A 70711-nucleotide genomic window follows, 5' to 3' on the forward strand; every position below is an offset into this window, starting at 1 on the left:
CGACGCAAGAGCAATAGCAATAGCAAGAGAATTCGTAGGGCAGTATCAAACGGGCTTTATGGGGGCCCGTGATACTACGGATCAAATTATTACTCTCTGGCAAATCTTCCAGAAATGTCAGGAGTACAACTTATCAGCGCATCATATTTGTGTAGATTTTGAAGCAGTTACTTTAGAGCGAGTGATGATCCACGTATCCGTTTCAGGGGCACTCTAGAGTCCCTTCGAGTCGCGCAGAGGATTGCGGACTGTTGTGTATGTTATTCAATATCGCTATTGAAGGTGTGAACCAGCGAGCGGCAATCGAAACAAGAGGAGCGATCTTCAGCAAGAGTAGCCAACTCCTAGCCTTCGCAGACGACAGCGACTGTGCCTAGTGACTATTGACGGCGATCAACTGGAAGTGGTTGATGAATTCGTGTATTTGGGGCCTCTGGTCACCGTCGATAATAATACAAGCAAGGAGATTCAACAACATATTAAACTTGGAAATCGATACTGCTTTTCTCTTCACAAGACGCTTCGATTAAGGAGGACTCGCCGCAGCACAAAGCTGACGATGTACAAGACGCTAATCAAACGGGTCCTCCTCTACGGACTTGAGACAGTAACTTTGCTGACGGAAGACATGCGTGGACTTGCCGTATATGAACGAAAGGTGTTGCGGACTATTCTTGGCGGAGTACAAACAGCTAACAGCAGCAGTGAGTGGCGGAGGCATATGAATCACGAGTTGCAGCCACTACGGTGGGCCGGCCACGTCACAAGGATGCCGGACGACTGCGTAGTGAAATCCGTTCTCATCAAGAACCCTACCAGCACCAGAAATAGAAAAGCTCAACGTGCCAGATGACTCGACCAGGTTGAAGCCAACTTACGTGTGTCGAGACGCACAACGAATTGGCGACGAGTAGCCCAGGACCGAGTATGGAGAGGAATTCTTGATACGGCAAGAGCAACCCCGGCTCTTGGCTGATACTGACTGACTAACTGAATGTGATAACTGATGAGGGTTGCTCTGTATTACTCTTAAAATACACTGGAAAGTAATCCTACACTGGATCCAGGAGGAGATGACGCTACTTTTCGGCGCGCCGCAGCGATAAGCTTGATTCCCCGCTGACCTCGATCATATGTAGACCAATCTACCACGAACCGTTTTACATTGGGGCAGATCAACGAATTCTACAACTCTCTTCTACCGGTGTTCGTTGACTTTGAAAAAGCGTTTGAAAAACTCAATCACGAAAATATCTGAGGCGCACTTAGGCATAGAGGAGTTCCAGATAACCAAGTCCATCTCTTCGAGACTCAGTACGAGGTGCCCTCGTGCAAGATGTTGCACAATGGCGTCTTGTTTGACCCTATGAATTCGATCTAACCGACGACATTCTCTTTCTAGCACAACGCCGAATAAATATGCAGAGCACCTTTCTGAGAGCTCCCAAGCAGCATGTAAGATTTGCGAAATTGATGGTAGTGAACACTGACAATCCCGTTAACTGCACAGTAGCGGGAGCAGATGGAAGTTTTCCAATATCTTGGTAGTCAGACAACGCCCGATGGTGGTCCCAAGACAGATATAGCTACACGGTTCATGCCTTTGCAGATCTGCGAAACATTTGGCGCTCAAACCAGATCACTTTAAACCTCAAAACCCGAATGTCCAAGTTAAATGTTAAATCTATATTGTTGTACACCTGCGAAACGTAGTGCGTCTCAGTAGAGCCAACGCAAAAACTGCAGACATTCATTATCGCTGCCTGAGATATATCATTTATACCTAGCGATCTGACAAACTGGATATCCAACAGGGAACTCCATGGTTCCCCCCCCCCCCCCCCCGGGGAACTCCAGAAATTCGGGAACGTAGATAGAATAAAGAGAATGGAATAGAATAAAACGAGCGTTCGAGTTTTTGTTTTCTTATTTAGTGAAATTCGATAGTATGTTTGTTTGAATGATATCTGATATCTGAATGACGGCCAATGATATCTGAGCATCAACATGGCTTTGTAAAGAAACGCTCCATGACGACTAATTTAATGGTGTTTGTGAACTCGTTAATCTCCAGCATCGAACAAAGACGGCAAGTTGATGCGATTTATATTGACTTCAGCAAGGCCTTCGACATGGTTCCACACGCACTCGCAGTTGACAAAATGAGATGCTTAGGATTACACAACTGGGTTACTCAGTGGATGCTGTCCTAATTAACCGATCGCTCAGCCTTTGTCAGCTTTAACGGTGTTAGTTCGGCCAGTTTTGTGATACCATCGGGTGTTCCTCAGGCAAGCCATCTTGGGCCCTTAATTTTTATTCTCTTCGTAAACGATTCGAAACGTAAGCGCTCTCCAGGAAGACATTTGTTCACTTTTACGCTGGTGTGCATTGAACGGCATGCAAATCAATGCTTCAAAATGTTGGGTCATATCATTTAGCCGTTTACGCGAGCCGCTGCATCACGAGTATGGCATAGGACACAGTGTCTTGCTTCGTGTCCATACTGTTAAGGACTTGGGTATTTACATTGACACGGAAGTCAGATTCACGGTGCATGTATCCACGATTATTGCTAAGGCATTTGCAACGCTCGGTTTTTTTTAAAAAGAAACACTAACGACTTCCAAGACATCTATGCGCTGAAATCGCTATACTGTACACTCGTTCGGAGCTTGCTTGAGTATGGGGTCGTTGTTTGGGCACCCTATTACGCGGTACATGCGAATAGAATTGAGTCCATCCAAAAGAACTTTATAAGATATGCGTTACGTGTCCTACCGTGGAACGATACAACGAATCTTCCTCCATATGTAGAACGTTGTAGGCTTATTGACATCGATACGTTAGTAACTAGAAGAAAACTACTTCAGCGAATGTTTATTTTCGGACTAATCAACGGGGATATTGACTGCAGCCCACTTCTTAGCCTGATTTGCATACACGTCCCTCATAGGCAACTGCGTAACCATACAATGCTATGGCATCGTTCCCATCGTACTAACTATGGCCACAATGAACCGTGGACTATGTGCTGCCGTGCTTTTGATGAAACGTCAAGCGTATTCGACTTCAATATCAGTAAATGTACCTATAAACATAGAATTAAGGCCTTAAGTTTTTGAATAATCTGTGCAACTATATGTTGAAGAAATAAATAAATAAATTAATAAATTGCCATGGTGCGAACGCGGCGATTCAAATGTTATGTTTTTCGCGGAATGGAATGCTACAATCTAGAGCAGTGGTGCCCAGGCATAAGTGTGGTGCGGGCCAAATCAGGTCGCCCCATGAGTCCGCGGGCCGCAATGACTTCTGATCATTCTTTCGCATACCAAAATGTGAAATAGGCGCCAGCAAAAGCCGATTTTTAGCAATCATCACAAGATTTAAAGCACAGAGCAATCAGATCTACAATATGCACGAGGTACTACGACTGAACTGAATGACCCTTGTGTCATCGAAAAAATTATTCATAAGTCTGCTATCCTTCAAATTATCCCGCGGGCCGCACGAATTATCACGAAGGGCCGCATGCGGCCCGCGGGCCGCGCTTTGGCCATCACTGATCTGGAGCGTTTTTCCATTTCACGCAAATGTTTTAATTTCTTGGCGCCGTCGCTCTATCAAGTTGCTCACCAGCACGGAGAGTCAATTTTAATTGTCCTAGAACTGACCGAGGTTTATTCACCCGGGTTCTGACGAATAAATTCGCGAGATCATGTTCGCAGGATATGAGGGTCCCTTCAATAGAAGTTAGCCTCCCAGATAGCATCGAGGTAGGACGTTGGTATAACAAGCTAGTTGTCGTATGTTCGAATCGCAACTGTGAGTTCAATAGCTCAGCTGTTAGAGTCAATAGAATCGCAGCACTAGCCCCGCAATGGTCCTGTAGCTGGCTGCGAAGTCTGTCGAATAAAAACGGAATGTAACACCTAGAGTTTGCTTAGGTTTGAGGAGAGTAGCGAACAAGATATGCAGAGAAGCACTCGACTGCAATTCGCAAGGGCGACGAAGAAGTGGCAGACCCAAAGGCTCATGGCGACGTTGCTTAGCCAATGACATCTCATAATAAGTCAAACAGCTAGATTGTTGGCAGGTTGTTAGCCTAATGTCTTTATTCCGTTGATGGAGCTGCCATCTTAGATGTTAGTAGACAGGGGCCGCTTGTCGTATTCAGCTTCTTGGTTCACAACGGACGCTCAAAGACAACTGCATCCTACCTTTTCCTGTCCGTGTACGACAACCAAGGTGGCGTGTCCTAGCCGGCACCATGATTTAGGCCGCATCTTAAATCCAACTAATCGTATAAGGAGCAATATTTTAATCTTCACTATTCTTTAAAAAAGACAATGATAAAATATAATGGCACGTGCTTTGAAAATTTATTCTTTTTCCTGCGACTAACTACCTGCGAACAAAATCGTTGGCTTATATTAATATTAAAAGCTAAACTATTTCTGAGAAACCATGGTCCCAGTTCTCCTGCTCTGGCTACGTGCTAGATTCGTTTTCAGGTGCTTTCTTTGAATTCATCGAAAATTAATGTGAGAACTTCAATCAATGTAACATGATAGGGTAGATGCTCCAGTAATAGTGGGATTATGTCGGGGGATAGTATTTGTATGCTCAATTTATCAGTTTCCAGTTAAACTTTATGATAATATGATGCACCATAACGTTGGCTTTAAACACATACCAAAATGATACAATTCTGTTGGTTAATATATCTAAAATATTGCTTCTTCTGACATTAGTTTGTGCTCCTACAGTAGTGGTAATGTTCCTCTAATATAGTGCAAAATGTTTCTCTAATAGTGGAATTTTGTTTACCGCCCAGGATTTAACTGACAAGATAACAACGTAGGCTTGTTAAAATGCTATGATTTGTTACGAATTTCTTAAGTAATTGCACCTTATTCGTCTGCTCAAAAGGAAAGCATCATTTTTGCACCAACATCCTAAATTTTAACTGTGTACCTTAGATAAAACTGTTAACAAATATATATCTAAAAATAGAAAATTATAATTCTCTCGAATTTATTCTAAAATCCCCCAAAATTATGAAATGTTTCGAGTTTTCACTATTACTGGTACACCCACAATCACTGGAACATCTACCCTATTGCTTCAAATTGTCACTTTCTAGTTTGCATCAATCATACCAAATTGTCTCACAAGCGAGCAAAAAAAATCAATGCCAAGTTTTGCGATGATACTGACTCAGTAAAAGTAAACGATTTGATTGCAGTACGAATTTGAATTTGCATTAGAATGCACTTTTTATAAACCAGTTGTGAAAAAAATGTTCAATACCGCGGTAAATCGTTTCAAGCAAATGTTGATAGCGTTGGACGATGAATCGGATTTCTTTCGTCCGTTTCAATTTGTACTGCTGATTGGCGGTAACTGTTTGGAACCTTAAATCTCACTCACTTAATAATTAACGTTATTTTTATAGGGATTCGCCTATCAAGCAATAACTTATGTTTTCAGTGTTTATTTGCATTTTATCGAGTCCTAATCATTTTAGTGCTTATGCTTACAATCGATCGCCTGTATGTCGCTTTTTTTGAATGGAATACTTCAACGGATCAAATCATAATATTCTGTTTCGCTGCCGAAACGTTTTTGATTATGTTCCGTATAGCAGCAACACTATATTATCTCGAATATCTGCAACAGATTAGAGGTCATCTGTCGCGTATGTTGAACAAGAGACCACCTCAAATTCCAGGCAGAACTCATTCTTATCGGTTGACCCGAGGACTCGCAATATTTTGGTTGGTTTGTTTGTGCACAGATGTGATTCTGAACCCAATATTCAACTTATCCAACACTCCAGCGTACCGTACACCGGACAATCTAGTTCGACATGGACCCAAATGGAAGTTGTTCTTTGATATTTTAAATTTTTGCTTCTTACCCGTAGCTTCATTGATGTACGTAACAAACCTGACCGTACACAACACATATCTTCTGGGATTCAACCGATGTTTCGAGGAACTGATTACCGATTATGATTCATTATTTTCTCGTGTTGATAGAAAGCTCGAGCTCATCATTAGCCAAAAGCAAACAAAGATGCAAGAAACCGAAAAGGTTAAAGTGTTTTGGAACGAATTAAAGTTTGAGTTGAACGCTACAGTTATACGTCACAATGCATTGTTGGAGCAATTTGGCTGCTTAAAGCGACTTCTTAACAAAACGTTTACGTTTATATTCTACACAAATTTGTTGACGTTGGCCTGCGGTATACTGCATTGTGTTTACAAAGGACTGTCAGTTGATACGCTTATCATGACTAGTTATTTCGCAGTGCATATGATAGAACTGTATTGGCATTTCAAGCTGGCTAATGATTTGAAAGAAGCGGTAAAAAATTTGGATTGAAAATATTTCTACTGAATAAGTTTGTGTATCTTCACAGAACGAAAGCATTTCCTTCAGTGTGTATAACCTGGACTGGCATCAGCGGATGAAGTACAACCCGACTGTCGATCATGACTATAGAACGGTTCGTACAACGCTGCTACTAGTAATGATGAAAAGCCAAACGACACTTGGATTCAATTGTGCAAGAATGTTTGAAATTTCTGTTGAAACTTTTGGAGCTATGATGGTGAAGACCTATAACTTGCTTGTCTTTCTATTAAACGTGACCTCTGAATAGCAATTTGGGAACTGAAAAATGGATAAATCTGAGAAGATCTATGTTATCATTTATTTATTATTTATTTATTTATTTATTTATTTATTTATTTATTTATTTATTTATTTATTTATTTATTTATTTATTTAGTTATTTATTTATTTATGGGTCATTCCACGGGAAATTTACAGTCAAAATTTTTTTTCTCTTTGGAATATTTTTTTTACGTTCTTTGTTCAAAAAAAATCGACACGTATTTTTGTATTTCGATGTTACTGTTGGAATTCGCAAGATATGATTTTCTAAAGTATTGTAATCCGAAAAAATCACTATTTTTAAAATATTGATTGTAAACGTAGTTTGTAATATCAAAAAATGACTTTCTACCAGATGTGTTCACTATTCCACAAGCTTTCAAAATTGGTATACCATACCTCCTCTCGATTGTTTTTCAATAGTTAAATAGTGCATTTTTATAAACAATTGCATTTTTTTCAAAGTTGGAACTTTTTTTTCTCGATTTTCTTTACTTTAAAATATTTGTTCATCTTTCTCGAAGAAGCATGCAAAATTTGGAAATGGAGAAATGAAAACTCTAGAAGTTATGAATTTTTATGTCTCAGCGCGTGTGTTAATGTGAAGCGAGCGGTGATACTCAATCGATGTTCTAACCCACGGGCAGCTTCATGACGAGGCCGCCTTTGATGCTATTAAGTGTAACGTGTCGTTGAAGCACGCGTGTTCGTCCACTCGTTTGCATTAACGTGCGCGCTTCGATATAAAAATTCATAACTTCTAGAGTTTTCATTTCTCCATTTCCAAATTTTGCATGCTTCTTCGAGAAAGATGAACAAATATTTTAAAGTAAAAAAAATCGAGAAAAAAAAGTTCCAACTTTGAAAAAATTGCAATTGTTTATAAAAATGCACTATTTAACTATTGAAAAACAATCGAGAGGAGGTATGGTATACCAATTTTGAAAGCTTGTGGAATAGTGAACACATCTGGTAGAAAGTCATTTTTTGATATTACAAACTACGTTTACAATCAGTATTTAAAAAATAGTGATTTTTTCGGATTACAATACTTTAAAAAATCATATCTTGCGAATTCCAACAGTAACATCGAAATACAAAAATACGTGTCGATTTTTTTTGAATAAAGAACGTAAAAAAAATATTCCAAAGAGAAAAAAAATTTTGACTGTAAATTTCCCGTGGAATGACCCTTATTTATTTATTTAGTTATTTATTTATTTATTTATTTATTTACTAGCTGACCCGACAAACTTCGTATTGCCACAAATTAACCTGTGTTGTACATAAATCATGAATCTCGGATGATCTTTGTCACTTCTCGAGTTTTGCAAGCCCCCCAGTGGGCGGCGCTTCCGACGGCGGGTCACCGGCAACACTCGCGACCGGCTCGTCCTGAATGATCTAGTGTTACTATAGATAGTTTTTGTGGTCTTGTTATTGATTAATGTTTTATGGAAGAGTCTCGAATTTCTCGAGTTGGATTAGTTTTTGAGTTTCGCAAAAATTTCTGTTTTATTTGTATGAGAGTCCATATCCCCCTACCATAGGGGTGAGAGGTCTCTAACTATCATAAAATAAATTCAAGACTCAGAAATCTCCTACATGCCAAATTTGGTTCCATTTGCTTGATTAGTTCTAAAGTTATGAGCAAATTTGTATTTCGTTTGAATGGGAGCCCCCCCCCTCCTAAAAAGGTAAGAAGTCCTAATTCATTATGGGAAAAATGGTTGCCTCCAAAAACACCCACATGCCAAATATGGTTCCATTTGCTTGATTAGTTCTCGAATTATGAGGAAATTTGTATTTCGTTTGTATAGGACCCTCCTCCTAAAGTGGGGAGGGGTCTCAATTCATCATTGAAAAAAAAATTGTCTCCAAAAACACACACATGCCAAATTTGGTTCAATTCGCTTGATTAGTTCTCGAGTTATGAGGAAATTTGTATTTCATTTGTGTAGAAGCCCCCCCTCTTGAAGTGTGGAAGGATCCTAATTCACCGTAAAAAATATTTTTGCCTCCAAAACCTCCACATGCCGAATTTGGTTCTATTTGCTTGATTAGTCCTCGAGTTATGGGGAAATTTGTATTTCATTTGTATTGGAGCCCCCCCTCCTAATGTGGGAAGAGGTCCTAATTCATCACAGAAAAAATTCTTGCCTCTAAAAACACCTACACGCCAAATTTGGTTCCATTTGCTGGATTAGTTCTCGAGTTATGAGGAAATTTGTATTTCGTTTGTATAGGACCCCCCTCCTAAAGTGGGGAGGGGTCCCAATTCATCATTGAAAAAAAAATTGTCTCCAAAAACACACACATGCCAAATTTGGTTCAATTCGCTTGATTAGTTCTCGAGTTATGAGGAAATTTGTTTTTCATTTGTACAGGAGCCCCTCCTCTTAAAGTGGGGAGGGGTCCTAATTCACCATAGAAAATTTTCTTGCTTTCGAAAACCTTCACATGCCAAATTTGGTTGCATTTGCTTGATTAATTCTCGAGTTATGAGGAAATTTGTATGGAAGTCCCCCCTCTTAAAGGGGAGAGGAGTTATAATTCCTCTTATAAAGAGGGGAGGGGTCTCAATTCACCATAGAATAAATTCTTGTCACCACAAAAAACACCCACATGCCAAATGTTGTTCTATTTGCTTGATTAGTTCTCGAGTTAGGAGGAAATTTGTATTTCATTTGTACAGGAGCCCCCCCTCTTAGAGTGGGGAGGGGTCCTAATTCACCGTAGAAAATTTTCTTGCCCTCGAAAACCTTCACATGCCAAATTTGGTTCCATTTGCTTGATTAGTTCTCGAGTTATGAGGAAATTTGTATGGAAATCCCCCCTCTTAAAGGGGAGAGGAGTTATAATTCCTCTTATAAAGAGGGGAGGGGTCTCAAATTACCCTAGAATAAATTCTTGTCATCGAAAACACCCACATGCCAAATTTGGTTCTATTTGCTTGATTAGTTCTCGAGTTATGCAGAAATTTGTGTTTCATTTGTATGGGAGCCCCCCCTCTTAGTGGGGGGAGGGGTCTCTAACCATCACTAAAACCTTTCCTGGCCCCAAAAACCTCTACATGCAAATTTTCACGCCGATTGGTTCAGTAGTTTTTGATTCTATAAGGAACAGAGGACAGACAGACAGACAGACAGACAGACAGACAGACAGACAGACAGAAATCCTTCTTTATAGGTATAGATTTATTTATTTATTTATTTATTTATTTATTTATTTATTTATTTATTTATTTATTTATTTATTTATTTATTTATTTATTTATTTATTTATTTATTTATTTATTTATTTATTTATTTATTTATTTATTTATTTATTTATTTATTTATTTATTTATTTATTTGTTTATTTATTTATTTATTTATTTATTTATTTATTTATTTATTTATTTATTTATTTATTTATTTATTTATTTATTTATTTATTTATTTATTTATTTATTTATTTATTTATTTATTTATTTATTTATTTATTTATTTATTTATTTATTTATTTATTTATTTATTTATTTATTTATTTATTTATTTTGTTTCTGACCATCTGACCTTATGGTTCTCCATGAAGTAACTGGATGAACAAACGCCCAATTGAGGCTATCCTCATGTGGGCGTAAAAACCTAATGATCTTTTAACAAAAAATACAAATAACCATTAAACTTAACATAGCGCATTACAAATAAACATGAACATTGTCAAATAAATAAATAACATTAAACTACATACAAAATATTATCGTCACCAGACTTCATTTTCGATTTTTTGCTCAGTAGATGCTCATTTGACTACAGTGCCTCAGCGAAACAAAATTCGAAAAAGTAGTGTAAAGGGCAATTATAGAGTTAATTATTATCTTCATTATTGTTGAAGAAAGTATAGTTCTATTTCTTGTATTTACGGGGTTATGGGACTGCTACTCCGTTGGTAGCCAAATGAGCGCTCAGTTAACTTCGGGGTACGATGCTGGCCTAACAAGCCAGTCTTCGTATGTTCGAATCTCGGCTGGGAGGTGTGCCCGAAGGATAAAAATTTTATAGAATAGGTATTTGTAATGGCCTTAATAGAAATATACCTCTGGAACTAGAATCCAGTATTATTTTTGTTAGAATTATCTGAGCGAGAAACCATTAAAATATTGAGTAAAAAGGAAAATAGCAATTAGTGAAACGAGTCGACTTTGTGTTGCAAAATTTTTGTATCCCACCTTCTACCAAGTTCTGGGCACGCCAGTGTTGTTCAGTGCCGGGCAATGAGAAAGCCAACACTTAAGTTAAGGTGGGTGCTATTGAAATTGCTATGTTTAGTGTAGACCGATGAATTGCCTATAATGAATTTTTTAGTACTTGGTGACAGAGGTCAGTCATTAGTTCGCAATCATCACGGAATATAGATGAGTTAGGACAATAGCCATATCGATAAAAGCATAGTTCAAGGGGTTGGATATAGACGGAAATTTCATTCGCAGGATGTCTAGACCCGTGTCAAATCACTACACTTCGAACTATAAACAACCACTGTGTTTGTGATGATTGCCAGCGCGAGAATCGAGCATGTTATTTGTATTTGGTCGTGGTTCTAGTTTTGTGATATTAGTTCAAGGCTATTACGATTGCCTTCGAACCCGACAAAGACAACCAATGCGTTTCTGTACGATACACGCTATGTCCGAAGGCACTTATTATTTCACTTTCATGCACCTCAGATTTTACTTCACAGGCTGTAATATTGGTCAAAACGATTAATTTAAAAGAGGACTTAAAATATTCTATCTCGGGTTTTTTGAAAAATTCAGTTTTTAAGTTTATATAGGGGTAATTCCCTCTCAAGTGATCTTACTCGTTGAAATCTACCATCTCCGATTTCAACCAAATTTGGTATAATTGCTCATTCCGACTCCACATTTAATTTCTCAAAGTTTTGTACGGATTGATCAATCCCTCTTGCATTGCCACTTCTCTATTATTCTCAGATTTACGAAAATACTCATTTTCCACTGCATGTCACTGCAAGGGGGATTGATCAAACCGTACAAAACTTTGAAAAATTGAATATGGGTTGAAATGAGCAATTATACCAAATTTGGTTGAAATCGGAAGTGGTCGATTACAACAGGTAATATCACTTGAGAGGGAATGGATAGGAGTCATGAACTAAAAAATGGAATTTTTCAAAAAACCCTAGATAGAATATTTTAAGACCGTCTTTAAATACATTGTATTAATCAATACTAACAGCCTGTGAAGAAAAATCTGAGGTGCATGAAAGTGAAATAATAAGTGCCTTCGGACATAGCGTGCGATACATTCTGGCAAGCCGAGATCCTTAATACATGATTCACTTTAACCAGTTTTGACGTAGGACTACGTCTTACGGCAAGTTTTGAGATAGGGTGTCATTCCAAAAAATCGAAAAATGCGAGCGCCACGAAAAATGATAGGTTTTGAGCGCTAATAGCTCAGCGGTTTTCCGATCGATTTTCAATATTCTTACACCAATCGATCGGAAAATCTTCTTAGAATTGACCCAAATGAAGAAAAGTATGGATTCTTGATGTTGAACTATTGAAAAATTGAAAATAATGAACCTATGTTTTATCAGAATTCTCGCTTCATGATTGGTTGTTGGAAATGACGTCATGAAAGTAGAAACGCGTTTTCACGCTTCGACTTATAATTCAGTCAATTTTCAATAGATTTCCAAGATATTTACACCAATTGATCGGAAAATCGATTGAAAATACAGAAAACTATTGATTGTCAATGCGCGTCATTGAAAAATTGAATTATTTTCATATTTTTGCCTTCCCTCGTCAATGCTTCCCTAGCACGGATGACAGAAATATATACGATATAAGCTATGGATTAAGCTTCCTTATGATTGTATTTAATTTACGCCATACAGAATCCGATCGAAAATTGTTGAACAGATGCTGAGCGTGTGTTAGAGCTGGAGCACTAGTTTCGCTGCCGTAAAGGAATATCTGGCTGCTGAAGTTCGGGTATTGGCAGGAAATATGCTGCTCGCGACAACGAAACGATCAGAATTATCATCACTTGCAGCTGGCCATCCGCAACAAGGAAGAGTTTAACAAATTGCTGTCCGGTGTCACCAGTGCTCAGAGAAGTGTTTTTCCGAACATCCAAGCTGTTCTGTTGCTGCCCAAGAAGACGGAAAAGAAGGCTTAAACTTCCAACATATCACGTCGACAAAATGTTCTTTTAAGGACAAAACATAATGTTTATGAAGATTTGAGGAATTTTCGCTCTCTGATTTTAATTCTATTTAATTTAGGTTGATTCTAATTGTTCGCTTCTTATCAAATAATTTTAACCGATCACCTCACGCGCTTTTGTTCGCTTGTTGCTGCTGGTTAAGAAGTTGGTCGTCTCGGAAGATACCCAAGCAGCCAACAAATATTCCAGCTACAAGTAAATGTATTCGATCAAGCGTCAAAATGAATGAAACCATGGGCTTAATAAAATGAAAGAGTTTTAGTAACAGCTTTTGCATCTTCATATAAGAATTTGTTCGTTCTTCAAAGAACGGTTTTCGGTAATTGATGAAACCTAGGAAACTTGAAACTTAGGGATTTTCACTCGGTTTTTTTAGCAACACAAATTTATCTATCACCAATGCTACAGTAATAATAGGGTAGTTGATCCAGTAGTTGTGGTAGTGCCAATAGTTGCGCCACTATTCATTATTAATGCATATTTTCGTCACCGTAGCATTTTAGATAAAACAATTACATTCATCATATAAAACAGGTTTTTAGAAGTATTGGTAGTTAGACTACACCATTTAAAATTAAAGCATTATTTGCTAAAATGCCAATTTTCCAAAATCTAACGCGCAGTTGGAGCGCACAACTATAGGCGCTCATCTATAGTTTTGCTACGATGTTTTTTCACTTAGCAACCTAGCAATGTATATGGAATAACACAATTAAAGGAACATCAAACTTAATTAAGGAAACATTAGCGCAACTGTTGGTACAATATAATTGAATCGGAAAATTCATTTTTTCTTTATAAAGCTTCTCGTACAACGAAAGCAATTGTCTTGCCTTGTGACAAATACCTTGTATTTGATAAATTTATATCCCACAAGCATTAATTGAAGCATATACCTCAATAAACAAGCAAAATGAAGGTATATTGTGCTTAGTGGCGCAACTAATGGATCTACCCTACGTAGCGTAATTTTTCTTTGGCAGCAAAAGGCGAACGGCTCACAGGTAACTTTGCTCTTTTGTTCAGACTGAAATTGAAATGCTCTATTTTATTAAGCCGGCGAACAGCATTATTCAAACGCTAGCTGAGCTACTGCCAACATCGCCAACGAAAGTCACGCTCGACTCGTGGACGTTTGCAGTGTGTGTGTGCAGTGTAGTGTGTTGGAGCTGGAGCACTCGTTTCGCTGTCGTGATGAAATATCTGGCTGCTGAAGTTCTGGAATTGGCAGGAAATATGCTGCAAGCGACAACAAAATGGCCAGAAGCATCCCACGTCACTTGCAGCTGGCCACTTTCCGGCTGGTCCGTTGCAACAAGCCGTGTCTGGTTAGCGGTCCTCCAATCGGTACTCCAATTTACCGAACAGAGTATTACGTTAAGTGCGTTAGTGCAAGTTTATTGCAAGCTGGAGTTATGATAACCAAACAATCGGTCCTTTCAAGGGCCACACAACGATTGAAGAGTTTTTTTTATATTTTCTTGCCCAGTTAATACCATAATAACACAGGCAACGAGGAAAAAGTTGAATTTTTTGCCATTGCGTACGACCAACAAATGACGGAAATAAGTTTTCTGGTCACGGGCGACATTTTCTGCGACTTCCAAAACGTCTGTAGGTTGTAAATGCTTTATCAGTGTTCTTTTGTAAGCCGCAGAAAAGTTGCGAAAAATTTTCAACTTTTTGAAAACTCGCGCGTATTGTCTACCGATTACTAGAGGAAAAGCACTATTCAACGTAGAAACAGATCATAAAAATTTATTTACTGTTTGGTTTAGTTACTGACTTGGTTTCGTTTTAATAAAATAGATTCAATCAATTCATGGATATAACTTCAAAATCTGTTGAGGATTGAATGTATACAATGTTTCTACTTTGAAAAACGTTACGTATGTAGCTTGTATACATGAAGAATCGTATTATTACATACATGGATACATCCTACTATCGCTACAAGGAGACATACGTGGTCCTACGTCACCTATGCGATCGTGTCTTGTGCACAACCCCTTTGATTTTCTTTGAGAAATATCAGTACAAATACGTAAAAAAATAAAATTGATGACAAATTATTTATTTTAATGTGGTTTTGAGCAGTTGGTCATTCATCAAATAAAATAATTAAATAGTATACTGTATACAGTGATTAGCAGTTTCTCTTCAACATAAGTTAAAAAATAAAAAAGAATTTTATTTTTGCAAAAGATGGTGCAAAATAGTCAGTTTTGTACATCATATTTTATCGAATTTCCGTAAACATTGATGCTCAGTAATAGTTTGAATGCAATTCACATTAAAGTTGCCTCCAATGCTGAACGAACAGATGAAAACATGCCGTAGACGAAGTCATCAAGCATCCTTTTACACTTTTCAATAGGTATTGTGAACATCAGTCGATTAACATAGTTTTACAAATAAAATAAAATTCCAATATGCACGAGTAAGTAGTTGAAAAAACTACGAATTGTACAACGGACTAGCCTACAAAATATTATCTCTATTGAATATTCTGGTTCTTAACTGCTATACGATATTAGCGAACTCATTCCCGCTAATGTGTGATCAACTAAAACACAATAGCAAACTAAAACATCTCGCTGACTATCCCTGCCACCCCGCCCCGCAGTGAAAGTCTATGCTTCCGTCTAATGATCAATACAGAACATTCTATTTCCACCGATTATACAGTAAACATGATCAATCAGTTTTCATGCAAAAATTATTTGAATTTCTCATTTAAGCACGTCTCGTCAGCACCTAGGGTGGACTCTAATATAATACCCCCAAGGCTTAGTATGCAAATTTAGCAAACCAAAATGCATTTCAAAGCATTTGCTATTTCAAAACATCTTTCAAAAACTTATTACGATCAATGACAGTAATTTTTTGATTTTTGATAATTTTTACGAAACTTTACCGCAGACCCTAAGTAAAATGTTTCAACGTCGGTCAAATCTTCTCACGCTAAGTTATAAAAGCAAGTCAGCCTCTGATGAAGGATTGTAGTAAGTCGTTCAACTATCGTAGCAGCTGGAAGCTCCATCAAGCCGCCCGACTGCGATTCACACGCGCGATGTTCGATCTTTTGCTCACCTGTTGCACTTTCATCGTAATCGCGTATTACTATTTAACCTATCGTCGATCGCGAAAACGCATGTACGAACTGGCTGCGAAAATACCGGGGCCGTTCGATTGGCCTTTGATCGGAAGCATACATTTGGGTATCCGGTACGGCCCACAGGAAGTGTTCGAGTACCTGCTGCAACTTCTGCACACAATCAAAACGCCAGTCAGGGCCTGGTTGGGACCGGTACTAATCGTTTTTTTAGACCGGCCGGAGCACATAGCAGTGATTCTAAATTCCCAACACTGTGTCAAACGATCGAAATTTTATAGCTTTTTTCGTTTTGAAAAAGGCGTCCTAAATTCCGAACCAAATCTATGGCGACTGCTGCGTAAGCGATTGAATCCAACTTTTTCTTCGACGATCGTCAACAATTTCGTGCCGGTTTTTAATGAACGAGCGGATAAACTGGTGATGAATCTCGAAGCATTTGTCGGCCAGGAAGCATTCGACATGCTGCCTAAGGCAAGTTGTTATTCACTGTCCGCGAGCCTGCTGAACTTGCTCGGAGTTAACGTACGCGTTGATGACACCGACTATCAAGAACAGTTTGCAGAAAATTCGGAAAAGTTACGCAAGCTGATGATAGTCTGCAAATCAAAAACTAATATATGACAACTTTCGTTTTTTACAGAATGTGGTTAATTATGTGGGGTAGAATATACAAACCATGGAATCACTTGGATTTTATCTATCAGTTTACGAATAACTTCAAGAAAGAAAGAAACCACATACGGAAATTGCGAGAACTTTCAAATGAGGTAAATAAAAATGTAGTTAGTACAAGCATGTATACCGTGCTAAAAACAAAGCCTAATTTTTTTTATAGATTTACAATGAGCGCCAATCGAAGAAAAATGTACAAATGATAAACCAGCAGGAGAAAGTGTCTGTTCAGCAAGATACACTAATCCAGAGGTTGGAAAGAATGGCAATCGATACACAGGAAATTGATAAAGACGTTTTGATGCACAATATTGACACATTCTTGTTTGCTAGTAATGACACAACTTCTAGTGTAATAGCGACTACCCTACTGATGATGGCTATGCACCCAAAAGTGCAAGACAGGGTTCACCAAGAAGTAAAAGTAGTGATTCCTCCCAATGGCTACATTGCAGTCGAAAATCTTTCCTCGTTGGAGTATCTGGAAATGGTGATCAAAGAATCAATGCGACTTATACCAGTAGGAGCGCTGATTGGACGGATTTGCGAGCGGGAAGTTCAGATTGGAGAGTGGACCTTACCGGCTGGAACGGAGGTCAACATACCTATTTTTAAACTGCATCGAGATAAAACGATTTGGGGCGATCGCTCGGAGGAATTCGATCCGGATAATTTCCTACCCGAACGTTGCTCTCAAAGACATCCCTACTCCTACCTTCCATTTAGCGGAGGCATACGAAACTGTATCGGAATGAAGTACGCCTGGGTATCGTTGAAAATAGCGCTAGTGAAGCTAATCCAGCAATACAAATTTACAACGGATCTGACACTAAAAGACATTAAGTTTCAAGCAGCACTCGTGTTAAGCATCACCAATCGGCACATGATGCGAATAGAGCGCAGAACATAAAACTTTAGTTTGGAAACAAAACCTTGACTGCGGCAGAGTCCAACTATTTTACCACGTACAAAATAAATTTAAGTGTCCTATTCTCACAGTCACCTAAATGGATGTTAAGAACATCGATTATTAATTACAAATTTATTTTAAAATGGTTAGCAGAGTTTTTTTTCTTCGCCTTCTCTATTGCACTCGGTCCTGGGCTCCAACTTTTGCCAGGTGTAGGTTGAGAATCTCTCCAAGTAGTGCCTGCAGCTCGTGGTTTATAATAAATATGGTCGGGTGGCGGAAAATTTACCTGAAACCCACATTCGCACCCGTACCCGAATCGGGTTCAGGTATTGAAAACAATTCCTTTTCTCGTTCGGGTCGGGTACGGGTCTCCATTTTTATTTAGCCGGGTATAAGTCGACTTCGAATATTTAAATCTTCATACCCGACCATCTCCATTGAACACATTGAACACTAAAGATGATCGGGTCGGGTCGCGTAACCGTGCTCGTACGTTTTTTATGTGCACCCTTTTTTATTTTTGAAACCTCAAAAATCTCTTATTTGTTTAAATGTCAAAATGTCCCTCTGCGCCATTAAGGTGAAAAAATCCAAGCTCAGGAAAGTTTGGTTTTGAGCCAATACTCATCAAAACATCATAAAAAGAAGGCAGGGCAAAAGATTGTTGAACATCTGGGAAATCTATCTGACAGTCTAAAGGGTGTCCCACAACAAATTGCACCACGGGAGAAAGGCTGTAGAAAATTACCCCTTGGGTATTTTCTCTTGAAAACTTGAGTAGAAGTAGCTTGAATTGTATTGTTTACATTCTGTTTTTATCGCGATTAGTTTTTCGAAAATTGGAAAAAATGGCGTCACCCGAAAAGCAACGTTGCGAACTTATTTCGCGCAAACACCTGGAAAATCCTCAATTCTCTCATCATGAATGATGAATGAGAAGTCTCATGAATGACACTTATGTCAAGGCAAACTTCCGGCAGCTTCCGGGGCTACTGTACTTTACCGCCCAGCACAAGTTTGATGTTCCGGAGGAATTCAGGATGCAGAAACTTACATAGTTTGCCAAGAAATACATCATGTGGCAAACGGAGTTCGCCGCTCGTGACTACCGGGACTGTAAACGGGCAGATCTACCTCAAAGAGTGTTTACAGAAGCATCTACCTTCTCTTTCGAAGCAACACGAGGGCCCTACGATCTTCTGGCCGGATCTATCTTCATGCCAATATTCAAAGGATGTACTGGAGTGGTACGAAGCCAACGGAGTCACTTTCGTACCTAAGGACATGAACGCCTCCAACGCACCGGAACTAAGGTCCATCGAAAAATACTAGGCTATTATAAAACAAGCACTATGGACGCATCCCAAGGAGGTCAAATCTGAGGAATATATGAAGAAAAAGTGGATTTCCGTACAGATGAAGCTGCAGCTAGGTTGTACAAAACTTTTTGAGCGGAGTTAAGCGCAAGAGGCGAGCATACGGTTAAATTAAATGAAACAAATATGCCAAACGCTTACTACCTAATGGGTTATATTTTGTTGTCCGAAAGTTTGAAAAGGATCGGTCAATTAGGTAATTTTCTACAGCGTTTCTTCCGTGGTGCAATTTGATGTGGGACACCCTTTATTATGTCGAAAAAATTGTTAATGATTAATCAATTTTTTCTGATGAAAAATTTCAAATAATAATTCTAATAAACATTACTGAAATTAACTCCCTGTATGATCGATATGAACATCCGAAAGCTTGATTATAAAAAATTAAAAGGAATTTCCATGCACGAAAAAAAAATTACGCTGTTGGAAACACCCCCAGTTGGTCAACTTTCAATACCGCGAGCCAAAGTTCAAGTGACAACAAGTTTTGCATAGCCATCAAACGATCAACGAAACTGGTTTAAAACACCTTGTAAAAGTAATTTTAACCTAATAATTCTCTAACTAAATAGCCCTAATGAAATATTCGACTCACAGAGCCGCAGTCTCAACTAGTGCCTTTGGGTTTTTTTCTATGTAAACAAGTTCATGTTTATTGCCAGGCTGCCAGCGCTATCCGAACGCCACCCATCATGCGAGCTGGCAGGATTGTCAGAGATGCATATTGACTGTACATCGATTGTACCACTCAGTTTAAAACGACTATTCCTAGCTATTCAAGAACTTCACACGACGCAGATTATCGAATGCATGCGTGAAATTTAGATCAGCTTCAAGTTGCCGCTTCTGTTTCAATTTAAGTGGCGGGCATAGAGTCGGTAGAAAAACACAGATATCAAATGGGACAAGTTAACATGAACAGAGAAAATGTTTAGGAGGTGGTTAAGCTGTCAATAGTGATAAGCGATAATTATTTGCAGTGTTGTGCACCGCTAATTTGCTAAATGACCAATCTTGAAACGCTAGTTATACTTTATAATTTATACTGAGACTAGCCAAATTGTTGCTGGTCCATAATTCCAAATGAATTGCCGCTGTTTATTTTAAAATAACTGTAGAGCATGTTAATAATTTGTACAGTGATAGATTACAATGCAAGTTGTTGCGATATGTTCAAAAATAAACAGTGACTGTTAATTTGCAGTTTGAGATTAGTGATAAGCGAAACTTCCACGATAATCGAGCAAATTGTATCGGTTAGTGAATTAGCGGTGCCCAACACTGATTATTTGAGTTGTAATATCTGGTGAAAAAAAAAATGGTGACATTAAAAGTAATTAATATAGACACAAACAAATTAGTAAAACAGATGTTGAAGAGACATGAACGACTAAAAATTTTGAGAAACCGCCATTTTTATTTCCGATTTTGATTTCACAGACTTTTCAGCTTATTTTAAAACCAATTTTGTAATGATCCGACTACGGAAAGTGGAAGAATAACGATCCTGCATATGAGTATTCCAGTACCGAGCGGAACAAACTGGACGAAATAAGATAGGTGCCGCTCCTGTATTCTTTTTTTTTCGGGAACTGATCAACGTATTTGAGCAACGTATTTTGTTTGTTTTGCTGGTAAGAGTTTGGAGAAGATTTTCATAATTTTTAAGCTTTGTACACAAAACACAGCCAGAGAAAAAGAAAAAAACAGACAATTAATTTTTTTTCTTAAGTGGTGTTTTGTGGAAAAGTCTGAAGAATGGAAATCCGAAATGAAAACCCAATTTAATCCACCTATTGGAGCCGAGTGGATTAGCGTCTTATAGAGCGCGAGTTTTGTACGGGATCTCAGCTGGCTACGTAATACGTAGAAGGCCCTGTTGGCTGCCGCCATCCGCCTTTTACCACGCTCTCTGCCAGCCACCATATACGTTGTTTTGGTAGAATTTATGGTAAGCCTTATCCTCGCAGCGTCCTCCTTGAGGCGCGCGTACGCTTCTTTCACTTCCTTCCTCTTCTAAGAGCATATGAGATTTCGTGATGATGGGACCGCTTCCCTGCACACCTGTCCTACGAATAGCACCTTCCAATGCAACGTTGAACAGCATATTCGATAGTCCGTCACCTTGCATCAAAACATGTAACGTCACAAACAAGTCCGATGTTTCACTTGCCCAAGATACGACGTCAAAATCATCACGTCACGTCCCACTTACGAACAGAAGCGACCATAAATAAGGCCATACAAAGTACCTTCTTCCAGCATAGCCTCCCATACCGGTATACCTGAAGATCACCACAATAAACCGACTCGCAAATCGGTCACATTTTAGTTGAATATAGGCATTTCTCAGATATCCTCGACGTTAGAACCTATCGTGGCGCAAACATCGTTTCTGACCGCTACCTACTTACTTTACTTTACTTTACTTTAGTGGCAACAGTCCGTTACCGATCCTGCGCCGAACGAATTATGGTCCTCCAGCACCGTCGGTCCTGGGCTGCCGTTCTCCAATCCCCACGAACACCAGCTGAACGTGCATCGTCTTCGACAGCACACACCCACCGGGTGCGGGGTCTGCCTCGGAGTCTACGGCCCCTTCCTGGTTCTCTGCTGAAAATAGTTTTGGCTACTCTTTCATCGGGCATTCTGGCCACGTGTTCAGCCCACCGCAGTCTACCACATTGAACTACCTTCACTATATCAGCATATTTGTATACTTGGTACAGCTTCATGCGTTTGCGCCACACTCCATTTTCCATTTTGCCATCAAGTATAGATCGCAGAATTTTACGCTCAAAAACCCCAAGCACTCGCCGATCAGCTTCCTTTAGCATCCATGATTCGTGTCCGTAAAGGGCCACCGGGATGGTTTGGGGTTCTGTAAAGCGCCAGTTTTGTGTGAATTTGCAAACTACGGGACATCAGCTGGTTACGTAATCCGTAGAAAGACCGCTACCCATTCATGGTTAAAGTACTTTCCGTTGTTACCGACATTCGGTACCGTCGCCCGCCACGGTACCATCTGGAACGATCTGGTACGCGCAAAGCGTTGAGGCAATATTGCCCGGTGTGGGAAAGGTAAACGAAGCTCTCAAGGACTGCTGGGATGGCGTTAAAGCAGCCATCAACAGCACAGCAGAAAGTGTTATTGGATTCGCCAGAAAGAAGTCGGCGTAACGACTGGTTCGACGAGGAATGCCAAAGGATGTAGGGTAACTGGTGGTAAAATGCCCAGTCGGGGCAAAATGCGCCGCTGTCATATTTCACGAATTACTCACTTTTAAACTGTAATTAAGGTGCCAATCGCTTTGATTTTACATTACAAACTTATGTTGAGCATATAAGCTTTCTAAATTACATAAATCCTATGAAAAAACAAAATTATTATTTGCCGTCTTATTTCTTCCAATTTTCGCAACTTTTTTCGTAAGACATTACGCCACCAATAAACAATATTACGTATCTGTAAATGGCTCTTGTTTTGAACAATGGTTTCGGTATCCATCAGCCAATGTAAAATTGCTTAATTGAATTATTATTTATGTGATTTAAACGATTTTTTCAAACAAGTTCTAGCGGGGCAAAATGCGCCGTGAGAAGTATGAATTTACTTGCAGTGCAACCAAACGTAAATCGATCTAGTAGCCCATACACTTTTAGGCAAACGTCAAAACGTTGGTAAAAGCAAAAGGCAAAGTGTTGTTTTAATTCTGATTCGCTCCGAAAAACGCGGTTAAGATGTCGCGAAGCTACATAAGAAAACTCACCGTCGGTCTTGGCCGGAGCCTGCCACTTGCGGCATTAGTGAAAACCAGTGAAAAACAGTGAAAGACGCGTTGCCGGCAAGGTACCAAGGAAAATTCTTGTGTGATATGTTAGCATCGACCGCTCCAGCGAAGATGAACCTGGCGATTGCAAAACCGCGATCCGGAATAACAGATTTAACAAGTAGGTAGGTCCTCACGCTGTTCTGAGTCGTGCCGGGTTTGCATTAAAATAAAACAGAGCGCATTTTGCCAATTTGTTGTGGTGCATTTTGACCCTTTGTTGTGGTTCCTTTTGTACACACCTATGCGCATTTTACCCCTAACGAATCTGAAAACAAATTTTCAAATGCCTTATATAATTTCACGATTTTAACGTGTTTTATTGATTTTTATGCTTCAGGACGAGCATGTTAGGTAGAAAACTGTTCTACTTTATGGTTTATGGTTTAGTTTCTGGAAATGCATTCCGCATTGATGAATAATATGATATTCTTCTTAACGTGGGCATTATACCCCCAGTCCCCCTAAGACGAGCAAAATGCAGCACAAACGTTCATGCTGCAGGCGGAGACTCATTAAAACGTGGAACGATATAGATAGGAACGAAGACAGCAAACCCAGTTGTCCGGAGTAAGAAGCGCCGTCTGGAAGCAATGGAGTGCGAGGACGTGGAGCTGCTGTATCATTCTCATAAAACGCGTAAATTCTACAAGAAACTGAACGTATTCCGCAAAGGCTTTGTGCCGCAAGCCAGAACATGTCTGAATAAAGTCGGAGGAATCTAGCCGGATAAACGTGAAGTGATCGAAAAATGAAAGCAACACTATAACGAGCATCTAAATGGCGCGTAGACGGAATAGCAAGACAGCAGGGAGAAAGACTACATCAGTACGGCGGATTATGGTGATATGCCTACTCCCACAATAGGATCGAACTCTAGACACTCAAGAACAACAAGACAGCTGGCAAAGATGGCATCGTAGTGAAACTTATCAGCATGGGCCCGGATAGGATAGGACAAACAGGTGTCCTGGCTGATAGTCAGGATTTGGGAAACAGAACGGCTACCGGAGGAGTGGAAGGAGCAGGTTATATGACTCATATACAAGAAGTGCGACAAGTTGGAATGTAAGACTGTCTAGCGATCACTATTCTCAACGCCGCCTATAAAATGGTTTTTTCAGATCATCTTTCGCCGTCTATCGCTGCTAACGAGTAGACTCGTGGGAAGTTATCAAGCCGGTTTTGTGGACGGGCAATTGACAACGAACCCAATATTTGTGTTGCGACAGATCCTCCAAAAGTATCGAGAATACCAACTCTATACGCATCACCTATGCACAGGTTTTAAAACCGCCTAAAACCGCTGACAAGATGAATTAAAGCTACGATGGGTAGTGTACAGTGCTGTGTGAAGATATCGGGCCCGTTTGAAACAAGCCTTCGACAAAGACTTCGATAAGACGATGGTATTTCCTGCCTCATCCTCATGTCCAACATCACGGTAGAAGGTATTATGAAATGTGCGTTTTATCTGTTTCACTGACAACGTGGACATTGTCGTAAAGACGTTCCAGGTAGTTGCTAAGCAGTATACCGACCTTAAACGTGAAGCAGTGAAGGTTGGGTTAGTGATGAATACGTCTGAAACAAAGCACCTGTTAGCAGGAGGAACCGAGCGCGATCGAGCTCACATAGGCAATAGTGTGGTAGTCGGCGGGGACGAGTTCGAGGTGGTGGACGAATTTCTATACCTTGGGTCGTGGATGACGTCGGATCACAGTATCAGCAGAGAACTACGCAGACGGATTCTTGCCGGAAGTCATACTTAACTTATCACGGTTTGATAAGCTGCTGTACTAAATGTATCATATACTAAACGCTAATAAGATCGGTAGATCTCTATGGTCGCGAAACGTGAACAATACTCGATGGGGACTTGAAAATACTGGCGGTTTTTTGAGCGTTGTGTGCTTAGGACCATCTTTGACGGGGTATGTGAGAACGGTGTATGGAGGAGAAGGATGAACCACGAGCTGGCGCAACTCTTCAGCGAACCAAGTATCCAGAAAGTTGCTACAGCTGGAAGGGTACAATGGGCGGGGCATGTTATCTAGTTGGTACCAGACGCAGAGGTGCTAGATGGTTAGACCAAGTGAAGCAAGACCTGGAAAGTGTAGGACAGTCGAGATAGTAGAGACGGACAACCATGAACCGAGTTTGTTGGGGAAACATTGAAATCCTGAGGGGCATTAAAACAGGAGAAGTAAGAAAGTAAGCAACACATTTTTTACGAATTTTCTTTGGAATTTTCCTCCTCGGTATTTTTCTGATAAGAAAATTTAAAATATAAAAGAATATATAATTAGCGATGCTTGGTTCCTGAGATATGATTGTTTAAAATAAATAAATTTTAAGTAAAGTTAAAAGATAATAAATAGGCAAATACTATGTATATACTAATAAGTATATTAAAAATTTTCCAAGAATTAGAACACGGTTTTTCTATAAAGTTTTCCATCGTCATAGAAAATTTTGTAAAAAACTTTTTCCAACTGGTAACTTTTATAGGGTAACCAACGTATGTTGGACCGCTCAGCAGTTGTACATAATTTGGACACTTACAGCCAAATCAAATGGAAGTGTCCAAATTATATACAGCTGCTGATGGGGTCCAAAATAGGTTGGTTGCCCTAAATTGCTGCGAAACTTTTATTGCAGCTTCATTAAAATAAAATTTTGTTCTACGATGATTGGTTCAAGAGTTATAAAACTTTAAAATAAACGTTGTCGGAGAAAATCTGATTATTTTCTGAAAAAAATGAAGACAGAATTTTTTATATATTTGTTCCATTATTAAGTCCGCAAACTATGCCCGTATGCAAAATGTCATGAAATTTTGAAAACCTTCGACCCAAACCTGTACGATCATTTTTAAAAATCCCCAGAATAGTGTTATTACAGAGACTATAGATTACAGAGGCGACAAGCCACTCAAAATCCGCTAAATTTTGAATCAAAACGAAAAGTTACTTTTATTTGTGATGATATTCCTCGTTTTGATTCAAAATTTAGCGGTTTTTGAGTGCCTTGTCGCCTCTGTAACCTATAGTCTCTGTAAGTGTTATACAGAAACCATAAGCACCAGCATTTAGTGGTTGGATGGAATCGATCATAATAAGTTGATCTCATGCACTCGACCTTAACTCCACTTTGTGAAAAGTGATACTCAAGAATGTGAAACCCCAAAACATCAATCAGCGCAATACGTACAACGTTAATAAGCAGAGCTTTAATGAAGAAATCGATCATTCTCTATCTACACTGCAACTAGTGTCAGGTTAATTTATCACAAGAACCTTTACAAATTGTTGATTTCCTCAACTTCCTCAAGCAGCATGGACGTAATAGAGTGAAGATGTTTAAGAGGGTGAGAAAAACTGTCGGCGGCCCCATACAGCCTCCTCAGTGCGTTACTCTTTGCGGCGGGAAACCATAAATACTGCCGATCGTTAGTTAACGTCCTTCAGTAGAATGCAGCACCTCGGCTGGTAGCCACCGCCTCGTGAATGAAGTTCTGTTGTTAATCGCACTGACAAAAAGAAAAAAAACATGTTTGCATCTGTGCTGGCTTTCACCGCAATAGTGTTGATTACATGTTACTGCCTCTACCGGCGGTCACGCAGACGTTTGTACGAGTTGGCAGCCAAACTACCGGGTCCATTCGATTTACCGGTGATCGGCAGTATTCATCTGGGCTTCCGAAGAGGACCGACGGAAATTATAAACTACCTGATTCAATTTTTGCACACCGTTAAAACACCGATGAGGGCCTGGGTGGGTCCTTTTCTGTTCGTCGCCATTGATCAACCCGAACATCTGGCAATAATTATGAACTCTCAGGACTGTATCAAACGCTCGTACGTGTATCAATTTTTCGGAATCCAGCAAGGACTCTTCAATGCTTCACCCGAACTGTGGAGAAAATTACGCAAACAGCTAAATCCATCATTTTCCATCGCCAACAGTAAAAGCTTTGTACCAACTTTCAACGAAAAGGCAGACAAACTAGTTGCGAAACTAGAGTGTAAAATCGGACCGGAGATGTTTGACATTTTTCACATGGCCGGAGATTATTCCCTGTCATCGGCAATGGTCAACGCACTCGGGATAGACTTGGATAGTGATAATGGCGAGTATAAAAAACGTTACCTAAGGAATGCGGAGAGGTGCGCACAGAAGCTGTAATAAGTTAATCGTATTTTATTTTAATATTTTTGAATTTTCCTCACAGAATGTTCACGCTAATGTGGACCCGCATATACAAAGCATGGCTCCATCCGGATTTCATCTACAAACTAACGGCCGCCTATCGGGAGGAAAAAGCATGCTATAAAATGTTTCAAGAAATGTCACGAAAAGTAAGTTATCAAGATAGTATAAAATATCACTTAAGTTCAATAAGTATATTGAGACATATTATTTTTTAAAGGTGTTTGAAATACGCAAAGCAGAAAGACGAAAAAATCCTGTAACATTAACCAGCAGCACTGTTCGAGACGAGGATAATATTCGTCCTAGGCAAATTTTCATTGAAAAGCTTGAACAGATTGCCGAGGAAACCAACGTTTTGGACGAAGAAGGTGTGATAGAAAATCTTGATACGTTCATATTCGCTAGCAACGACACCACGGCTGCCGCTATAGCTTCTACGCTGCTGCTGATTGCGATGCATCCCAACGTTCAGGAGCGCCTCTATCAAGAAATAACGGAAGCACTCCCACGCGACTACATTGAATATGAAGATTTATCCAAGCTGGTCTACTTGGAGATGGTTATCAAAGAATCGATGCGTTTGATTCCAGCCGGTGCCGCCATAGCTCGCGTGTGCGAGAAAGAGATTCAAGTCGGAGAATATATCATTCCAGCAAACTCTCAAATAGTAATTCCGATATTTAAAGTGCATCGGGATAAAAACATTTGGGGTGAGCGATCGGAGCAATTTGATCCGGATAATTTTGCCCCAGAAAACTGCGCAAAGCGCCATCCATACGCGTTTCTAGGCTTCAGTGCGGGCATTAGAAATTGCATAGGCATCAAATACTCCCTCATTAATTTAAAAATTGTCCTTGCAAAACTTGTGAAGAGCTACTGCTTTTCCACTGATCTTCGGCTAGCCGACCTCAAGTACGTAGCTTCAATTGTAATGAAAATAGAGAACGGTTATATGATACGGATTGAACAGCGAAGTAAGAAGTATTGCACCCCTAGCTAGCTGCTACCTGTTATTATAATTAGGTACTAGACGTAGGTAGATATAATTACCGGCTGCTTAAATGCGCATTTATGCAGTAACACGCACATGCTATTTAACCCCGTACATTAAAGAACAAATCTTGCGTAATGGTGTAACATACTATTGATAATGAGATTGTTGAGATGAATATTAACAATGAAGGTTTACAAACATCATCATCATCATCATCAAATATTCATTCACAAAAATGAAAACTAAATTCATGGTTGATAAAAAAAAGTACTGAATCGTTTATATGAAAATCATTTCTCCCAGGCTTCCGACATACTCTATTTGCAATGCAGATGACACTGCAATGCACACTATCTCTTAAATAATTACTACCATTAGGAATTCATTGTTTCCCCAACAATTAGTCAAGATGAGCATAAAATGACAAAATCTCCTCAGGCCGCAATCAGTTTCCGATGTATCAGACAATCGTGCTATTCGTATTATTCTCGGTTATCGCCTACTATGGCTCACAATTATGGCGCGATCGACGAGTTTACCTCTGTTTACGACACCTTCCGGGACCACCCAGTCTGCCTTTACTGGGGTCCAGTTATTTATTTTTCGGAAAAACAACATCTGAAATATTCTACACCTTTACACAGTTAACCCGAAAGTACAGCCAGCAAGGCAGCCCGGTTCGATTCTATCTTGGAACAATGCCATTTGTTATTATTAGCCGACCCGAGGATGCCCGAGTTATCCTTAATTCTGCAGCGTGCCTTGAAAAACCTTGGATCTACCGATTCACGCCTCTGGAAGGCATTTTCTCTCTTCCGGCCCAGAAATGGCGTCTTCATAGGAAAATCATCCAACCTAGCTTCAGTTGGAATGTTTTAAAAAGCTTCATACCTCTGTTCCAAGCAAAAGTGCATATTTTGCTGGACAATCTGCAAATTATGGCCAATCAACACGAACCGTTCGATGTTTATGATTATGTTTCCGCTTGTACCCTGGATATGGTTTACGGTGAGTACCAACTATATGATACCCCTGTGTCAAAACTACACACTTAAAAAATAGCACCGAGTTCGGCAAAATTTTGCCGAAATCTCAACAGCCGACCGTTCGGTAAAAATGTCGATGTATATCGACATTTACGGCTCTTTAGTAACGTTTGGCAACATAAAAAAAATACCGAACGGTCGACTGTTGAGCTTTCGGTAAAATTTTGCCGCGCTCAGTGCTTTTATTTAAGCGTGTATGGATAAAAAGAGCTTTATTAAATTCATCAACTAAAACTTAGACTAATTTCAAGTTTTTAGTCTTGACCTTGAAATGCGGTCATACATATATATTAATATTTTTTGAAACGATGTTTCTACAATTGATGAAGGGACGGTAGGGGAAAGAAATGAAAATTTTTGGTGAAGGAGGGGAAGAGCGGAAAGGAATTTTGTAGCTTTAGGGAGGTGAAACAATACTTGTCTAGTAAGAATCATCATCTGGCATGAAAACTATAACATTAAGGTTTAAAATAAATCATCGAAAAAAATAATTTTTGTTTATAACCCGGATAATCGAATCCCTGGATAATCGAATCCCCGGTTAATCGATTCCCCGGATAATCGAGTCCGGCCTGTACATTAAAATCGCCTCGCCGGAAGTCAAGTGCATTCAGAACGCATTCGTCAAAAAACAAATCACCGATAGGCTTTTCATAACTAACCATAACGCGAGAGTGGTGAGGGTCAATATAGCTAACAAGGAAACATCACTATCGGTCACAGGCTTAGAGCTTAACCATATACCACACAGTGTAGTCCTGTCGTTCTAGGACTTCACTGCACTGCTCATATAGGTGTAGCCTAAGGAACTTTTTTGAGAACACTTAACTTGAAATTTATATGGGCATCTGACTTAATGGAGACGCATGGTACATTGTGAATATCCTGAACGTAAGTAACAGATCAAAATGAAAATGATATTGTTTGGAAAAGGGTGATTTGGTTGCGCAACAATAGGGTGACCACACGTCATGATTTACCAGTACATGTCCTGTTTTCACGAGCGGTGTCCTGGTGTCCTGGTTTACAGCGGAAAATCCTGATTTTTAAAATGAAATCCTGCTTTACTAAAGAAATTGAAGTACAAATGTGTTTAAAGTCCTGCTTTGTCAGTTTCTCTAGAAACATAGGTTATCTTATCTTCGATGCATGATTTTACATTCTCAGTTTCGTAAATGTAGCATACTTTCAACTGTTTAAACTGCTGTAGACCCGACGACGAGACGTGCGACAGTTGATCTTCAGGGGGCATCAAGATCGTCATCGGGGTTATGAACGCGTTTATTGTCTGCACACCGACACGAACGAGAACTTTGCATGATTATCGGAAGTACTTTTTTCCAAACAAAGGTAATCACAAGCCACCCTTGGGATCACCTGACCAACGGGTATTGAGCCTAATCTGTCTAATTCTCATTGATGGCCGATTTTTCTCAAATATCATCAATATGTGTTCCCTACGGGATGCGGATACACCCTGAATCATTACCTAGTACTAGTAACTGTGCGCTCAAAACCTACGACGGAATACAAAGTGCTCCCAGATTTTGTTGCGGCGTCTTTCTACAATATCAAGAAATTCCGTAGGGCAATATCACGCGAGCTTTACGAGAGGCCGTGCTGCTACGTGTCAAATTTTCTCACTCAGACAATTCCTCCCGAGTTGTCGGAAGTACAACATACCCACGGGTTATATTAACGTGGATTCCAAGGCAGCATACGATACAGTTAAACTTGAAGAGCTATGGAAGTTAGTGCACAAGAACGGTTATCCAGACCAACTAACGCGGTTGACTCCTTTCGAATTGTCCTTTGGACTGTTTGTTTAGCATCGTTTTTGGAGGTGTGATCCGACGAGCAAGTATCGGAACGAATGAGACGAACTTTAGCAAACGTAGCCAACTCCTTGTCTTTGTAGACGATGGAAAACGGAGGTTAAGAGGATTGGGTAAAAAATGCGTCGCAAACCAAATATATAGGGGAACTGCTAATAATACAGCTAAGGAGATTCAACGATGCATTTAAGCTGGAATTCGGACCTTCTTTTCACTCCACAAGACTTGTGCAGCCTGCTTATGGAAGATAGACGTGTATTTGTACGAAAGGTGTTGTGGACTATTTTTGGCGGATTCTAAAACCACATTAAATAACAATAAAAAAAATATTTTTGGCGGAGTACAAGCAGAAAGCAAAGAATGGCGCAGGCATATGAGCCATGTCGTAAAAATGCACCAGCGACTCTAGAAAAAGAGGGGCCTTACGTGCTGCGTAGCTCGACCAGATTGCAGATGACTTGCAAATGTCGAGATGCTCAACGAATTGGCGACAAATAGGTCAGGACGAGTACAATGGAGAAAAGCTCTTGATATAGCAAGTGCAACCCCGGGTCCGTATGGTATGCCTTATTCGTTTCTGGGGCTTGCCTTATGATATTTTTCTGGGGCTTGCCAGGATGTTTGGGGGCTTTTCCTCTGGTTTTCGGTACCATTTCGACGGTAGTTAGGTTTAGCTTGCTCACTGAAACTCACTATAGCATTTATACAAGAAAGCATTTGACTCCACAATAGAGTGTAATTTGGTTATCTGTATGGTTGGAGTAGTACATCATCACGATCATATTTGTCTAGCATTGTGAGAATTGTACCTCTAAACACAAGGAGCGGAAGCTTAGGTTGGTCGATTTATCGAATCTAAATCTTCATAGGCCGACGGCGATGAGTTTGAGTAGTCGACTAATTTGTCTACCTTGGCTCACTGTTAACGGCAAACAATGATACTAGTCGTGAGATTCGGAGACGTATTAACAGCGGAAGTCGTGCTTACTATGGGCTTCATAAGAAATTGCGGTTGAGCAGACCGCCCTTGTACAAAGTGTACCCTGTGCAAGACGCTTACTGGACCGGTTGTTCTCTACAAGCATGAAACATTGACAATGCTCGAGGAGGACCTGCGAGTTCTCTGTAACCGTCGGCTTAGTATCTGCCCAAGGTTTAGGAGACTGTCGCGGGTGCAAAATATTTTATGAATGTCCCGCAATAAATTGTCAAGAGAGTAGTTGGAACACCCTATTGCGAACAGTTTTCCCCGATGACGTGTACGCAGCCATACGTCAACGGCTTCCACCCACCCACCACCAGGGGGCGGAAAATGGAGCAAAGCTAACATGGATTGCGGATGGCGATAAAGAGTCCAGAAAACGATAAGCGAGAGACAGTGGAGGTTTTAGCGCGAAACGGTACTGAAAAACGAAATATAGTCGCACAACTGAGACAGTGAAGATAAAACTAAAATAGAACTCTGAGCTGAGTGTATGAAGCTACGTATCAGAAATTCTTAGTGAAAGACCACTACAAATATACAAAGTTTTAAAGGTAGACTAAAAAGACGTGCGAAAAGAAGCAAACAACAGGTATGGCTATCAGAGAATTCTCACGACATATTCCCGACCATGACCGCTCCAAAACTCGACGCTAAACAAACCATCTCGCTTTTAGGACCCCTGAGTTTCCTGAGTTTCTTGCGTTTACCTGACGGTTACCAACGTGACTCGAAACTGTACCTGAGTTGTACTGAATTTAGTCCTCACGTCCGCCGTTACCACCACATCCGTCAATCCTGAAGCTGAAGGAGCGTCCTGCCAACGACGCCATCGCAGTTACGCCGCGTCGTCGCCATCGTGCTTATTCAGAGCCCCAAGTACGCCCGCAGCCGGAACGCCGGGAGTAGGCCATCAAGCTTTGTGCCAAAAGTCATCGACCTGACCGCAAACGGATCCCGGTCAGCATCTCCGCCGGAAGTGAAACCCCAAGATATCAAAATGTAGGAGTTACCGAGGGAAATCCGTTAATAAAGGGAACAGTTTAAGCAGAAGGTTTTCAGGGGTTTTCTTGACAGCAAGTTGCGAACGTTTGCAGTCCCGGAGGTTTGTTTTAGGAGGTGTCGTAAGTGCTGGGTAGTTACGACCCCGTCAGCTGCAACTCGGAGTTTTCAGAATACGAGTACTAAGAACGATCTTCGGCGCCGTACAGGAAAACGAAGTATGGAGATGGAGGATCAACCATGGATGAATGATGAACTATCAACCAAACGATGAACATGCACAGCTCTATGGCGAACTCAGTATCTCAAAAGGTGGCTAAAGCGGGACGGATATGATGGGCAGGCCATGTTGCAAGAATGTCGGACAACTACTCTGCAAAGATGGTGTTTGCCTCAAATCCAGTAGGAAGAAGACGACCAGGAGTGCAGCGAGCAAGATGGTTAGACCAGGTGGAGCAAGATCTGACGGAGAATACTCGGTGTCCGAGGAATTGGAGAGCAGTAGCCCACAGCCGAGTTAACTGGCGAAACGTTATTCAACAGGCGTTCTCTTAGGACGGCAAAATACTTAAGTAGGTAAGTAAATCTTCATCGGCATGTTTGGGCAGAAAATGTCCTGATTTTTAGTTGGATCGATATGGTCACCCTACGCAACAAGCATTTCTAAAATCCTTTTCTTATCCACCTGGAAGTGTTATTAAACTTGTCTCATACTGATAATTGCGGTACAAGTTATTCGTCTACGATACAGGACGGAATTTTCTCTCTATTTAACTAAATACGGTGGCATAATTGAGGCAAACTTTCAGAGATGTTTAAAATAGTTTTGCTGCTGAAAAAAGCATTCTTCTTTACCTTTTCTTTGTTACGTATCATGTTGAATAGAACAATTGGAAATTATCCTAATTTGCAAATATACTCCAGCAAACCTGGTTTGATGGGCAGCGAGAATGCCAAGCAATGGATGAAGAAGCTGGCTAGGCTTACTTACTTTACTTTAGTGGCAACGGTCCGTTACCGATCCTGCGCCGAACGAATTATAGTCCTCCAGTACCGTCGGTCCTGGGCTGCCGTTCTCCAATCCCCACGAACACCAGCTGAACGTGCATCGTCTTCGACAGCACACACCCACCGGGTGCGGGGTCTGCCTCGGAGTCTACGGCCTCTTCCTGGTTCTCTGCTGAAAATAGTTTTGGCTACTCTTTCATCGGGCATTCTGGCCACGTGTCCAGCCCACCGCAGCCTGCCACATTGCACTACCGTCACTATATCAGCATATTTGTATACTTGGTACAGCACGTGATTCATGCGTCTGCGCCACACTCCATTTTCCATTTTGCCACCAAGTATAGATCGCAGAATTTTACGCTCAAAAACCCCAAGCACTCGCCGATCAGCTTCCTTTAGCGTCCATGATTCGTGTCCGTAAAGGGCCACCGGGAGGATTAGTGTTCTGTAGAGCGCCAGTTTTGTGCGAATTTGCAAACTACGGGACTTCAGCTGGCTACGTAATCCGTAGAAAGCCCGATTCGCGGCTGCAACTCGTCGTTTCACTTCGCGGCTTACATCGTTGTCACATGTCACGAGTGTACCAAGGTATATAAATTCCTCCACTACTTCATATCGTTCCCCATCTAACTCCACCTCGGCACCAACACCACTTGAGCTCCCACGTTCCCTACCAGCAACCATGTACTTCGTTTTGGCGGTATTAATGGTAAGTCCCAATCTCGCAGCTTCCCTTTTAAAGGGCCTAAAGGCCTCTTCTACTGCTCTACGGTTGATTCCGATGATATCGACGTCATCCGCAAAACCAAGAAGCATGTGAGATTTCGTGATGATAGTTCCATTCCTTTCCACGTTTGCTCTTCGTAATGCACCTTCCAAGGCAATGTTGAATAGCAGGTTAGAGAGTGCGTCCCCTTGCTTCAGTCCATCCAACGTCACGAAAGCAGCTGAGGTCTCACCCGCTATTCTAACGCATGATTTGGATCCAACCAGCGTCGCACGAATCAGCGTAACTAGTTTCGTCGGAAAACCATGTTCTAGCATTATCTGCCACAGCTCATTTCGTTTAACTGAGTCGTACGCCGCTTTAAAGTCCACAAACATATGGTGTGTCTGCAAGTTGTACTCCCGGAACTTGTCTAGCAACTGGCGCAGGGTAAACATCTGATCCGTCGTGGAGCGACCCTCACGAAAACCAGCTTGGTACTCGCCGACGAAGGACTCCGCTAACGGTCTCAGTCTGCAGAACAGGATACGGGAAAGCACCTTGTAGGCAGAATTGAGCAATGTAATTCCTCGATAGTTTTTACACTCCATTCGATGTCCCTTTTTGAAAATTGGGCAAATGAGGCCATCCAACCACTCCTCCGGCATTTGTTCTTCCTCCCCGATCCTGACAATGATCCGGTGGATTGCTTCGTACAGCCGCTCGCTCCCCGCTTTTAGAAGTTCAGCCGGGATACCGTCCTTCCCAGCAGCCTTACCGTTTTTCAGCTCACTGGTTGCCTTCTTAACCTCCTCCTGTGTTGGTGGCTCCACAGCTTGACCATCGCTTACAATTTCTGTCCTGTCCCTGCTGATCTCCTCATTTACCTCTCCATTCAATAGTGTCTGGAAGTGCTCCTTCCACCTGGCTGCTACCGCCGTTTTGTCGGTAAGCAGGTTGCCAGCACTATCATTGCACATCACAGGCATGGCAAAATTCCTGCTTCTCACCGTTTTATAGAAACTCCGTGTGTCGTTGCTGGCGTATCGCTCCTCTGCGCCGGCAAGCACGTGCTCCTCGTACTCGCGTTTCTTTAGACGATGGATTCTTTTTTCCGCAGCTCTAGTCTCTCTGTATCTCTCTCTGTTTTGACGCGTTGCCGCAGTGAGCATGCGACTCCTGGCCTGGTTCTTTTCGTCTGTCACTCTCTGGCATTCGGCATCAAACCAGCTGTTACGCTGTCTTCCACGCGTCGTGCCTACCACCTCTCTCGCTGTTGTTTGGATGGCACCATGGATGTTCCTCCACAGCCCATTTATATCTTCTTCTACCTGCTGTTCTGCGATTCGCTGGTGAAGCTTCCTGGCGTACTCCACTGCAACGCCGTCTGCCGTTAACCGCTGGATGTTGAAACGCAGCGTCCTTTCAGTGCGAGCTTTCGCCGTGTTCGACAGCCTTGCGCGAATCTTACTCACTACGAGATAGTGGTCAGAGTCGATATTTGGTCCACGAAAAGACCGTACATCGATAACATCCGAAAAGTGTCGACCGTCAATCAAGACATGATCGATCTGAGAGCTAGAGTCTCCATTTGGATGCCTCCAGGTTTGTTTCCGAATATTCAAACGTGGAAAGTAGGTGCTACAGATCGCCATCCCTCTGGCCGCGGCAAAATTTATGAGCCTCAGACCGTTATCATTGGTCAACAGATGCAGGCTATGTCTTCCAATAACTGGACGGAAGAATTCCTCCCTCCCGATCTGCGCGTTTGCATCTCCGATGATGATTTTCACGTCGTGTTTTGGTCACTCTCCATAGGTCCTCTCAAGCTTGTCGTAAAACTCGTCTTTAGCATCATCGGATTTATCATTTGTCGGTGCGTATAAGTTGATTAGGCTATAGTTGAAGAATTTGCCCTTAATCCTCAACACGCATATACGGTCATCTACGGGCCTCCACTGGATAACTTTTGTTTTCCCAACACTACGAAACCGACTCCATGTTCAGCTTTCTTACCGCCACTGTAGTAGATGTGGTACTTAAAAGAAGTGCCTGCAATAGGGTCTACTGCACGGAACTCTCTTTCTCCGGAATTTGGCCACCGAACTTCCTGAATAGCAGCGATCTCCACTCTGAGTTGATGCAGCTCTCGAGCAAGCAAGCCAGCCCGTGCCGGTTCATGGAGAGTTCGGACATTCCAGGTACCAAGTTTCCAATCGTTATCTCTTAATCGTTTCCTTGTCCCTTGCCGTGTCCTATACCGATTGTTCCGTCCTGAATTTCTTTGTTCGTTGTTCGTGGTAATTGAGTTTTCGGTATACTACCTCACCGGGGTCGCGATACCTACATCCCGCTGATGGGTCTGCCATCTTAGGTATAGCTTGCGGGATACAGCATTTCATATTCAGCCGCCCGTTACGAGACAGACGCTGTGTGAGCCGCCCCTCACCTGGAGAACAGGCGCTCTAGTTCGCACCTCCTAGCTTAGCTGCTTCAGTAAGTACGTGAAGCATTTCCGGGTAAGGCCATCGACCGTCATCATTTGACTTAGATCTGCGTGGAGGCGCCAGGTGGGAGCTTGAGAGAGCCAGAGCTATGTTTGACGCTCCTTCCAGGTAACTCTCTCCTTTTCATACCCTAGGCTAGGCATTGGGAACAATATTTCGATGCATTGTTGTATGGTCAACATGATAGAGCGATCCACAGAAATAGGATAACGATTGAAGATGATGGACACGCTGTGGATTCACCTTTGGACGAGGTTAGCAAAGAAGTGAGAGAGCTGAAAAACAGCAAAGCAGCTATTTCTCAGACTTATGCCGTTGCATGCCGTTGGCGAACACCTGTGCGGTATTCGAGACGGACGCTCCACGACGGACCATATGTTCACATCGGACTCGTTTGTAACGTTAGATGGTTTGAAGCAAGATGACGGACTATGGAATTTGCTGTTTAACATTGTATTGGAAGGTGCTATTCGAAGGACAGGCGTGTAGAGATGCGGTACTACCATCAGGCGAAATAGCATATGCTCCTAGCGTTTGCGGACGACATCGGTATCATCGGTGTTAACCGTAAAACTTTGAAAACAGCGAATATGCGTCTTAAAAAGGAAGTTGCGCGGATAGGGCATTTCAAAAATTGTAGCAAAACAAAATATATGGTGGCCCGTGGGTGTTGTAACTGCGGTGGTTTTGAAGTGGTCGACGAATTGGTTTACCTTGGTATGTTAGCGACATCGATGTGAGTTGTTAAGCAAAAAGGCTGCCAACAGGCCTCCTACGGGTTACGTAACCAGCTGAAGTCCCGTAGCCTGCAACTCCGTACAACACTCGCGCCCTATAAGACGCTAGTTCTCCCGGTGGTACCCTACGGCCACGAAGCGTGGAAATAGAAATAAAGTGACCGACGAGCTCTTGGCGTTTTTGAGCGTAAGATCCTGCAATCACTTCTTGGCGGCATATTAGACGAAAGAATATGGCGCAGACCCATGAATCATGAAATATATAACGTATACAAAGATGTTCGATGTTGGCGTAGCAGCGGGTGTTGGGGGCGACAGGAGAGCGACAGCCCAAGACCGAGAAAAGTGGAGACGATGGACTCGATAAGTTGATTGTCGCCGAAAAAGTCAAGTAAGTAAAGGTATTATTGGACATAGTTGAAGACGACAGAATTTTAAAACTTAATTCATGGTCCGGTTGTAAGCAAATGATGGAGTTGCCGCAAATCACTCAGATAAAAATGAAAATCATTTTACTTTCGCCTGGCTCAACCTCGGTTCTGAAACCGGCATAGATATATATTAATCGGCCATTTAAGGATGTCATGCGAAACGTATGTAATAAAATTCGATGGCATCACAATCTTGGCAGAGCGGAACAATGTATTGACAATTCTATTGGTGCCAAGGATTGAGAGTGGTACCGGACCGATTTCATTGATGAACATCCACATGAATTTGATACACCAGTGTAAATTTGTCTTTATCTTTCATGATACGCAACATGCAAAAAACAATTTTGCACGAATTTTTGCTTTTTAAACTGTTCTCCTTGTGAGCTACACGATTGCTTCATTGATGCGCTCAATCATCGGGATACAAAAGTGTTCTCAAATGTGAACTCCCTAGCAGAAACTGTGCAAACAGCAGTGTAACACAAACACAAACTAACCCATGCTTTAAGTCAGAGATTAAAATAACATGAAATTGCATAAAATAATAAATAAACCAATTGATTTCCCCCTGTTTAGCATAACAGTTTCATTCAGAACACCAAACATACATATCGCAATTAACGAGTAGAAAAGCTTAATAACACTTCCAGGTTAACGAAAAAGGGATTTTAGAAAAGCTTGTTGCATAATCTAATCATCCTTTTTTAAACAATATAATTTTCATTTTGATCTGTTACATAAACGTTTCGGATATTCACAATGTACCATGCGCCTCCATTGAGTCCCCTGCTCATACAAATTTCAAGTTAAGTGTTCCCAAAAAAGTTCCATAGGCTACACCTATACGAGCAGTGTAGTGAAATTCTGGATCGACAGGGCTACACTATGGTGTATATGGTTAAGCTCTACGCCTGTGACCGATAGTGATGTTTCCTTGTAAGCTCGTCAAATGGATTAGTTGCTAACAGAGATGGCACAATCAGTTTGACTCAATTCACATACATTTGACAATACCGTCAAGCAGAATTTGAAAAAGTTATATATGGGACGATTGAAGAACTAGTTATTATCTACAACATTTCTGAATAAAGTTGGGCTGTATCTTTTATATTTACGGTGTTGTAATGCTGGTATAGTAGCTCACATTAGTAACCAAGTGAACGTTCACTTAGCTAAGAATGAGCTACTAGCATTATAGTACCGTAACTACAAAAGATCCAGCAAAACTTTATTCAACAAAATTGTAGATAATAACTAATTCTACAAATGTCCCATATGAATCTTATTCAAATTTTGCTTGGCTGAGACGGTACTGTCAAATGAATATCAATTGAGTCAAAGTTATCGTGCCATCCCTGGTTGCTAAACATGCTACCAATGCAGAATAGTTAGCTAAAATAAGGTCCCAGAGCCGGCCGTTGTGATTGTGCACCTGATTCAACTGGTAAAAACCACGCAATGTAACGGCATCTAAAAGACAGGAACTGCTACTGGAAGATTGGTCGTCAACGAGGAAATATTTGTTCTTCCAAGGCAGGCCAGCGAGGTTGTAATCGCCAAACAGCAGTAGATCATCATGCTGGTTGAGAGCCTCATTAACCCTAACAATTGACGAGATATGCCAATTACCTCTGCTTCATTGCGTAAATTAGGTGGAACGTAAATGACACCATTCGCTAATTTAGTAGTTCCCGTTGAAACAGTGATCCACAATTGCTCAAGTGAATCATCACTTGCATCGAATAACACAGCAGACAAAAATGACGTCGAACTGCAATAAGCATTCCAGCGCCACACGACTTGCTCTTGCTACTGTTGGCTGGTCTACGACCAGTACGAAAAACAGTAGGTATAGTCCTCCCCCAAACAGCTGATTAGAAGTGATCTGCGAATCAAGCCATGTTTCAGTGAGAACGATGCCATCGTACGGGGAATCCGACACAGCCAGCACACTGTTGACAGCAGGAGCTTATTGAACTAGACTTTCATACAAACAATTCCCATCTCATGGTATGGGTTGAATCCATAGAATCTTTCCAATGCTGTTCGTTATTTTAAAATTTATATTTCAACTAAAATAACTTCTGCTCTTTTATTCATTTTTGTTATTGAAAAATCATGGCATCCCAAAAAACTATACTGTACGACATTTTGTTTAAATTCCCTTAAGTCTAATTGAGTTGGAGTTAGTTTATTATAAAAATATATTAATATTTTCTAAACGATGATTCTACAATTGATGAAGGGACGGTGAGGGAAAGAAATGAAAATTTTTTGATAGCTGGCAGGTGTTGTGGGTTCGAATCCGGTTTTAATCTCAGATTACAGCTTGGTTCGACTCATGCACCTTCCAGCATTGGACAAAAGGTAGGAGTCAAAATGACTACTTGTCAAGCATAGCTACCAATACCCCCCCCCCCCTTCCTTTCAGCTCTTCCCCTCCTTCACCAAAAAATTTTCATTTCTTTCCCCTACCGTCCCTTCATCAATTGTAGAACCATCGTTTCAAAAAATATTAATATATATGTATGACCGCATTTCAAGGTCAAGACTAAAAACTTGAGATTAGTCTATAAACATATAACCACTCTCCTAAACAGTATTAATCACAAAAATCTCTCTAGATTTTCATTTCATGAAATTTGCAAAAATTCTTTTTAGCGATGTTTTACTTTATCTAATTCATTATTTCAGCTACCACTTTGGGCTTGGAAATGGACATTCAACGACAACCGCGTTGCAACTATTTGGAAGTTTTAGACGAACTATTCGAACTGGTAACAAAACGCGTTACAAACGTGCTCCTACATCCTGAATGGCTTTATCGCCTAACCAGCCACCATCGGCGAGAGAGCAAAGCGAGACAAGTTTTTACCACACCCGCCAAAGAAATACTACGACACAGACCAATTAAGGAAGAATATTCCAAAGAGAATGCCACGACCACTGCTGAACCTCAAATCCTAATCCAACAACTTTATGCCGCCGCTGAGAAGAATTGCCATTTCGACAGAAATGCTATCGAAAAGGAACTAAACACCATGATATTTGGCGGTAATGAAACAACCGCATCAACAGTAGCCAACACATTGCTGTTAATAGCAATGCATCCTCCAGTTCAGGACCAACTAATAACTGAGTTAGAGAGAATTTTCGGAAATAATATAGACGAAATTAGCATTCAACAGCTTCAGCAACTAGAGTACATGGAAATGGTTCTTAAAGAATCAATGCGTTTATTTCCTATCACTGCAATTCTAGGAAGAACAACGGAGAGCGAAGTTCAACTGAATCAATTAACGATTCCTGCTGGAGTAAATATTGCGATCGATGTATTTAACATCCATCGCAACCCGCGCTACTGGGGATCAGATGCCGACATGTTCATACCGGAAAGATTTCAGTGCTTTGAGCATAATCCTGTCGCGTTTCTCGCTTTCAGTGCTGGCCCGAGGAATTGCATAGGTAAACGATATGCGTGGATCTCCATGAAGATCATGTTGGCGGGTGTACTACACAGATTCAGACTGTCAACAGAACTGCGCATGGAAGAAGTTCGTCTCAAAGCAGCAATGACAATCAAAGTAGTGAACAAACATATCCTCACGATGAGTATGCGGACCAAACAATAAAAATTTGAAATTTAATTTGTTTCAATTATAAATTGCATCTTTTTACGTAATGTATGTCCATTATTAGTAATTTTTGCTTTTCTTGTGACTAGTAATACAACAAAACCAACATAAATAGACCATAAAAAGAACATGCTACACAACTTAGGCTTTACCTCTTCGTTTACCTCTTCAACAACCGGACCAAAATCATACGTAATAGGAAACAAAAGTCAACGAACCAAGCTATAATTGGAACCAATTATAACCACACACAACCCCCGCACAACCGCCCGCAACTCCACAATCTACTTATTAAGCTTGCCACGTACTGCCAACTCCACCAACTCAGGTTGAGTTATTTTTAGACACAAATTGTGCCCCTCTCCGCCTATTGTAGTCATACCACCGGGCGCAAAGTTTAGCCTAACTTGTTTTCTAACCGGGACGACGAAACTATGCAGATACTTGCTACTAACAATGGATATAGGATATGTTTATCTGTTAGGTTATTTGTAAGACCAAATTCCGGTCTTTGCAAATCCCGGGTTATGCAAATCATTAGGATTTTTGAGGTAATTTCATTTCATAAGTCCGTTGCAAGTGCAAAGTACTTTTTGCGACCGTTTAGTATTTCGAACAAGCCGTAAAATATGTACAGCATCTAAATCAAACTATATGCAATCATCCGTACAGCGATGCTTGAAGCTGGGTTTTGAAACGCTTATCGATTCAGTCTTCAAATTACACCCCTATAAATTATCGGTGGCAAAATTTTACCACATGCCATCGAAAGTGAATGCTATCACATTTGTTACTGGTTGGTAAAGACTTGTCAAAAAAGGAAAAAATTACATCCTTTTTCGCCAGGAAGTTGAGCCCATTCCTAAATATAGCATCAGGAAATAGGCAATAATAGCAGTTACCATGAACACCAGTGCTTCTTTTGCAACTGGGTGGTGTTTTGGATCGCTAATACAGTCCAACTTGATGGTATAATGTTGAACGAGGACGTCAAGCGTTTTTGTTGTTGGATTCAACAGAACCTGCTGGCGTATAGCCATTTCGTCTATTAGTAGACAGCATAAAAGCTGCTTACCCGCCTACAGCATATTCTGCAACCTAGGAACTCAAAATGGCTATTTTTCAATCATCAGATACGCCTGGCTCACCGGTAACACTTTCGTACCAGCGAATGACTGGTCCTGGGTTGTGGAAGAGCATTTCCTAGAACTCTACGAACTCTGTAGGCTTGAACCGAATAAAACCATCGTTGAACGGTTCTCCTTTTCATCTATATTTCAGTTCACGCAAAAGACAAGCTTTTGCAGAAGTAGAAATTTGTTGTACTTTTAAAAACCTGTAGCGATTCGCTTTGTTCTTGGAGCATTATTTGAAGTAATCTTCAATTTGACAATTTCTTCAAAAGGACCTAACTGCAAAATCTAAATAAACTGAGTGACAGTTATTTTCTGCTGAACTAACATAACAAAAGAAAACCTCACGCCTTTTGTTAACATTTTGCAGTTAGGACCTTTTGAAAAGTTGGTGTCGTATTATCCATCTTCAATCTTTAATATCTTCGGCGCACTTATTACTTGGAATACAGTAATGACCCGATTTTGTCACCCCCATGGTGAATTTAGGGGTGACAAAAACGGGACAGTGACAAAATCGGGTATTTTTTCAATTTTTATTTTTTTGCAGATAACTTAGAACGAACAACATATATTTCATTCTGATCACTTTTAGAACATTTCGCACTTACATCTACCTCTCTGTGGACATTTGTCACCTGTTCACAGCAGTCCCACAGGTATGAAAACACGCGTTTTTTAATTGCGCCGAAATGGTTGATTATACTGGTTAACTATGTTCATAGAAATTTCATAGCGTAAAACGTTCTTTCTTATGGTATGAACGATTCTTTGATTAACCCCCCTAAAAGTAAGATAGAAAATTTATTTTTCAAGCAATAAGAGATAGAGCAAAACAATGTTCTACAACATTTTTGAGAAGATTATTATAAAGAACTTTGCCAAAGAAAGCGACCTTCTAGCTATTATAGTTGTGGAGATAAGAAACAACTTTTGTGAAAACTACATGATAATCAACACAATTGTTTTCGCAGTGTTTTAACACATTTGACATGTTTGAAAATGATTTTCAAACTAAGCTTTTGATAAATCACAAGCGTGACAAAATCGGGTAAAAAACGTGACAAAATCGGGGGTGACAAAATCGGGTCAAAAACGTGACAAAAACGGGGGTGACAAAATCGGGGAGTGATAAAATCGGGGAGTGACAAAATCGGGTTACCACTGTATAACAAAAAAAGTGCACCGAACATACCGAAACAGTTCAATCTAAAATAACACTTTTGCAAGCGATTGCGCACTTTTGAATGTAAAAATTTTCTTGCAATTAGCAATGCCAACTGAAATAGCTAGTTGCAATTAATTTACAGCTCAAGTACCAACATACACTCGTAGCTGTAACGTTAATCTTGTTAATCAGCATTTCGACGAAAAGTTTCTCAGTGTTGCAAAGATTAAGATTTATGAACATCGATGACAAGCGTGAGAAGAGAAAACATATAAAACGCGAAACGCGACTAGTAATCGTCGCATTCAATATGTACTTTGTACCGTACTTTGATGTCCTGTCAGAAAAATAATGTACTGTGCAATTTTATAGGATCACTTTCATAGCTCTGCACTTGCATGTGCTCCTTCCCGTTATCGAAACTTGACCTACTGTTTTTATACAGCAAATTTCGCAGCCAGCTGTTAAAGTACAGGACAATTGCAGGGCCAGTTGCTACGATCCTATAGACTCTTCCAGCCGGGATTCGAACATAGGACGACTGGCTTATTGAAATGAAATTTGACATAGTCGTCATTAAGAATCGGACCTACCGTAGTACAAAAACACAATAAATTCAAACTAAAAAAAAATATTTACTCAGAAAACCCAAGACTATAACTATAAGGATGGCATATATAAAAACGAAGAAAACCCAAGATTATATCTAGAACAGTTTCAGAATTTAACTTCTACTTCTTTCTTCAACAGACGACGCAGCCAACTGTAGGTCTTGAGGCAAGTACTACCCAGGTAACCAATAAGCATTAGTATAAGCAATAAATCAATCGTTTATTAGCATCCCTGGCGTTTTATACTGCAGGTTGCTGTTTATCAGCCTTTTGACTGCATAACTGTTGTAAATTGGCATCCACAATTCTATTTAAATTCTTCTTGTCGGTAGCTAGCTGCAAATAAGCATTGTCACCACTATAAGAGGGCTAGCAGAAAAGTAGCCGCATATTTTGCCAAAATAGCATTTAAGTAGCATTTAAGGCAACTTAAATGCTTATTGACTTGCATTTAAATTGCATTTGAAATGCTTATTCGTTACCTGTGTACGATCTTAACATCTAACAATCTAACAGCCGAAATTTGAACATTAAATTTGTGCTGCAGCTCGAGACCAAAACTGAGAGGTCCATACTAGGAGATGTATGAATAACAATAAAGTAGTCAAATCTTGCATAATTTCATAGCCATTCGTCTTTTAAAAATCCACAGCCAGTACATTTTCCCTTGGGTAAATGTAATGTTGTCTCTTTCATTAAGGTTCAAACACGCGTCATTGATTTCTGTAATTTCAAAAGCAGTTTTTATGCTCAAAACAAAATATATGTTCATTACTGTTTTCAGCAAAGTTGATCCGCAGACCAAGATCTTTCAAACCGTGGAAAAAGTTTTATAAGTTTTCCACCAAGTGACATTAATATTCGTGCAAATTATGTTAGGTTTTAGCATGCTTATAAATTGAAGTTGGCGCGAGTAACGGAAGGTTAAGCACCCTGCTCTGCAAAGTCGGAAAATCGAATTTTATTTTTTTGTATTTTACGCTTATACCTTCAGAAAGGTAAAAGATTTTTGATACCTGATCTCGTTGAAAACTTACGGCAATTATTGTGGAGTCACCTCAAGGGAAGTCCATTGCTGTACGAAACTTTGAACGCGTTTTCCCCAAAATCATGTTTCTTTAGCTGGCGGTACGTGTATCTCAGAATCTAGTAGACCGATTTGGTTGAAAAATTTTTTCAGCATATAAAAATGAATTATCTAAATGGTTACGTAGCCGTTTTTTGACATGTCAATTTATCAAATTAACTAATGTTTATTTGAGCGTCTTAGTAGAATACCTGAAACAATAAAAAAGAAGAAAACAAAAAGTTATTTATATCTTTTAATTCTACTACTTGCAGCCATTTTGATAATTTTTCGAATTTTCAAAAAGCGCTACGTAACAATTTAGGTATTAACCTAAAGCTTCAAAATCATCCATGAATTCCGTTCTACGATACTCCGTTGGTTTCCGGCACGTACCGCCAGCATGGAACTATTTTCTAGGGGGCATTCACGCGGCCACCCGCCACCAGCATAATCACTATTCTGTTGCCTAAAAAATACAAAATATATCTTCAAATATACCTTAACCAATAACCAAAATAACCCAGCACTTAACTATAATTCTATCATCTGAAAAAAATTTACGAAAATCTATTATATTTTTCGGTCTTCCAGAGTAGGGTCCCCCCTTAAGACCAATTTTCAGTATCACATGAAAACATCCTGAAAACACTAAGCTACTTAACACCCTGTATAATACACCATTTCTGTACGCGTCATTCGGTTATTCGGTTAGTTCGTATAATACCGCTGTAATAATTGTCCGAAATGTCCGCAAAGTAACATTAAAAGGCTTTCTGATCTTACGTAATCCTCTTTTTTTTTGACGTAAGACTACCTAAAATTAAAAAAGAAGAAAACTAATCCAATTTAATTCTACTACGTATATTATTCGCCTATGACTTGCAGGCTTCCTCAGTGTCTGTTTTCGAGACACTGAGGAAGCCTGCAAGTCGTAGGTGAAATACGTATCTGTCGTGAATAAAATATACATAGTAGAATTAAATTGGATAAGTTTTCTTCTTTTTTAATTGTAGGTTTCGTATTCTACTAAGACGCTCCAAAAACTTCAGCGTAGGACTGCGTCTTACGGCAAGGTTTGAGATAGGGTGTCATTCCAAAAAATCGAAAAATGCGAGCGTTACGAAAAATGATAGGTTTTGAGCGCTAATAGCTCAGCGGTTTTCCGATCGATTTTCAATATTCTTACACCAATCGATCGGAAAATCTTCTAAGAATTCTGGCTTTAGTTTTCAGAAGGTCGCATAATCAACCCCTTTACATGCATTATGCGACCTTTTGAAAACTAAAGCCAGAATTGACCCAAATGAAAAAAAGTATGGATTCTTGATGTTGATTTTGTCAAATTGTTTTCAAATGCACAATCTTTTGAGAATTGAACGTATGTAATGTTACTACTTTGATAAATGTTACATACAACGCATGTAGCATGTATATATGTTGCATATAGCATGTATACATGAAGCATCGAATGATAACAAGCATGAATACATGTTACTATCACTACAAAGAGACTTACGTAGTCCTGCGTCACCTATATATGCGGTCGTGTCTTGTACATAACCCCTCTGATTTTCATTTTTGCGATTGTTATTTATTTTGAACGTTAAATTGCATATTCAATTCAATGAATTGATTTTGATTACATATTTATTTCAGAGGTTTTCAGCCTGTGACTGGTTCGCTTCTTTTCAATGAATTTAATTGATTATTAATGTTATCTATATACAAATAAGAACATCTTAAAGAACCAAATCAAATGAAACTTAATGTTACAACTCGCTATTATTTTCTAAGTCATTCAGTTTCTTAATCACATCGTCAGGAATTTCCAGGGTCTTTAAATTATCTTCACCAATCTCATCCTCCGTCCTGCAAAGCAAACCCGATAAAAATAAACCACAAACAATTTAGCATACAAAGGAGTACCTTATGAGAATGTCCACCACACTTTCGCAGGCCGCCAGAACACGCGGGTCTCCATTCGGACCGCACTCAAATTTGTGCAATTCCCTGAGAATCTCGTAGGTACCGCGATCCCGTAGATACTCACGACCTTTTCTAGTAGCGCACAGTTGTCCCAGAGACTCTACTAACATCTTTCTGATATCTGGATCCGCTTCACGTTCTTTCTCTGGGCCTAGATATTGTAGCTCTACGGGAAGCTTATCGTTTGTTTCGTCGTCAAACTCCTCCGGTCCAGCCAACGGAAAGAGGATGAAAGTAAGAACATCAACGTTTCCACTTAGAAGCCATTCGTGTATGGTGCTATCGAAGCAAATATTCTTTAACAGACCAACTGCTCCACCACGGCGAACAATACTGCCCTCATGGTGGACAAAAGGTAAGATTCGAGTTAGTAAATCTGTTTCCCGGCTGCAGAATAACTCTCGCCCTTGCTTGCTTTGCGATAGGTTGCTAAAAAGAGGGCCCAAATAATTTAAATGCCCTTTTTGTTTGTTGAAACTAATTCTGGTGAAACATGTGGCTAGCTTTTCGAAAGCATATTCAATTTTAAGTAGCTGATTTACAACTGCCTCGACAAGGTGCTCTGGACGTGTCATGTTACAGAGTACCATACTCCATGCATCCGCCGTTTTAGAGTTTTCATTCACTACCGCATCGTATGCCAACGGTACTATTTGGTCTGCCAACTTAAAATTGGTTTAAATTAATGTTAGTTGTAATTGAAACTATAGACAAACCTTACTTCCGCAACCAGTTTTTCGGCACCACATTGCTCTGCCGATATGTTAACCAGTGTCAGCACTGCATCCTTTCGTAGCGCATCCGAATCATCACCGGTAAGATCGACAATGTTAGCCAACAGTGGTGTACAATTACTGATAAGTTCTATCCCGTCTCTCGATCCGGTGAGGCTTAACACATGTGACAATGAGACTGCTTTCAAATCCAGCCGAGCAAATTTGCTCAGAAAGGGAATAATCTCCTGAAGCGCTTCCATGGCAGAATTAAAATCGCCACCTTTTGAGTATCATCGATGATGTATATCCAGTCTCAGATTTTGTATTTACAATGTTTAATGTCAAACGCACGTGCTGAATTTGGACAATGAGATGTTCATTGGTGAAGAAATAGCGACGTTTAGAGCAAGGTTAGTACAGGTACCGTGGACCCCCGTTCGTTTGACCGTTTTTAATCTAAACACTTTTTAATTTGAACCCCGTTGGTTTGCACGACGTGCAAATTAAAAATGGTTCAAACGTCATTCTCAATATGACATCATTTGCTTATGCAGACAATGCACATAAACATGATTCGTTTGTGCTGATCTACGTGCTTAATCTGTTTCACATTGCGTTTTCCCAACGATTATGGTAGAAATCCGATCGGAGAATGAAATATTCGCTGCTTGCAATTGCCAACTGAATCAAACCACCAAACAATAACAAAGAGTAGGGCAGCCAGTTTACACAAGTTCCAGCATATTTAGGGCTACCAGTTGTTCAAATTAAAAACTAACCCCGTTAGTTTGCATGAGGAATCGTTCAAACGAACGGGGGTCCACTGTAGTATAATTTAATAGCTAGGACAGGACGTGCCAACTGGCTTCTTATTCTTCTTATTATTATTACCGCCATCCCGATTGAATATTCTTTGTTACACTCTGCACCACTGTTGCCTGCACATATTATTTTAAGAATAACTTCGTTTACCGAACAACAGCTCCCGAATACGCCACAGTTTATGCGACCAAAATCATGTTTTGCATTTCATTTTGAAAATTAAAATTCGTGTACAAACAAAACTAATGGTGAACCAAGCATAGAACTACAGAATACAAAAGAAATCAAAATTTGGAAATAATAACTTATTGTCGTATTCCCGCTAATGAGTTTCAGCAACACTGAAAACTATACCGCGTTACATTTTCCAATCAACGGTTGCTCGTCGCTTCCAGCCAATCAGAAATTGAGTCAATTTTGGGTCAACGTCGCGGTTGACACTTGGCACGTCCTGTCCTAGTTTAATAGTGATTTTGTTTTTTAACCTGGGTTAGTTCCAATCCGACCACTGAATAAGAAATACATTTTCGGGAGAACAAACATACGTTTTCGGGTTGTCAATGATACTGCTAATAGTGAGGTGGAAACTGTAAAAACACCCCGAGCGAACCCGTCGTCTAAAAAGTTCAATCCAGAGTGAAGATAGGTTCAACCTGAGTGAAAAAGCAAACGATTTGACAGCCGTTGGATTGGAACTAGAGCGAACGTAGGTTGGACTCAAGCAAAAACAAAACCGCTATAAAGCGAACCTAGAATACGCCTAAGCAAAAACAAAAACGTTATAACTTTGATGATACAACTATCCCTTCAGACAATACAAATTATTAATTCGATTTATTGTATATACCAATTTAATGTTAAAAAGATGAGAGGTTTTATGTCTACGCTGGCTTTTCCCTACTCCAAATATTTGAGCCGTATCAATCAATTGGTGATTGATGAAAAAAATACAAATTACTGTTTTAACAGTATTTTGTACCCTACTGTTCTCCCGAATAGGTTTTTTTATTCAGTGCGCGGGTAGGAACTAATCCAGGATAAAAAACAATTCTCGATACTTTTTCATTTCGACGTATATGCAAATGAGAGATTCTCTTCGTGTCTCCTCTCTTCCGCTGTTTACGGCTATACTAATGCATTTTGACACATCAGCTTTGCATTAATCGGTTGCCGGAGTCACTAGCTAGCCAAATGTTTTGAAAATTTTCTTTTCAATGCATTAGTTTCGTCGTAAAAGGCGGAAGAGAGGAGACACGAAGAGAATCTCTCATTTGCAGATACGTCTAAATGAAAAAGTACCCGAGATTTGCTTTGCGTTGACGAGAGCTAACATCAGGCGGGCTCAGGAGTCGTGGGCCAGAGCTGCCATAAATACAGATATTTGCGCATGCATAAATTTGGGACCCTACCGTTTTCTCCGGAGTATTTAATTTTCTCGATCTAATCTTTTAAATAACATAAATAGTTTATGGACTACTTTAAAATTCAGGAACATTAGTAGAGCCAGACATCACAGCAACTGAAATAATTGATGCAGCGGGGTGCTATCCCTATCTTAACGAACGGTGTTTGACAGTCGACTTAACGAAGGGCGCTATTTCAAGAAATGCAAGAAATAGCGCCCGTCTGACAGGTAGATTTGCTGCCAACCTTGTCGAGATGTGCTGAGATGTTGGCAACAAAAACATGGCACCCATCGCAAGCCCCTGAATTGATGGGTTCCAAATTTATGTATGCACAAATATCTGTATTTGTGGCAGCTCTGGTCATGGGCCCCACTGACAGCTGAAGAGCTAACTTGTGTGAAGAGTGGCGAATATATGATTTCTCGTTTACGTTGACGCAGCCCGGTGTCACCAATACACTCTCACATATGATTTGACAGTACCCCCATACTGATGGGCCCCTCGTTGCTGGGCCCCAAACAACAATTGGCCTTGCCAGCGTTGAAAGAGATTTCGTAGGCTGCTCGCACTTACAGGAAATCTCGTGCCGAACTGTCAACGCGTGAGTGTTGACAAAAGCAAAAATACTTCCCTTTCTTTTTTTCTCACGCAAAACCCTGAACAATATCAGCAACGCTGGCAAGGCCAATGGCCGCTCCATATATTTTCTATGAAATGATTTACCGCCCAGTGTTTTGACGTTTTAGATTGCAGTCATAGAAAAATGGCGTCGTGCCGGGGGGTCACGTTGACGCTAACATGCTGGCATCGAAAACATGGCTGTCTGCCAGCACTTGCTCTAGGCTATAGTAATGCATTTTGACACATCAGCTTGCATGAATCGGTTGCCGGATTCACTAGCTAGCCAAATGTTTCGAAAATTTTCTTTTTAATTCGCTATGTAAGCACAAATCGATCTCTTGTACTCTCATGGAACTGCCATATGGAAAGTATGTGAAGATTTGGTGTAAAGTTTTGTCTATCCTTTTCACTCTTTAACAAACCTATGCACAGACTTCACAAATAGAACACACTTGGAAAGGTAGCAGCACTGTTTCGCGCTTATAGCGAATGCATTAGCTTCGCCGAAAAAAGCAGAAGAGAGGAGACACGAAGAGAATCTCTCATTTGCAGATACGTCGAAATGAAAAAGTACCCGAGAATTACGCTATTAATGTTGTTGCTCATATTGTCAATTGCAAGGAAAATTGTACCATCCAAAGTGCGATATCGCTCATAAAAGTGCTATTTTGCATTAAATCGTTTCGGTATCTTCGGCGCACTTTTGACGTAGGACTACGTCTTACGGCAAGTTTTGAGATAGGGTGTCATTCCAAAAAATCGAAAAATGCGAGCGTCACGAAAAATGACAGGTTTTGAGCGCCGCGATTTTCCGATCGATTTTCAATATTCTTACACCAATCGATCGAAAAATCTTCTAAGAATTGACCCAAATGAAGAAAAGTATGGATTCTTGATGTTGAACTATTGAAAAATTGAAAATAATGAACATATGTTTTACCAGAATTCTCGCTTCGTGATTGGTTGGAATATTCTTTACGATGATACCTAAACCTATACCAATTTGATATCTGTGCTTGGGAAGTAAGCCAAAACAAGTGACAGTTTCCTCATTTCAACGAGATTTCTTAAAACCGCGGTTCAACCTAGACCATTTTGATGTCCTTGCTTGGGAAGTACGCCAGAGAGAGTGACAAAGTCCCCTTGTGCCAACAGATTTCTTACGAACGCGATTAAACCTATAGTCCAATCTGATGTCTGTGTTAGGGAAGTGTGTTAGAAAAAACGACACAAGTTCGTTGTCCCAATCCCAACAGATCGCAAATTCTTTACTGCGTGACGATTAAACCTCGGCGAATTTGATATCTGTGTTGGAAAAATGTGCTACAGCTGCAGTGTTCGGTTATAATACGGCTCTGTATGAATACGCATGCTTGCCGTTTCATTAGAAGTGTAGTGAAATGATGTGCTGTTGATAAAATAGGATTGAATTGGTAAAATTCCTTCAACGTGGGAAACCATGGATAATAAAAACAATCTTTAATTTCAGTAAGGTAGCAGGAAAGTAATAGTTGGTGTTCTTGATTTTGTTAAATTGTTTTCAAATGCACAATCTTTTGAGAATTGAACGTATGCAATGTTACTATTTTGATAAATGTTACATACAACGCATGTAGCATGTATATATGTTGCATATAGCATATATGCATGAAGAATCGAATGATTACAAGCATGAATACATGCTACCACAGACTAACAGACGTAACACTGGAGCCTCATTCCATGGTCAATAAAAACGATCATTTCAAATTTTCACTTAAGCCAAGACTCAAACAACAGTCGCTGCGCGAGGACCCCGCTAACCTGCGCTGGTGCTGTTGTCAGATAATATACAAGTAAATTTATAGCATTGCTAGATTTATAGCAACCTATTCTGCGTAGCGCGAAGACTGCACCAGGTGATACTAGTGTTTTTTACAAGTTTTAGGGGTGCCATTGAAACGATGTTTTGTTAGAAAATTTGTTCGAGGTGTTACATCTGTTAGTCTGTGATGCTACTATCACTACAAAGAGACTTACGTAGTCCTGCGTCACCTATATATGCGGTCGTGTCTTGTACACAAATTCTCTGAGTTTTTCGTTATCTTCCAAGCAATAAGTGCGCCGAAGACACCGAAACGATTTAATGCAAAATAGCACTTTTATGAGCGATATTGCACTTTGGATGGTACATATTTCCTTGCAATTGACAATAATAGCTTTCATGGTTTTGAGAGATTCTACTATACCTAACGTGGACCCCCGTTCGTTTGACCGTTTTCAATCTGAACACTTTTTAATTTGAACCCCGCCGGTTTGCACGACGTGCAAATTATACATGGTTCAAATGTCATTCGTAATATGGTATCATTTGCTTATGCAGACAATGCACATAAACATAATTTGTTTGTACTGACCTAGCGTGTTTAATCTGTTTCACATTCAGTTTTCCAATTTCCCTTTCCCCGTTTTCAGATTATGATAGAATGATATATTCGCTGCTTGCAACTGCGAACTCAATCAAACCACCAAAACAATAACAAAGAGCAGGGCAGCCAGTTCATGCGAGTTTCAGCATATTTAGGGTTACCAGTTGTTCAAATTAAAAACTAACCCCGTTAGTTTGCATGGGCAATCGTTTAAACGAACAGGTGTTGTATATGTCGGATTGTTAAGTATCTTAACAATAGAAAATTCTATTTTGCCGTGAATTTTTTTTTTCAGTTAATTTTATCGTCCCGTTATAATTTTTTAAAGAAAATAGAATAATATTATAAGAAACGCTTTATGTTTATGGCGAAATATGGTAAATTGCACTTCTTACAAATAGAAAAAGAAATAAGAATAAAAATTATGACGCTTTTACAATACCATAATTTTCATTATTTACAATAAAAGTTTTGTTTAAATGTGTCGTTTCCACTAAAAAATTTTAAGTATGTTTTCGGGAAAGTCACTCGAGGTACGACGCTGGTCTAACAAGCTAGTCGTCGTATGTTCGAATGTTGGGAAAGCTGTAGGAGTAATTGGAATCGTAGCACTAGCTCTGCAATTGCCGTGTAGGTACTCTAACAGCTGAATAAGAATCACGGAAGCGATTCTAAAACAATTGCAATTTCAAGCAATTTAAAATTGTTCTTGGTTTTCAAATATTAACTGCAAATAACTTAAATGCATTACCTAATGGGGTATGAAATGGGGAAAGCAATTAAGAAGCGGCAAGCATAGCTCTGACCATTCCAAGTCCCTACCTAGCGCCTCCACGTGGCCTGTGGCCACACTCGAAAATGAGAAGCTAAGCTAGGAGGTGCGGTGCTGAGCTAAGTGAATCCAGAAGGTTTAAAATCTGTAAAATTTGATTTTAAATTTACTATACATCCAAACATATCCATCGAAATTTGTATATAATTATGTCATGAATTAAATCATTATCATTACCATTATTCATTGTATATCTATATCATTAACATTCTATTGTATATCTATGGTAAATGAGAGGGAGCACCAGGATATCAAAGGTATCAAATGAATCGAAGACTAGAGGATGTGGTAACCAGGCAGCCTACATTTTTAAGGCATTTTTCAGCTTAAAAAAATTAATTATAAATTAGTTTCGAGCGCATTAGTAGAATTCCACAATCAGTGAGAAAGTTGATAGAAAACTGTAAATATTGTAAAATCAATTTACTCGGAGATGGTGTTGTATCTCTTGATGTTACAGGCTCGTTAGTATTGTTTAACTGAAATTGACAGCCAAGTGACGTTTGTCTGTTTACATTTACGTTCAAAGGAATTGTGTTGTAAACACCTTGATAATAGACCTAATAGACCGCAGAAAGCACTTTCAGTGACAATCGAAATCGAACACTGAATAGAGGAAGGCCGCGAGTTTGCGAAACGGTTGAGTTTTAGGTAAAGCTTCTTTACACTTTACCACGGCATCGCTTTGTTTACGCGCTACTGAATGTTTTCGAGGTCATGATGAAAGTGCTTCTTGAATTTAACATATCAACACATCGATAGTGTAATGATGGGTTCAAAGCAATTTGTGGCACAAGGAATGTGAATAAATAGTTGCAAAACATCTATAATAAAGGTGCTTGCACATTATTCACGGACTATTTTATCAGTAGGTAGTAGAAAAAGAAAAATCAATTCTTGATCATTATGCTGTTGTAATGTCTATAGAGAAAGTTGAAGTTAGTATCATATAGACATGTGTGATTCAGCATTCAGGATCAAGAGCATCATTAATAGAGCGAAAATATTTAGCAATTGAGATCTAAACCTTACAATGGGTTCCGTAGCGGAAGAATTGATTGCTTTGAACAATGACACTGTGCTGAACTCAATTTTTAATTACATCGGTAAGTGTGGGGTCATTTGTCAACTGTAATGATGTGTTTCTGATCGCGAGAAAATAAAGCTGAACCATCCAATCCACAGGCCAGTACGTCGATTTAAACTACTCAATATGGCTCTATCGGCTTTTGACTCCGTTAATGATTACGTTCGTGCTACCCACATTCTTTGTGCTATTGATCTACCTGTCTATTTCGTTTCTTTATGTATACAGACTGCACAGGTCAGTCACACAATTAAACTCGTACATTAGACAGCGATGATTTCATTCTCATAATTTTAGCCGGTTTATACTGCAAGTATACAACGATGGAGACTTTGATTTCTGGGATGTTGCACGAACTCTGGTTGCCGTGGTGTGGGATGCTCATGGCTGGATTTTCCACGGTAAAATGTCTTGATCCTTGCAAGTTTCTAAATTATTGCAACATACGCTTATGCACTTCCATCGTAGGTTATGAAGTTTGCGGAATTGAAAACCTGCCAGAGAACGGTCCTGCGCTAATTATATACTACCACGGTGCAATACCAATAGATATGTACTATTTGGTAGCTCGTGTCTACCTGAAGCGATCAAGATTAATTTACACCGTTGGGGATCGCTTCCTAGGCAAACTTCCAGGTTGGGCCTGTTTAGCACGTGTAATGAAGATTAGTCCAGGCACGGTGCAATCTTGTGCAAATGTGCTAAAAGAAGGTAACATGCTATCAATTGCACCTGGAGGCGTATACGAGGCTCAATTTGGTGACAGCAACTATGAATTGCTGTGGCAGCGGCGCGTAGGATTCGCCAAAGTAGCCATCGAGTCAAAAGCGGTACTGTTATTTCTTGTTTACTGTCCGTTAATAGCATTATAATCTCATAATTTAATATCGTATTTTCCAATTTCAGCCCATCATTCCAATGTTTACTGAAAATCTACGCGAAGGATTCCGTTCAATCGGATTCGCAAAGCGATTGTTCATACGACTTTACAATGCAGTCAGGTTTCCAGTTCGGCCGGTATACGGTGGTTTCCCTGTGAAATTCCGTAGTCACCTAGGCAAACCTATTCATTACGATCCTTCACTAACGCCGGAACAGCTACAGGAAAAAGTAGCATATGCTATTGAAGAACTGATCAACCAGAATCAACGGATACCCGGCAGTATTTTGCATGGACTGATGGATCGCTTTATAAGCAAGCAGAAGAAATATTAAACAAACATGTATAGAATAAGGGGATAAGGAACAATATCACATTGTATTCGTACTTAAACACATCTTTAAAATAAAATGGACGTTTTCGTTTAACAGAGCTAGTTGTCTGTTATATAGGTATGTTAATCTGTCACACAATACAAATGCAAAAGGGATAACTAAAACGTAGTGTTTAGCAGCCTGATCTTAACCTTTTTCGATAGAACTTCAACTCAAAGGAGATAATGGAGCAGGTACCGTTCCATTATCACGGCTATCTTTCATAATTCTATCAATTGCTAAAACCATGATTTTAAATTTTACAGATATATGAACATAAAAAAATATAAAATTTGGGCTTTTGAGATCAGCGTTAAACCGGCTTAAAGTATAAATTTCATTTTTCCTATTCCGCCACAGTTGAAATAAATGAGGAAATAAAAAATCAAAATAAAATTCGACAATGAGGAACAGCATCGCTTACCTCACAAATCCGGCGGACAGCTTTCGACGTTTTCAACGGACCCTCGATATACGTCAGCGACCACACTCAGCTGGCTGCAGACGCTTCCGCCGCCGCGCTCTTTTTGATGTTCCTGCCGGTTGATGTCACCTACGCAAACATAATCTGTTTCAGATTTTCCAGAAACAGCCCATTTAGAATGATCCTTTAGTGTTTCGAAACGATAATCTCCTATCACTTTTACAGCTTTGATATTAAAAACAGGAAAATGTAAACAGCTATCCGGTAAATTCCCGGCCCCATGTTGCCAGGTTTCAACCAAGAGGCTAACTTGCAGCATAGGGGCTATCAAATCGGCATACAATTCCTTTTTAAAAAAACGATTTTTGGCAAATGAGCGAAAAATAGTGCCACCACGAGACTTCACGTCTAGAATACTGTAATGTGGAGGCGTGTCATCAGTTTTCATCTCGGACACTTCAACAAGCTTTGGAAAACGATTCCTCAAACTACTAGGGATTTGAAACGAATAAACATGGGGCTCATTTAGTAGCAACTGTTGACCAATAGATTCCATCTGATCAGCTTCGACACTTATGCAAAGGAAGCTCTGTCCGTAAAGTTTCCCGGTGCTAGGATAATGATACTTTTCCCCTAAAGAAGGTGGGTACTTCGGAACGGAATGGACTAACCAAAAGCCACTTTGGCCATCCGTAGCTACAACACCCTTAGTATGACCTCGCAATCCATCGGTTTTGTTTTCCGGTGGCTCATCGTTATACAGCAAAGCTAAGACATCCGTACCTTCAAGCAACACAGGTTCTAATGTGTTACCAGGAATACTATTACTATCATTGACTGTACGTTCCGAAAGTTTCCACTGTGTCGATCTTTCAGCTGAAGTCAAAAAGGCATATCGGAAGCCGGTAGATTGCGATTTACGATCAAATTCTTCGTGTGGTAGCTTGTAAAGATAATACCTAAAAGGAAAACAGTCGCTAAAATATCCTTCGCAATTCATATTAGTATAACCAGTATAATGCCTTAGCCCCAATACTAACCAATCCACTAGATCGTTATTTTCATCTCGGCATCCAATCTCACAAGAGGCAGTTAAAAGCAGCGATAGACACCAAAATAGGATTACTAACATATGCATAATTCTAACTTCCAAGAACTGAATTTTTAAGTACGTTGGTTATCGAGTCAATTGTTTGTTTGTTTAGTATAAATACTTTTATTATCAAGTTTTTAACGAAGTTTCGCCAGTTTAGCAAACTGCACCAAGTCAGCCCGCCTGAACCGAGGGGATGCGCTCAGCGTTGCCAGATCAGCGGTTTTCCCGCTAGATTTAGCGGGATTTCAAGTCGGACAGCGGGACTTAATAACCAAACAGCGGCTAGCGGGAATCTAGCGGTTTTCTTAAATAACTCAGCGGGATTTTAGCGGGATCTCGATTTAGCGATATTTGATAGGCAAAAAGAGTGCTGAAAGAGAGGTTGACAGCAAAACACTTCGTTTAGTGACATTCTAATGTCTGCTCATGCATTGGCAGATGGTTCAGTATATTCTGTTGATTATAAAATTCCGTGGTTTTTACCTAGAATGGGATAGTTCTGACAAATACTCATTAGAACTTACTGAAAAAGAAGACCACCAAACAAATCCGTTTTGCACTAATTCGTTGCCAATGGATGGCAAAATCCAACTGATTCATGAATTGGAAACAAAACAACACTTATGTATCTATATACATCATTTGGTTTGTATGATAACAAAACCAAAACAAATCGGTGCTAAAACAAAATAAAGGCGAGAACAAAGAGCTGATGCGCTTTACAGATATTTTTGATTTTTGGGTGTTTCTAAAGATTGAAACATGTCTTCTTTTGTCACCAAAAACCATAACCATTTGCCAGCGTTGCTGAAATTTTGCATGATTTTTATCATAGCTAGACACAGAAAAAGAATTTGTGCTAAAAGCTTCTTTCGAAATTTTCGCCTGTGTTCTTAGACTCCTTAATCTTATAATTCTTGCGAAATTTCGCAGTAAACTGTCATTATATAAGGGATAACAGAATATTTCGTTTTCTGTTTCCTGAATCCCAAAACTTCGTCAACATGAATGCAGTAAATTTGCATAATGTTCATTCAATTGCAACCTCTCAATTTCAGCAGATCATCCTAATTTCAAATGCAAGCCTTACTAAAATATTGCACCAGAAACGAAAGAATAATATGACTTTTGATTCAGCGGGATTTCTAGCGGGAAATTGATCCTGGCCAGCGGGATTTCAGCGGGAAATCAAGCTCTGGGCAGCGGGAAAATGGGCAATCGACCTGGTACACGGGAATGACACTTCCAATACCAACCTGTACAAAAAAAACGTAGCCAACATAGAGCGGGCCCAAGCTGACAGCTTCATAGATGGGCTCAAGCTGACAAGCGAGTCGGATGTGGAAATTGTTAAATTTTGTTAGTTTTAGTTTGATTTTAGCCAAGGTTTTAGCATCACATAGCCAATGCCAGGCAGGCAATTGATGCGAAATACATGAAACTGTGAAAATGGTTAGTTAAATTCGTTTTGTGAAATCGCTTTGCGTTTGCCGCCTTTTTCATGTGAGCAACGAAAATGTGACGTCATATCAGCCCCCTGACCTGGTAACACTGGATGCGCTGTGCTATCCCTCGCTATGTATTTGACAGAGGATAACATCGCGCTTCCAAAACTGTCAACGCTTCCAAAAGTGTCAAATTTCAATAGGGCTTTTGCTACGCACACATGCAAGACATCTGTTGGGCACACATTGCATATTTTCCTATTCGATGCAGCAAAAACGTGCTGGATAAAATTATCATTTTTTCTAAAATTATTCATCATTTTAAAGCAACTAATAGTCAAAATAACCGACAAATGTTCCCTGAAATATATGCTGACTTTTGGTAACTAGGGTTTCGGTGAATTCGCGTTAAATCGGTGTCCCAAATATACTGATTTTTGAAGCAGAATACGACATAGGTCAAGTTGAAAGTAACGGAATATAAAATTGGTTTTAGCATAATAAATTGCTTTCTTAGCCGAAAGCAACTACTGGCTATTGATATTTGTTTAGTTTTATCTCGCTAACATAGGTCATAGTTACATTTTTGATCATTGCTACCGCGTCTTAGCTTATTTGTTGAAAATATTTTTTTTATTTAGTAAACAGATGTATTACCTTGCCATATGTATGAAGCAATTTGTAATTTCTGTTTTAAATAAAGAAAATAAATCATTTAAAAAATTTTGCTCTTCCCAGCCCGTGTGTTTTATATGGAGCTGTCACTTTTGCCTGCCCAACAGATCTCCAATACATATGCACTCTGCAAACACCCTATGGCAGTAACATAGCGAGAAAAAAAAGAAAAAAGCAAAACATCGATTTTCATTGTTCGATGTTGTACTCGCTGCTCTCGTTAATGGCGCATTCCCTTGGCCTGAACGCGAATACGATATACACACTTAAAAAAAAGCACAGAGTTCGATAGAATTTTTCCGAAATCTAAAAGGCTGAATCACAGAAAAACAGACGAGACGCTCGCGATAATTCCATCGTCCAAGTTTGACCACAGAGAACAGACTACCAGGTAATCGACAAAAAGTGTGTAAAAGGTTTTTAGGTAATCTACGAGTAATCCTTCCATAGAGCACCCCTCGAGCAGTAAGTGGCAAACTAAATCTTGATGTCGCTGCCATCGCTGCTATGCACGCAAAATTGAGCTTGCTGACGTTTATCGTACGCACACATCGACGCGCGATTTGTTGTTGCTGTTGTTAATTTCTACATTGATTTTACACGTTTGTTTTTGTTTTCCCCCAGTTATACCCCGGTAAAAAACATACGTTTGAGTGAAAAACGATAAGTTTTTGTAGCTTTTTGCAATGGGCTTAGCAAGCTCTATAATCCACACGTCCTTTTCACGTGAAAAATCACGTAAATTTCTCTACAGGGAGTTACGTGACTTTCGGTTGAACATTATTGGAAAACACAATAACATCTATCTGATTTCCACGTAAATGGACGCATACTAATGCAAACTACGTGAAATTCACGTAAATAGTACAGAAAAAGGATGGAAAATATTCACATAACTTTTCCCATAATTTTGACGTAAAATTTATTTTGAGTGTGTAACTCCAGCACAAAGAAATATTGATAAAGGTACATGGATATTTTTTGATGCGTTTGGCAAACTATTTCTGGAGGGCGCTACCGACAGATTTTGGAGCCGTTCAAATCAAGGGCATGGTGTGTTGCTATCTCTTTCTCATGTAGGAGTGAAGAGAGCAACTTTCAAATGGTCCTCGGTAAAGGGGAATTCCCAGCAAATTTTTTGGTTCCTGTCAAAATTTACATTTTGGTACCTATGCGTGGGACATCGAAAATGTATGAATTTGACAGCCACTTCACCCCGTAGGTTCAAATATTAACTTACTAAATATTACGTAACGCCAAAAACGTCATTTTTACGAGCCCCCCACCCTCCTGTAACAATTTGTAATATAACTTTTTCGTTCAGATATGATTTCGTATATCTCAGTTGCAATCGAGATATACAGTAGAATCAATATATATATATATATATATATATATATATATATATATATATATATATATATATATATATATATATATATATATATATATATATATATATATATATATATATATATATATATATATATATATCTATATATCTATACCTATAAAGAAGGATTTCTGTCTGTCTGTCTGTCTGTCTGTCTGTCTGTCTGTCTGTCTGTCCGTATGTTCCTTATAGAATCGAAAACTACTGAACCAATCGGCATGAAAATATGCATGTAGAGGTTTTTTGGGGCCAGGAAAGGGTTTAGTGATGGTTAGAAACCCCTCCCCCCACTAAGAGGGGGGGCTCCCATACAAATGAAACACAAATTTCTGCATAACTCGACAACTAATCAAGCAAATAGAACACAATTTGGCATGTGGGTGTTTTCGGTGACAAGAATTTATTCTATGGTAAATTGAGACCCCTCCCCTCTTTATAAGGGGAATTATAACTCCTCTCCTCTTTAAAAGGGGGGGCTTCCATACAAATTTCCTCATAACTCGAGAACTAATCAAGCAAATGGAACTAAATTTGGCATGTGAAGGTTTTCGAGGGCAAGAATATTTTCTATAGTAAATTAGGACCCCTCCCCACTTTAAGAGGGGGGGCTCCTGTACCAAAGAAACACAATTTTCCTCATAACTCGAGAAGTAATTAAGCAAATGGAACCAAATTTGGCATGTGGATGTTTTTGGAGACAAAATTTTTTTCTATGATGAATTGGGACCCCTCCCCGTTTTAGGAGGGGGGGATCCTATACACATGAAATACAAATTTCCTCATAACTGAAGAACTAATCAAGCAAATGGAACAAAATTTGGCATGTGAAAGTTTTCGAGGGCAAGAATATTTTCTATGGTAAATGAGGACCCCTCCCCACTTTAAGAGGGGGGGCTCCTATACAAACGAAATACAAATTTCCTCATAACTCGAGAACTAATCAAGCAAATGGAACAAAATTTGGCACGTGGGTGTTTTAGGAGACAAAATTTTTTTCTATGATGAATTGGGACCCCTCCCCACTTTAGGAAGGGGGGCTCCTATACAAATGAAATGCAAATTTCCTCATAACTCGAGAATTAATCAAGCAAATGGAACCAAATTTGGCATGTGAAAGTTTACTAGGGCATGTATATTTTCTATGGTGAATTAGAACCCCTCCCCACTTTAAGAGGGGGGGCTCCTATACAAACGAAATACAAATTTCCTCATAACTCGAAAACTAATCAAGCAAATGGAACCAAATTTGGCACGTGGGTGTTTCTGGAGACATAATTTTTTTCTATTATGAATTGGGATCCCTACCCACTTTAGGAGGGGAGGCTCCTATACAAATGAAATTCAAATTTCCTCATAACTCGGGAACTAATCAAGCAAATAGAACCAAATTTGGCATGTGGAGGTTTCTGGAGGCAAAAATATTTTCTATGGTGAATTAGGACCCCTCCCAACTTTAAGAGGGGGTGCTTCTACACACATGAAATACAAATTTCCTCATAATTCGAGAACTAATCAAGCAAGTGGAACCATATTTGGCATGTGGGTGTTTTTGGAGGCAACCATTTTTTCTATGATGAATTAGGACCTTTTTAAGAGGGGGGGCTCTCATACAAACGAAATACAAATTTCCTCATAACTCTAGAACTAATCAAGCAAATGGAACCAAATTTATCATGTGGGTGTTTTTGTAGGCAAGAATATTTTCTATAGTATATTTTCTATGGATTTCCCCACTTTAAGAGGGGGGGGGGGGCTCCTATACAAATGAAAAACAAATTTCCTCATAACTCGAGAACTAATCAAGCAAATGGAACCAAATTTGACATGTAAGTGGTTTTGGACGCAAGATTTTTTTCTATGGTGAATTGAGACCCCTCTCTTTTTTAGAAAGCGAGTTATGGCCCATCTCCCCTTTAAGAGGGTGGGCTTCCATACAAATGAAAGGCAAATTTCCTCTTATCTCGAGAACTAATCAATCAAATGGAACCAAATTTGGCATGTGGGAGTTTTAGATGGCAGAAATTTTTTCTATGGTGAATTACGACCCCTTCCCCTTTTAAGAAGGGAGCTCCCTTACAAATGAAATTCAAATTTCCTTATAACTTGAGAACTAATCAAGCAAATGGAACCAAATTTGGCATGTGGGAGATTTTGGAGTCTTGAATTTATTTTACGATAGTTAGAGACCTCTCACCCCTGTGGTAGGGGGATATGGACTCTCATACAAATAAAACAGAAATTTTTGCGAAACTCAAAAACTACTCGAACTCGAGAAATTCGAGACTCTTCCATAAAACATTAGTCAATACAAGACCACAAAAACTATCTATAGTAACACTAGATCATTCAGGACGAGACGGTCGCGAGTGTTGCCGGTGACCCGCCGTCGGAAGCGCCGCCCACTGGGGGGCTTGCAAAACTCGAGATTGTGACAAAGATCATCCCAGATTCATGATTTATGTACAACACAGGTTAATTTGTGGCAATACGAAGTTTGTCGGGTCAGCTAGTATATATATATATATATATATATATATATATATATATATATATATATATATATATATATATATATATATATATATATATATATATATATATATATATATATATATATATATATATATATATATATATATATATATATATATATATATATATATATATATATATATATATAATGCCAGTGTCGCTGTATTACTATACAGGACTCATTGATGGTAAACATGGTGCTAACAATCTGTATCAAGTCTGTGAATCGGGAACTTCATTGTCAAAGTTGCTCACTGTTATTTATCTGTTCTTTATCTGTGGGCTGGTTGGTGCTGTCATCAGAGTGTATATATATTGATTATACTAGATATACAAACCAAATGGTTTACTGGGTGTGCAGATATGTAAACAATAGTCCTGTACTCTAGCCACAGAGAACAGACTACCAGGTAATTGACAAAAAGTGTGTAAAAGGTTTTTATGTAATCTACGAGTAATCCTTCAATAGAGCACCCCTCGAGCAGTAAGTGGCAAACTAAATCTTGATGTCGCTGCCATCGCTGCTATGTAACTCCAGCACAAAGAAATGTTGATAAAGGTATTGTCAATTGCAAGGAAAATTGTACCATCCAAAGTGCGATATCGCTCATAAAAGTGCTATTTTGCATTAAATCGTTTTGGTATCTTCGGCGCACTTTTTCGTTATCTTCCAAGCAATAAGTGCGCCGAACATACCGAAACGATTTAATGCAAAATAGCACTTTTATTAGCGATATCGCACTTTGGGTGGTAAAATTTTCCTTGCAATTGACAATACATGGATATTTTTTGATGCGTTTGGCAAACTATTTCTGGAGGGCGCTACCGACAGATTTTACACACAAAAAATCGATTACTTCCCTCGAGCCTGTTAATCTGTTCTCTGTGCTCTAGCTGCGAAGTCTGCCGTATAAAAAAGCTACTTTTCAAAAAGACCAAATTAAAGTGCATTTGCATAGCCGTATAGACTTAGGCGAGTCCGCGTTTAATTATTCAATACGTTGAGAACAATGTATCGGAAGCTATGCCATTGATATCATTGAAAATTAATTAACGCGAATTACAAGTTGATACGCTTTTGCTCACCCCTTGTAAGAGTTGACGTCTAATTAGAACTAATTTGTCAACCAATTTTGACATCCTGTTTCGTTTTAGTTGGGCAATAGCCCAACTAGCGAAGGCCCAACTAAAACGAAGCCCAAGTATTGAAGGCCCAACCAGCGAAATTCGACGGTACTATAAATTAATCATGATTACCAATGATTACTTAAGATTAAGATAGATTACTATATACTGATTACCTGAGAGAGAGAGAGTCGCGAAGACGACCTTCTGTTTCTCATGCTTTGGCTGTTCTTCTTCTTATTATTAAGTTTGCTTTCATTTTCGGGTAAATAAATCTAACTTGTGCGTGAACTCCTCATTGGACATGTAAAGTGTGCGTTTTATAAAGACATATTTGAGTGCTGATTGGCCCACGATTAATTCAGTTTTCGCAAACACATTAATTACAATTCAGAAAAACAACGCTTATTCAACTCTAAATGTGTTTTTCAAAAAAAAAAACACCAGCAAAAAACTTATGTGAATTATCAATACTTTTCCATTTTTGACCAACAATAACGACTGGCTGCATTTGACAGATCGGCTGCATTTGACGGCTGCATATGACGTTAGATTTTTTCCTCTTCGCGAATCTCTGTCAGCTGATTACCATTGATTACTTAATTAATTGGCCTTGCCAGCGTTGCTGATATTGTTCAGGGTTTTGCGTGAGAAAAAAAGAAAGGGAAGTATTTTTGCTTTTGTCAACACTCACGCGTTGACAGTTCGGCACGAGATTTCCTGTAAGTGCGAGCAGCCTACGAAATCTCTTTCAACGCTGGCAAGGCCAATTCGTAAATGACTACAAAAGTAATCTCTGATTACTACGCACCTCTACGCCTTACTGGAAACCCCTTGGGCGGATGGTATCGATGTGGTTACCATTTTGCTTCAAATTTGCAAGACTACCAACCTTACAAAAAACTGCTCTCCGAGTGACTGTCAAACTAACGCAGAGGTAGAAGTTACGAAGTTTAACGAGGAGTTTTTTAGCCGCAAAAAACCGTGAAAATTTTTCTGCACAAATATCCAGTAGCTAGTAAATTTATTATACACGGTAAGTTAACAGTGTTTTCCCTTAAATTATCGTTGAAAAGTCCTAAAATATAACGAATTTACATGGTAATTTGACTAATTCCTTCGCTTGTTGACATCTGGTTACAATGAACCTTGGTAGCAATTGAATGACTTGTGCGATTGAAAGCTTTCGTCCTCAATTCAAGTATGTGCTCGAATATCTTCTTTCTCACAACCTTCAAATTGCCTTCCGCTTGTCTTTATGTTTGCACAATCATCGCTTTGCATACGTATTATTAAAAGAATTTTTCTTTTTATAGTCAAAAACGGATAACAAAGCGCATTACCAGCGATTAAATCACTGACAGCTTTGCACAATGGCAGGGGCAATGATGTTTGACCGCGCTCAGTCGCTGCAGATGAACCGTCAGGACCTCTCCAAGATTGCTGCCGACTTGGAAGTTGATGAGAATGACGAGGAGCAGATTCGTCAAAAAGAGCAAAAAATCATGGAACTCGGTGAGGCCTATAAAAAGGAAGGAAAGGCCAAAGAGTTGGCTGATCTTATTAAAGTGACCAGGCCTTTCCTTAGCTTCTTGAGCAAAGCAAAGGCAGCCAAACTGGTTCGATCGTTGGTGGATCTCTTCCTGGATCTAGAAGCAGAAACCGGAATCGAAGTGCAACTTTGCAAGGAATGTATCGAGTGGGCCAAGCAAGAGAAGCGCACGTTCCTGCGGCAATCATTGGAAGCGAGACTAATTGCATTATACTTTGACACCGCCATGTACACGGAAGCTTTAGCTCTCGGCAGTCAACTACTACGGGAACTTAAAAAGCTGGACGATAAAAATTTGTTGGTCGAGGTGCAACTACTTGAGAGTAAGACTTATCATGCACTTAGTAATCTTCCGAAGGTAAGTAAGATGAATGTAATAATGAAGAATTGTAATATCCCTTAATGAAACCTACGTAAACGTAGGCCCGTGCCGCATTAACCTCCGCTAGGACAACAGCGAATGCAATCTACTGTCCGCCGAAGGTACAGGCAACGTTGGACTTACAGTCTGGAATTCTGCATGCAGCAGATGAACGAGATTTTAAGACAGCCTTTTCCTATTTTTACGAAGCTTTTGAGGGCTTCGATAGTGTCCAGAGCCAGAAGGCGTTGACTGCGTTGAAGTACATGCTGTTGTGCAAGATTATGCTCGGCCAGAGCGACGATGTCAACCAAATTGTCAGCGGGAAATTGGTACGAATTAAAAGTATATTTGTGATGCTAATTTTTGAAACCGAAATTACTACTTTCAGGCAATCACCTATTCCGGACGAGATATCGACGCCATGAAGGCAGTTGCTCAAGCCTCGCACAAGCGCTCGTTGGCTGATTTTCAGGATGCACTGAAACAGTATAAGCACGAACTGGAGGATGACGTGATTGTGAAGGCGCATCTCGGCACCTTGTATGATACGATGCTGGAGCAGAATCTATGCCGCATTATCGAACCGTACGCTCGCGTCGAGGTCAACTTTATAGCAGAGCAGATTGCCCTGCCGATCGCCCAGGTGGAGAAGAAGCTGTCGCAGATGATCCTGGACAAAAAATTCAGCGGTATCTTGGATCAGGGCATCGGAGTACTGATCGTATTCGAAGAAACCCCGGTAGATAAAACGTATGAAACCGCTTTAGAAACGATACAACATATGGGAAAGGTAGTAGACACACTGTACCAGAAGGCCAAGAAGTTGACGTAAATAGCAACTGAAGCGTGCTCCACATTGTATAGGTACTTTTTCTATTTAGGTTGTCCCCTTGTTCGGCGCTTCGAAGATTTAATGTAGGTTTTTGTCATTTCATAATAAATTGGCGAGCATTCGACTTTTTTTTCTCACAAATACTAACTATAATGATCAAACGAAACACTCCTTGCAGGGCAGTGTCGACTGTTTGCCATCACAATTCTGGACAAAGAAAAACATGTTTAACAGAATTGCAACTTGAAAAAATTGAATAAGGTTTATAAAGTTAATTAATGATTACTCAATTTTGACATACCATGAATGAGCTGCGAGAAACAATGTTGTTGGATTGATGCAGCGTGGCGCAACAGTATCCGATTCTTTAGCAAAGAAGTGCTTTCTTAACAGTAACATGGTTTAGTAAGACCGTAAATTCAGCAAACAGTACTCAAATAAATTATTTCATAAAAATACAATTTACTTGTTTTTACTGGGTACCTTGTAAAACGCCGATTCTGGTGCATCGTATTTTCTTTCTGGTTAGTGTCCTATTCGATTTTGCTTCACAACTATTCTTTCAGAAGCTAGAATTGAGCTACGCAGCCGCACATGATTGCAAAACTAGGAAACGGTGCAGTAACTACTTAGTAAATAAGAATGTTTTATTTTATATTCACGGTAGTAAGCACCAGCCTCCGTGTCATTATCGTACATGAAGACATCACTAAACAAATATTTCTTTATTCTTCCTAATCACTATCTAGCTAGGAGAACAAAACAAAGCTTTGGACTTGAACGTATTTCTAAGGCTTGAACCTTCTTTATCGACAGGTTTCGTTGTCGGCTGTTGAAGTACAGCACAACCAAGATTCGAACATACGACTGGCTTGTTAGACCAGCAAAGTACCACGAAGCTTACTGGGCGGTGCGTATCTAGGAGAAATGGTACTTGAAAAAGTCCTATACTAAAAAGTACTTCACTAGAAGCAGAAGTACACCTCTCGAGAGCAACTATTTACGGTCACAATCTAAAATTACATTCAGGTGGAAGTGTCATTGAAAATAGCTTTTAACGTCAGACATTGCCATTGTTCTTTGAAGATGGTTCAACTTGCCTGAACTGTTACAACTACAACATCCACATTCTGCCACCATACAAGACGAAGACGGTCATACATTAGTTTTGCATGCTTCCTCTTTAGTCTTTTGTGGACCGGTCAAGCTTTTAGTTGAAAACCCAGTACACAATATTTTACTTTATCCACTTTTCGAAGTGTAGAGTAGATTGCGGAGTTCCAATGGAAGAATCGATGAACGAATCATCAAGTTTCGCAACTGTAATCGAGGATTTTGGTATGACCTTGACGGCGAAATATTCTTCGAGTGTGGTACGCTCGCTTGAAAGGCGTTTTCAAGAAAGACGGAAAGTAGTTGGAAGACAATATGAGGGGTGCTTTTACGAATGCTAACGAAACTCCCAAACGATCCATTCATAGTGTTCCGGTTCATTCACCGTTAACGCTACACTGGAAAAACTCAAGCAAACCACAATCGCAGTCTTTACACCGTTCTCGATCGAATTCAAGATTACGGATTCCACATAGGCATCGAAAAGTATCTTAGCACCAAATTTGCTTTAAACTCTGATCTTGGCAAGACACGCGCCATTTAACAAATCTTAACTCCGAAAGTCATCTCACAACTAAGATCCTATTTAAGAAACCATCTGCTAAGGGAGGATGCCCGTTGATATTGAACCAACGAATACCAGAAGTCTCTCCGATGCTTTGGCTGTTCTCTTCGATTTTTTACTGACAAATTACGATTCTGTAAAAAAAAAATCTTCAGTTTTTCAGGTGACGCTTCCAAGTTCCAAGAATGGTCTTAGAGGAGTTCCTGCACGGTGCAATGAACGGTATCGTATATACATTTCAATGACACTGACGCTAGCTGCACAAAGTAATGTACAATTCGAGAAGGAAGCTCTGCATATTTGCTGTTACCAATTTTTGCTGTTACCAATTTTCACAAGTCGTAGATTCATTCTTTAAACCGATCACAAGTCATTGGGGCCTATTCTGCGAGGCAAGTTATGTGATACTTACTTATGTGTCCATGCCCGCCGATCCGGCAGAACAAAGGGATGAAATCAGAGATCTCCACTGCTCACGGTTACCCGCCATGGCTTTTACCTGTCGCCAGGACAGGTTCTCGTATACAGCCCGGATGCCGTTGG

At 39.8% G+C, this 70711-nt stretch overlaps 7 protein-coding genes across 8 annotated transcripts; 5 read left to right on the forward strand and 2 right to left on the reverse strand.

The window, feature by feature from the left end:
- Positions 1–16056: 16056 nt before the first annotated feature.
- LOC128739815 (cytochrome P450 4C1-like) lies at positions 16057–17629 on the forward strand. Its single transcript, XM_053835316.1, has 3 exons — positions 16057–16601; positions 16688–16814; positions 16883–17629. Exons 1-3 carry the CDS (start codon positions 16084–16086, stop codon positions 17627–17629), a joined length of 1392 nt encoding a protein of 463 aa, XP_053691291.1. The 5' UTR covers positions 16057–16083.
- Positions 17630–26390: 8761 nt separating this feature from the next.
- On the forward strand, positions 26391–28053 carry LOC128739816 (cytochrome P450 4C1-like). Its single transcript, XM_053835318.1, has 3 exons — positions 26391–27007; positions 27073–27199; positions 27271–28053. The coding sequence occupies exons 1-3, from the start codon at positions 26391–26393 to the stop codon at positions 28051–28053; spliced, it is 1527 nt and encodes a 508-aa protein (XP_053691293.1).
- Positions 28054–28502: 449 nt separating this feature from the next.
- Positions 28503–41936, forward strand: LOC128739817 (cytochrome P450 4c21-like). The gene is made up of 2 exons (XM_053835319.1): positions 28503–29055; positions 40999–41936. The coding sequence occupies exons 1-2, from the start codon at positions 28503–28505 to the stop codon at positions 41934–41936; spliced, it is 1491 nt and encodes a 496-aa protein (XP_053691294.1).
- A 5612-nt stretch (positions 41937–47548) lies between these two features.
- LOC128743180 (protein HGH1 homolog) lies at positions 47549–48937 on the reverse strand. Its single transcript, XM_053839707.1, has 3 exons — positions 48628–48937; positions 47847–48571; positions 47549–47789 (listed from the first exon to the last, which is right to left on the reverse strand). The coding sequence occupies exons 1-3, from the start codon at positions 48880–48882 to the stop codon at positions 47690–47692; spliced, it is 1080 nt and encodes a 359-aa protein (XP_053695682.1). The 5' UTR covers positions 48883–48937; the 3' UTR covers positions 47549–47689.
- Positions 48938–55306: 6369 nt separating this feature from the next.
- Positions 55307–57103, forward strand: LOC128742782 (transmembrane protein 68). Its single transcript, XM_053839237.1, has 5 exons — positions 55307–55817; positions 55897–56035; positions 56096–56199; positions 56267–56628; positions 56705–57103. The coding sequence occupies exons 1-5, from the start codon at positions 55745–55747 to the stop codon at positions 57011–57013; spliced, it is 987 nt and encodes a 328-aa protein (XP_053695212.1). The 5' UTR covers positions 55307–55744; the 3' UTR covers positions 57014–57103.
- Positions 57104–57315: 212 nt separating this feature from the next.
- Positions 57316–58666, reverse strand: LOC128743153 (plancitoxin-1). Of its 2 annotated transcripts, XM_053839677.1 has the most exons (3): positions 58517–58666; positions 57477–58435; positions 57316–57398 (listed from the first exon to the last, which is right to left on the reverse strand). In XM_053839677.1, exons 1-2 carry the CDS (start codon positions 58612–58614, stop codon positions 57478–57480), a joined length of 1056 nt encoding a protein of 351 aa, XP_053695652.1. In that variant the 5' UTR covers positions 58615–58666; the 3' UTR covers positions 57316–57398; position 57477. The 2 variants fall into 2 exon arrangements, with proteins under 2 accessions (XP_053695652.1, XP_053695653.1); XM_053839678.1 differs by having other exon boundaries at positions 57369–58435.
- Positions 58667–66674: 8008 nt separating this feature from the next.
- Positions 66675–68917, forward strand: LOC128742136 (26S proteasome non-ATPase regulatory subunit 11). The gene is made up of 4 exons (XM_053838371.1): positions 66675–66778; positions 67059–67652; positions 67718–67987; positions 68047–68917. Exons 2-4 carry the CDS (start codon positions 67116–67118, stop codon positions 68488–68490), a joined length of 1251 nt encoding a protein of 416 aa, XP_053694346.1. The 5' UTR covers positions 66675–66778; positions 67059–67115; the 3' UTR covers positions 68491–68917.
- Positions 68918–70711: the final 1794 nt, after the last annotated feature.

Source organism: Sabethes cyaneus, chromosome 3 (genome assembly GCF_943734655.1).
Source record: "Sabethes cyaneus chromosome 3, idSabCyanKW18_F2, whole genome shotgun sequence".
Classification (NCBI taxonomy): domain Eukaryota; kingdom Metazoa; phylum Arthropoda; class Insecta; order Diptera; family Culicidae; genus Sabethes; species Sabethes cyaneus.

What these genes read in the sequence shown, in the direction of transcription:
- LOC128739815 (XM_053835316.1), top strand. Translation starts at nt 16,084, where the DNA reads ATGTACGAACTGGCTGCGAAAATACCGGGGCCGTTCGATTGGCCTTTG. An exon ending in GACACCGACTATCAAGAACA is followed by an intron (nt 16,602 to 16,687) that starts GTTTGCAGAAAA and finishes CGTTTTTTACAG; the next exon opens with AATGTGGTTAATTATGTGGG. An exon ending in TGCGAGAACTTTCAAATGAG is followed by an intron (nt 16,815 to 16,882) that starts GTAAATAAAAAT and finishes TTTTTTTTATAG; the next exon opens with ATTTACAATGAGCGCCAATC.
- LOC128739816 (XM_053835318.1), top strand. Translation starts at nt 26,391, where the DNA reads ATGTTTGCATCTGTGCTGGCTTTCACCGCAATAGTGTTGATTACATGT. An exon ending in TACCTAAGGAATGCGGAGAG is followed by an intron (nt 27,008 to 27,072) that starts GTGCGCACAGAA and finishes TTTTCCTCACAG; the next exon opens with AATGTTCACGCTAATGTGGA. An exon ending in TTCAAGAAATGTCACGAAAA is followed by an intron (nt 27,200 to 27,270) that starts GTAAGTTATCAA and finishes TATTTTTTAAAG; the next exon opens with GTGTTTGAAATACGCAAAGC.
- LOC128739817 (XM_053835319.1), top strand. Translation starts at nt 28,503, where the DNA reads ATGTATCAGACAATCGTGCTATTCGTATTATTCTCGGTTATCGCCTAC. An exon ending in TACCCTGGATATGGTTTACG is followed by an intron (nt 29,056 to 40,998) that starts GTGAGTACCAAC and finishes TCATTATTTCAG; the next exon opens with CTACCACTTTGGGCTTGGAA.
- LOC128743180 (XM_053839707.1), bottom strand. Translation starts at nt 48,882, where the DNA reads ATGGAAGCGCTTCAGGAGATTATTCCCTTTCTGAGCAAATTTGCTCGG. An exon ending in CCGAAAAACTGGTTGCGGAA is followed by an intron (nt 48,572 to 48,627) that starts GTAAGGTTTGTC and finishes ACCAATTTTAAG; the next exon opens with TTGGCAGACCAAATAGTACC. An exon ending in GTGGTGGACATTCTCATAAG is followed by an intron (nt 47,790 to 47,846) that starts GTACTCCTTTGT and finishes TTTGCTTTGCAG; the next exon opens with GACGGAGGATGAGATTGGTG.
- LOC128742782 (XM_053839237.1), top strand. Translation starts at nt 55,745, where the DNA reads ATGGGTTCCGTAGCGGAAGAATTGATTGCTTTGAACAATGACACTGTG. An exon ending in TCATGGCTGGATTTTCCACG is followed by an intron (nt 56,200 to 56,266) that starts GTAAAATGTCTT and finishes CTTCCATCGTAG; the next exon opens with GTTATGAAGTTTGCGGAATT. An exon ending in TAGCCATCGAGTCAAAAGCG is followed by an intron (nt 56,629 to 56,704) that starts GTACTGTTATTT and finishes TTCCAATTTCAG; the next exon opens with CCCATCATTCCAATGTTTAC.
- LOC128743153 (XM_053839677.1), bottom strand. Translation starts at nt 58,614, where the DNA reads ATGCATATGTTAGTAATCCTATTTTGGTGTCTATCGCTGCTTTTAACT. An exon ending in AATAACGATCTAGTGGATTG is followed by an intron (nt 58,436 to 58,516) that starts GTTAGTATTGGG and finishes TTTTCCTTTTAG; the next exon opens with GTATTATCTTTACAAGCTAC.
- LOC128742136 (XM_053838371.1), top strand. Translation starts at nt 67,116, where the DNA reads ATGGCAGGGGCAATGATGTTTGACCGCGCTCAGTCGCTGCAGATGAAC. An exon ending in CACTTAGTAATCTTCCGAAG is followed by an intron (nt 67,653 to 67,717) that starts GTAAGTAAGATG and finishes ACGTAAACGTAG; the next exon opens with GCCCGTGCCGCATTAACCTC. An exon ending in AAATTGTCAGCGGGAAATTG is followed by an intron (nt 67,988 to 68,046) that starts GTACGAATTAAA and finishes TACTACTTTCAG; the next exon opens with GCAATCACCTATTCCGGACG.